General features: G+C 37.0%; 4 protein-coding genes across 7 annotated transcripts; 1 reads left to right on the forward strand and 3 right to left on the reverse strand.

Annotated features, from left to right (window-relative positions):
- Window positions 1–30,724: 30,724 nt before the first annotated feature.
- On the reverse strand, window positions 30,725–32,185 carry LOC142166206 (uncharacterized). Its single transcript, XM_075224725.1, has one exon. The coding sequence runs from the start codon at window positions 32,183–32,185 to the stop codon at window positions 30,725–30,727; it is 1,461 nt and encodes a 486-aa protein (XP_075080826.1).
- An 8,725-nt stretch (window positions 32,186–40,910) lies between these two features.
- LOC107797435 (uncharacterized) lies at window positions 40,911–44,697 on the reverse strand. The gene is made up of 4 exons (XM_075224726.1): window positions 44,157–44,697; window positions 43,501–43,720; window positions 42,573–43,031; window positions 40,911–41,418 (listed from the first exon to the last, which is right to left on the reverse strand). The coding sequence occupies exons 1-4, from the start codon at window positions 44,695–44,697 to the stop codon at window positions 40,911–40,913; spliced, it is 1,728 nt and encodes a 575-aa protein (XP_075080827.1).
- Window positions 44,698–45,930: 1,233 nt separating this feature from the next.
- Window positions 45,931–55,895, forward strand: LOC107797438 (serine/threonine-protein kinase-like protein CCR1). Of its 3 annotated transcripts, XM_075230650.1 has the most exons (4): window positions 45,931–48,567; window positions 51,335–52,105; window positions 52,182–52,279; window positions 55,396–55,895. In XM_075230650.1, the coding sequence occupies exon 1, from the start codon at window positions 46,176–46,178 to the stop codon at window positions 48,486–48,488; it is 2,313 nt and encodes a 770-aa protein (XP_075086751.1). In that variant the 5' UTR covers window positions 45,931–46,175; the 3' UTR covers window positions 48,489–48,567; window positions 51,335–52,105; window positions 52,182–52,279; window positions 55,396–55,895. The 3 variants fall into 3 exon arrangements, with proteins under 3 accessions (XP_075086751.1, XP_075086748.1, XP_016475820.1); XM_075230647.1 differs by having other exon boundaries at window positions 51,335–52,279; XM_016620334.2 differs by having other exon boundaries at window positions 51,335–55,895.
- A 166-nt stretch (window positions 55,896–56,061) lies between these two features.
- Window positions 56,062–58,793, reverse strand: LOC107797439 (putative serine/threonine-protein kinase). Of its 2 annotated transcripts, none has more exons than XM_016620335.2 (6): window positions 58,564–58,793; window positions 58,318–58,433; window positions 57,956–58,172; window positions 57,399–57,636; window positions 57,120–57,270; window positions 56,062–56,745 (listed from the first exon to the last, which is right to left on the reverse strand). In XM_016620335.2, the coding sequence occupies exons 1-6, from the start codon at window positions 58,637–58,639 to the stop codon at window positions 56,410–56,412; spliced, it is 1,134 nt and encodes a 377-aa protein (XP_016475821.2). In that variant the 5' UTR covers window positions 58,640–58,793; the 3' UTR covers window positions 56,062–56,409. The 2 variants fall into 2 exon arrangements, with proteins under 2 accessions (XP_016475821.2, XP_016475822.2); XM_016620336.2 differs by having other exon boundaries at window positions 58,318–58,416; window positions 58,564–58,789.
- Between the last annotated feature and the right edge of the window lie 13,296 nt (window positions 58,794–72,089).

The following is a 72,089-nucleotide window of genomic DNA, read 5'->3' on the forward strand; positions in this document are numbered from 1 at the left end:
AAGAGAGAGAGAGACACATGTGACCAACTAAAGGGAAGTGAATCTTCAGGCTTTGCAAGAAAGAGAGAGAGACAAAGATAGAGACATAGAGACTGAGAGAGACTGACGGTGAGAGAGAGTGAGCAAGTATAAAAGGATAAGGAAATAACGAATATTCCTTATTCAATCTTGATCTAAAGGGATGCTCATTTAAAACTTATTTTTATATAATTGGTAAATTGTATATGACCATGTAATTAAATTGAAACTTAAGTTGGGAGGGTAATAAGGTTTCAAATAGTGTATAGGAAGGTAAAAATTTCCTAAAAAAAAGTCATACTCTCACTAATGACCAAAATAATGATTTTAAACCTGGAAATAAAATTAGTCTTTTCCAGTTGAACAAGTTGAATATCAGCTCATGGATCTGAAACAAAAATAAAGAAAATTAAAATAACAAAAAGTTACAGTCCAATAAGTACAAAGTAACATCACCAAAAAAAAAAAAAAGGCACACTATAAGAATAATCCTAATCTTAAAATGACTATAGGTAAACCTATTGTGGAGATTAAAAGGCATAACACTTGAAAAGGAACAGAGAGATTAATTAAAAAGATTAAAAGAAATTGATTGTCGATGCATTTTTAGCACACAAATTGAAAAATGAGGAAAAGGGCAAAATTACCTAGAGATGAATTTGGAGAGAAGAAATTGAAGTTGACCTTCATATAAGCAAATCTTTTGTTGATAGTTTAGCATTAGAGTGTAAGAGGAATAATGAACTTTTTCTAGCCTATTTCAATACTATACATCTCAAACCAAACAAACAATTAGCATAGATGAAAAATGGGAATTGTTTGTACTTACTGTAATTTTTCTATTAGCCGCAAGAGAAAATAAATAACCAAAACTCAGTATAAGAATGTTACGTAAATGCAATTTCTTGTCGACAACAACAAAGTTTCAAATTCGCTGGAACTACCACCTAGAAAATATGATCGCGCTTTGATTGCAGTCATGAAACTCACCGTAAAAAATCTAACTATAAGATATCTTAAAACAAAATCCATAATTTTGGAGATTTACCATACTTTTTATTCCTCGACAGCCAAGAAACAAGGTAAAGCACAATCCCTCTCTTTCATATTGCGGCCTTTCTGCAATAAAATGGTGGTAAGAATTGGCGTAGCTTTCCTTTTGTAGTTCCATTCAAATAAAATAGGCTGAAAGAAGAGGAAATAGCGTTATTTTTTTTCTAAAGGAAAAGACGTAACTTATTAAACTAAAGAACAGAAGAAGACGAAGGGCTTATTAAAGAACAAAAGAAGAGGAAAAGGCGTAAGTGTAATCAAGACTATTCATGGGACGTGACTTTTCGGGTTTTTTAATTAGCACATTAAAAGGGATATATGAGAAAAATGGCAAAAAAACGAGAAAAAAGATAAAGGAGATTCCCCTGTTCAAGAGATTGCCACGTCACCTTGCCTAAGTCTCTACTTTATATAGGTATATAGATATAGATTCAGAAGGACACGCATAAAGGGATTAAAATACACAATTTAACTAATTGAAGGTTATCTAAAAGAAAATCATAATATCATCGAATATTCACAAAGAGATCAAGACGCGGACAAACACTTTTTGAAAATCAAATACTTCAAAGATCTGCAATATCCTTTAATGGAAATCAAAAGAGTTCCACATTATTCTACGTTCAATGAACACATTGATCTAACTCTCGAATCACAAAGAACAATTCGAAAAGAAGAATCAAGGGAACAAGCATAATTGCAGTCACATTATTTATCAATAAATTTATTTTTTTTTATATTTTATTTGTCAATGTAACTAGTTTTTCATATCTCAAAAATTTATTGAAAACACCTCTTACACATGTTAAAATATAAAATTAAAAAAAAAAAACTAATTAAAGGTTAAATATATTGAGTGGTATATCACAAGAACCAAAAGTAGAATTTCCTAAAAATTAAGAGATCAAAAGTGCTATTATCCCATTGGTATTTATTCATAGATTGAAATCATAGATCTCATTCCTCTTTATTCGGTATTTTAAAAAATTATTAAATAGCCATTTTTAGGTTGGCTATTACAATGTAGTCATATTTTAAATTGTATTAGCAAAGTAGCTACTTATTAATGCGAAAAAGACAAGTCTAGATAAAACTACCCCTATCTAAAATATGGAAGAATTTCATGAACAACTACTGAACTTTGAATATTTGTAAATTTAAAATTCAGAAATTTTTCATGAAATTTGAATGACATGAATCAGTAGCTCTTAGTTGTTGAAGTGTGGTGTGTATTCGAAAACCATGAATTGTCATGTATTTTTCTGGATTTCGCACTAGTAAAGATTTAAAAACTAGTAATCCATCCTGAATTTTGTTTTTAAAGGTTGAAATTATTAAAGTATAACGTGAATTTAAAAACTATAATCGTTCATGGATTTTTTTGGATTTTGCACTAGTAAAAGTTAAAAAAAAAACTAGTAATCTATCCTGAATTTTGTATTTAAAGGTTAAAATTTGCTAAAGTATAATGTAAATTCAAAAATCATAAACAGTTCCTGAATTTTTCTGGATTTTACACTAGTAAAACTTCAAAAATAAATAATTTATCTTGAATTTTGGATTTTGCAATAGTAAAGTTGAAAATTGTTAAAGTACAATATGAATTCAAAAACAAAAATTATTCATGGACTTTGTCTATTAAAGGTTCAAAAATCAGAAATCGTTCTTGGATTTTAGATTTTCCACTAGTAAGCTTCAAAATATCTTAAATACAATGTGAATTTTAAAACTAGAAATCGTTCCTAGATTTTGTGCTAGTAAAGGTTAAAAAATCAAAAATCGTTCTTGGATTTTAGATTTTGCACTAGTAGGTTTCAAAATTGCTGAAGTGCAATGTGAGTTCAAAAATCAGGAATTGTTCCTGGATTTTTCGCTATAAAGGTTCAAAACCAGGAATCGTTCTTGGATTTTGCACTAGTAAAAGTTCTAAAATTAAAAATCGTTCATGGGTTTGTAAATTCAGCAAATCTTTGAATTCCACTATAATTCACTGGGCTTCCACTTGTCAAAGCATCGAACTCCAATACCGATTATTGGAGTTGTGTTCCGTGTTTTAATTGAGGGGGGTGGGGAGGGGGGCAAACATCAATTTAATCGAATCAATGGCTACTTTTCCATTAGAATTAAAATTTGGTTATAAACTCTAATAGCCGGTCCAAAATGTGGCAAACCCAACTAATTTTTACTTTGATTTTTGGGTTCAAGCCCGTTGGCCCTTCTACTTTCGCCAGTCATACCCATATTTAACTATGGGCTCAAAAGACGATCTGGCCTAGAACTTGCCCTCGCTTGGCCCACCTAACCAAAAGTCTCAATCTTCTTAGCTCTTATGCATGTATATTTAAATTTTTAGATGAATTAAATCTAAATTGGCATTCACCCAATTGCTTAAATTAAAAATAATTGAAATAATCGCTTAAATTTCAACTTTTTATATATATATATATATATATATATATATATATATATATATATATATATATATATATACACCTATGGGTTCCGGCGGATGCTATAGGTAAAAGGTCCAAATATATCCCTGATCTATACGAAATGGTTATTGAGCCGAGAGTCTTTCAGAAACAGCATCTCTATCCCCGCAGGATAGGGGTAAGGTCTGCATACACATTACCCTACTCAGATCTCACTTGTGGGATTCCATTGGATTGTTGTTGTTGTTCTATACGAATTGGTTATCTATGACCTCCCTAAATAGAAAGATTCAACACACAGTCCTTGCAGTCACACAACTGATTTAAAATGGATTTGCGGGAAATTGTTTGAGACTGATTAATTAGTAATTAGCCCTAAACATTTGCCATGTGGCTTAAAATCAAACCCATATGTCGAGTTCAAGATACAGGATGAAGAGGCGGCAAAAACTCAAAAGTAGCAAAAGAACTAAAGAAGAAACTGAAAGAAGCCCACTACATTAATATTGGGCCAAAATGGAACTCGACTTTCAGAGTTGCTTTACAATTATGAAACGAGAAATGCATATTTTTAGTCACACCCAATAATATATAATGGTATATATATATTTTAGTAATTTAATTTTTTAATTAAGGGCTTCCCACTTTTTAATATATGCACGTGTTTCTTGTATCAATGTGCCCAAACTTTTAAAAATCACGTAAATAATATTGAAAAAATATATTTGGGTTATAAAATAGAATCTAAGAAAATAAATCATAAATTTATGAAAATAGTAAATGTTAAATTGTTGACCCTATTTAGCTAACTCATTGAAGGAAGAAATCATGTCTTATAGAATTATCCAATGTTTATGGATTGTAAATATTAATGAAAATGTGTAGAAGCAAATCAAACTAAAAATATATTGGCACTTAAACAGACCACACCTAAGAAAATAATAAACTAAATGCATGCATATTCTTGAAAATTTTATTTGGAGTTATAATATAAAATTAAAATTATAGCTAGACATTTAAAGTTAGAATATATTGTGATTATAATATTTGATATGGAATTGGATCCATATGCAACGATGATAATAAAATAAAATTAGTTCAATATGATTTTTAATTAAAATATTGTTACTTATTAAGTATGCATATCTTATTAAGTTATACCACATATAAACATCTTTATTTAGAACTAACTTTTGAATAATCGAACGGCACAAAGAAATTAGTAGCTTTTGAGCTATTGACCACATGAATAGAATAGAAAAGAATATAAACTTTTAATTAAAAGAAAGAGCTGAAACGGGAAAAGGAATAAAAAGGAATGGGTTGTTAATGAAGAATCTAAACTCTAATAACAATTGTTTTGAAAAAAGGATTTTAAAAAGTGAGAACTTAATTGAAAAAAAAGGATAAAATCAAATTAGGTAAAAAAACAAAACCAAACTGACAAAGAAACACTAAAACTAAACTCATTGCCATTAAGTTTGTTTTGAAACAAAACACACGAAATATAGTTTGAAAGAGTCTTGTTATTTTACATATTCAAATAAGGAAATAATTTATAAAATGTTAGATTCTAATTGATTTAAAAACCCTAAATATTAGGATTTTCTATATGGTTCAAACAAGGAAAGATTTAATAAGTAAATTTTTAGTTGAATTCAAAGTCTTAAATATTAGAAAAATAGCTAAATGCCTATTTTGTCTAATAAAAACTCTATTTTAAAAGGATAAAAAAGGCGAACGATATTTCACTAATGATCTTCATGCTTTTAATATAATATAGATATATTAGCTATCGGATGTAATTAGTTTGGCTGACCGGCCAATTTCGTATTTGCCAATATTATGAAACATTGGAACTTCAAGGGACATGTCATTTAAAGCAGAATTTGTGTACTGAATCCCCCTCAGCCATGTAACAAAAATTCGATTTCCTTTGAAATTCAGAAAGTTTAGAATCTCGTTAGTCAAACACCTCGGGGATCTTGATGCCTGCTTACTATAAGGTTTATTTAATTCCTTGCTGATCATCTGCCTGAATAATTTTTGACAGAGATTGATGAGTGATTATTATCATAAAAAAGAAAACAGAAAATATGCTTGTCGGGATGTCAATGTAACCACTACTATAATGAACTTCAATTACATATTAATCCTTCGTAAATCACTTATTTTATGCATTAGCATGTTTGACCAACCTTCTAAAATCGACTTATTTTGAAAAATACTTTTCTTAAACGTGTTTTTCAAAAATGTACTTTTGGTAGCAGAGCCAGAATTTTCATCATGGGGTGTCAAAAAATAAATAATTAGCTACATCGAAAAGTCGAGGGAAGTCAACGTATAGTATATATACATAAAATATAAAAAATTATCTAGCAATATAGTGTAATTTTTCGGCGAAGGGGGTGTTGCTCGACACCCCTTGGTTCAATGTTGCTCCGCCACTGTTAGTAAGAATCAGTTTGTGTTTGACTAATTAATTTGAAAAGTACGTTTGAGTAGCAATTTGTACGCTTGGCGAATTCCACATCGACAAAATACGGGAAAGATGTTGCGTATATGTATAGGGCAATATATGTTCATAATAAATACTCACGTAATGTAGCGACACGTGGAATCGGAGACAGATGGAAAGCAAGGCAAATGGAAATCAAGTCCGGGGGCAGCAATCTCGGTTGTCCCCGAAGGGAATGCTACTCATAAAGACGAATAAAGGCCAGCCACCCGAGAACATTCAATGGAGAATATTCTATGGCATTAAGTAAGTAGTCCGTTATAGAGATTATGGCATTCATTCCTTGCCGTTACACATTCTTCAAGATCCCCCCATAATTGTCATTTAAGAGAGGCTTGATCCTAGGACCTTGTTCCCTAGGTGCAACTATAAATAGTGAGCTCAATAGCCATTGTAAGGCCACGAATTTTCGGGCAAGCTTATGTTATATATTGTTCAAAGCTTAATAATATTTTATCTTCTTTCTTATTAATATCGTTATCATTTTTGGGATCAACTCGATCTGCTTGTCTATAAACCACGTATAAATTCAACCGTACCGTTTTACGGGTAAACAGTTTGGCGCCCACCGTGGGGCTTAGACAGTTGCGTAATTGAGTTGACCCTTGCATATGTTAATAACCTGTTTGGTTCTTTGTTCTTAGCAAAAAATCATAAAAATGACAGATAATGATGTCAACGTCGCACACAACATTGAGGCCTAAGGAAATCAACCTCATCACGGAGACTCGATTAGTGACACTCGCAACGAGGGGGACGAGGCCACGCTTGTCCATGGCAGGCAATATCCACGACATGTTCGAGAGGCAACTCCTAATGATGTTGAAGGCGAGCACGTTGCTGAAACGGTAAGAATTCTGAGGGAGCAACAAAAGGCTATTATGGGCCACCTCTCGCGACACGATCAGGTCATGACAGAGTTGAGGCAGGCATTGTCGGGTGCTTTCAACAACGCGAATGGACGAGGTCCAGTTCCTCCCGGTGCTCCCGCAAACCAAACAACACAGAGGGTTGACAACAACACCCCGAGAGGCGAAGTCGGCTTCGACAGGGCCGGGGGGACGGTAGCGGATCCGGGAACAACAAGGAGAATGATCCCTCTAAAACCGAACTCATGAAGTTTATGAGGGAAATAAACATCCGAATGGATCAAATCTCGGGCGCACCGCCAGTTTTGAAAGGACCGGATTCAAAAAATATATACCCAATTGTCATTCAAACCAAGCGCATCACCAGAGTTAATCCCGAAGCAGATCAAGATTCCAGACGTGCTGAAATATGATAGGACTTCATATTCTTAGGAACACATCACCACCTATACAATGGCGGTGAAGGAAAACGATTTAGCTGTGCACGAGATAGAGTCAGTCTTACTGAAGAACTCGGGGAGACCCTCACGGAGGGGGCCCTGACATGGTATTTGCTTTTACCCGAGCACTCAATTGATTCCTTCAATATGCTTGCAGATTCTTTTATCAAGGCCCATGCCGGGGCCAGGAAGGTACAGGCCCGAAAGGCCGACATATTCAGGATTGCAAAAAAAGAGTTTGAATTATTGCGGGAGTTCGTGACAAGATTCCAGAAAGAAAGGATGCTGCTACTGGTCGTACTAGACTAATGGGCAGCAGAAGCATTTACTAAATGGCTAAATCTGAGAAGTTCCGATGCTTTCCGAAAATTGAAAGAAAGTGTGCTCGAGTTCCAGGCAACAACATGTGCGGATGTTCACAACCGGTACGAGTCGCAGATAAGAATTGAGGACGGCCAGCTTTGTTTCCCGGCATAAACTAAAGGTCGGGACTAGGAGAAGAATAAGGAGAAATTGAAGGATTATTTCTACACAGATGACGGTCTTCTAGAGGACGGTTTTTACCCTATGAAAGGGCCAAAGGACGCGACAAAGGTTTCCGATCGGCGGATAGATTCGGTACCAATAGGATAGCTGATCGCAGTCGGAATAGTAGATTATTGCAGAACAAGGAAATATCGGTTTCCCGAGATTCCTCCTACCCCAGGCTATCCAAATACAACTTCAACATCAGCGTAGTGGAACTAGTGTCGTCTATGAGGAACATTACGGAAGCACGGTTCCCAAAGCTAATGAGATCCGGTCCCAATCAGAGGGATCCTAATTTATGGTGCGAATACCATGGGACCAACAACCACTGGACCGGGGACTGGCGGCATTTGCGCGAGGAGGTGGCGACATTGCTGAAAATGGCCATCTCAGAGAATTATTAAGCGACCGGGCTAAAAACAATTATGGCCCCAACTGTGATAACGCGGAACCCTCGAAAGCAGGAGAATATCCTCTTCTTCTGATGATCAACATGATTTTTTTGGGGGGGGGGGGGGGGGACGAGATTAATGGTGCGACATTTTTTACGGCAAAAAAGATGAAGGTATCAGTAACTCACAGTAAGAGACTTCGGGAATTCGTTGAGGACGACATTACTTTCACAGAGGAAGATGCAGATGGACTACTGCTACCGCACAATAATGCCCTGGTAATTTCCCTTAATGTTTTGGATTTTAAAATTAAACGTGTTTTGGTGGACCCAGGGAGTTCAGCAAATATAATCCAATAGAGAGTGCTGGAACAAGCCAAGCTAATCGGGAGCATTATTCCGGCAACAAAGCTCATCGTCGGGTTCAATTTGGAAAGTATAACAACCTGAGGGGAAATACTGTTGCCCACGAATGCCGAAGGGGTAATGAAGACTATTCTTTTCGAAGTAGTAGATGGTGATATGGGTTACAATATCATTCTTGGGAGACCATGGCTGCACGAGATGAAGGCTGCGCCGTCAACATATCATCAACTTCTGAAATTCCCAACATTGGAAGGAATTAAACAGATAAGGGGTGACCAACTAGCAGCAAGGGAGATGAACGCAATATCAGTTTCCAGTAGCAAAGAAAAGGAGCATGCAGTATAGTAATTACAGGAACCAACACCTGATCTCGAGTCGGATGAAGTCAACCAGGAGGAGGAGGAGGAGGAATCCTATCAGGTAACAAGATATTTCCAGGTACCAGAAGAAATGGACGCAACAAAATCCATAACGGAAGAACTAGAGCAAATCTCCTTGTTTAAAAAGTTCTTAGAGAAGTTTCACTTGGGGACAGGACTAAATCTCGAGCTCAGGTCAGGATTTGTAGAATTTCTTAAATTTAACATTGACTATTTTGCATGGTCGCACGTGGACATGACAGGTATCTCGCCAAAAGTGGTCGTGCACAAACTAAGCCTGGATCCTAATATCCCTCCAGTGAGGCAAGCAAAATGCCCTATTGTTGAGGTCATAAACAAATTCGTCAAAGAAGAGGTAACTCATTTGCTTGATATCGGTTCAATCCGAGAGGTAAAGTATCCTAACTGGCTAGCTAACGTAGTAGTAGTTCCAAAGAAGAATAATAAATTTTTCGTGTGCGTAGACTATAAGGATCAAAATAAGACGTGCCTCAAAGACTTGTTCCCATTGCCAAACATTGATCAAATGATTGATGTGACGGTCGGGCACGAGTTAATGAGTTTCCACGATGCTTACTCTGGGTACAACCAAATCAAGATGAACCCGGAGGATCATGAAAAAATGTTTTTCATAACGAACTTCGGCACATATTGCTAAAATGTGATGCCTTTCGGGCTAAAGAACATCGAAGCCACTTATCAGCGGCTCGTAAAAAAAATGTTTGAGAAGCAAATAGGGAAAACCATGAAAGTTTACATAGATGATATGCTGGTTAAGTCTTTGAACATAGGTGATCATCTTAAACACCTGCAAGAAACCTTTGACATCCTAAGGAAGCATAACATGAAGCTTAACCCCGAAAATTATGTATTCGAAGTCAACTCCGGTAAGTTCTTGGGGTTCCTGGTGTCGCAAAGGGGGATCAAAATCAATCCCGATAAAATTAAAGCCATCGAAGACATCCCTGACAAGCTTTCAAATGTGAAAGAGGTTCAAAGGCTGATAGGAAGACTGACCGCTTTAAGCAGATTCATTTCCCGGTCTTTGGAAAAATGTCATCACTTCTTTTCACTCCTCAAAAAGAAGAACAACTTCGAATAGACTCTGGAATGCTGGCAAGCTCTGAAGGATTTTAAAGGGCATTTGTCAAGCCCTTCATTATTATCGAAACCGGAGAAAGGTGAACATTTTCTGATTTACTTAGCGGTCTTGGATGTAGCGGTAAGTGCCATTTTAGTCCGTGAAGACAAAGGTATGCAATATCCTATTTATTATATTTGTAAAATTTAACTGGAGCGGAAAATCGCTACCCACATTTGGAAAAATTGGCCTTAGCTCTCGTGGTCGCCGCTCAGAAGCTTAGGCCTTATTTTCAATGTCATACAATAGCCATAGTGATAACCTTTCCCCTGCAGAATATCCTTCACAAACCTGAACTTTTAGGTTGACTAGCCAAGTGGGCAATCAAAATGAGTGAATTTGACATAGAGTATAAACCTAGAACTGTGATTAAATCACAAGTTTTGGCCGACTTTATGGCCGATTTCAGTCCGGGACTGCTACCTTTGGCTACCAAAGAAGCAGTGATGGTGTCGGAATCGATATCATGAGTTTGGACCTTGTTCAAGGACGGAGCTTCTAATGTGAAAGGGTCCGGGCTCAGTGTAGTGCTAATCACACCTTCGAGGGAAACCCTAAGGCAGACCATAAGAATTGTTCCTCTAACTAACAATAAAGCCAAGTATGAAGCTTTGATTGCAAGACTCGAGCTGGCCCGGGGACTGGACTCCGAAATCATAGAAATCAAATGTGATTCCCAATTTGTAGTAAATCAGGTCTATGGGATCTTCGAAGCCAAAGGGAAACGCATGCAACAATATGTAGTGAAAGTCCAGGATCTACTTGTACGGTTCAGGGAATGATCAATTACACACATCCCAAGGGAAAAAAGGTGGAAGCAGACGTACCAGCCAATCTGTGATCGTCCACGGAAATGAAGGGAACAGACTCTGGTACGGTCGTGCAGCTTATGCATTCGGTATTGGACTTATATGGTTATTATGAGGTAAACGCGTCCAATTTGGTCTAGGACTGGAGAAATGCGATCATTGACTATCTCGAGCACAGAAAATAGCCTGAAGATCCTAAAGCATCTCGGGTGTTGCGCACTAAAGCAGCTCGATACAGCTTCAAGGGAGGCCAATTGTATAGAAGATATTTCCAAGGCTCGTTGGCCCGATGTTTGGGAGCCTCTGAAGCTATTTATGTCATGAGAGAAGTCCACGAACGGATTTGCAAAAATCATTCGGGCACAAATTCCGTGGTATTAAATCTAATTAGGGTAGGATACTATTGGCCCCGGATAAAACAAGACGCTAAGGCTTATGTTCAGAAATGCGATAAGTGTCAATGCCATGCACCATTAGTACATCAATCGGCAGAGTTATTGCACTCGGTTCTATCACCTTGGTGGGGAATGGATATAGTCAGTTCACTATTGTCGGCCCTCGGTAAGGTGAGATTTATTTTGATTTTAACTAACTATTTTTCTAAGTGGGTTGAAGTAGGTCCTTACCAGAAAACTAGCGAGCGCGAAGTGGTAGATTTCCTATGGGAGAATATAATTTGCAAGTTCATGATACCGAAAGAGATAGCATACGACAATGGGCCATAATTTATAGGTGCAAAGGTTACAAAATTCCTTGAAGACTTGAAAATCAAAAGAATCACATCATTACCTTATCACCCGAGTGCAAACGGTCAAGCATAATCAACAAATAAGGTGATTATCCAAAATCTCAAAAAGATATTGGAAGCCGCCAAAGGCAAATAGCCTGAAGAGCTACTAGTAGTACTGTGGGCATATCGAACAACGGCCAAATTAAGCACGGGGGAGACTACTTTCTCTCTCGTATACGGAGCAGAAGACCTGATCCCGGTGAAAGTAGGAGAACCTACCTTGAGATACTTCCGGGCGGATGAAGAAACAAACAACGAAGCATTATTGGTCAAATTGGAGATGCTCGACAAACACAGAGACTTGGCGCATATAAGGATGGCGGCTCAAAAACAAAGAATGGAAAGATATTACAATCGAAGAGCCAACCTTCGTTATTTCTAAATAGGAGACTTGGTTTTAGGAAGAGTAACTCAAAACACCCGGGAGCTCAACACAGGAAAGCTAGGTCCAACATGGGAAGGCCACTACCTGGTTTCAGCTATCACCGGGAAAAGGTCATACGAATTGGAAAATTAAGACGGAGTAAAGTTGCAGAGCAACTGGAAGGTGTCACTTCTCAAAGGATACTATTGCTGATGAGCACCGCTTATACTGAAAGTATGTGCTGCACTCTGTTTCCCTTCGTCCAGTTTTTGTCTTAATTAGGTTTTTCTGGCAAGGCTTTTAACGAGGCAGCAATGAAAAGCATACTACAAAGGAAGCTTCGTCAGCAGAAATAAGACCTTTAAATGACAAGTCATGCAAGCAACGAGCCACTACGGAGCGGTTAGATAGTCTTTTGCTCGATAGCGAAGTTCCTACCGGGAAAAAAAGCTTGCTATCGAGCCAAAGGTTACCCGACCGTTTACGAGTGCAAGTCACTAGGGGGTGGTTAGGTAATCTTTGGCTATGTAGCAAGGTTCCTAACAAGAAAAGAAGCTTGTTATCGAACCAAAGATTATCCAACCATTCACTAGTGGAATCTTCAAAGGAGCAAGACTTCCATTGTTCAAATTCGCATTCTTCGCATTCAACACTGGGGTGGGGGAATGAAATGAGAATACGGCAACATGACTGCCATATCGACCGGGACTATAAAATTCGGGAATGAAGTTGTATTATCATGAACTGCGCGTCCGGCCCCAGAGAAACAACTTGTACAAATTAGCCACAAGTAATAGCAATTTCTTTTTAGCACAACGAATGCTTATGTACTTTTGAAAATGGAAGGAATAAAGTAAAGTCCTTTTATTTTTATCTTATTTCTTGTCCGAACGATGAATTAATTTTATCATGTGAAAGTTAGTACTTCAAATGCTAATGTCCTAATGAATAGGAGACGTCTTCTTCAAGAGCACCATAAACATAAGACGACCCTCTCTTATGAAACCCTCATAGAAAAGGGTTGATTCCGAAAGAACTTATGACCGAAATCCAAATGCTATCGGGGAAAAATGCACCCAAAACCTTGAATAATTCGAAGCAAAGAGAAATACTTGCACAATACTTCCACGAAAACGTACTTCTATAAAATAACATACCAAGCAGCACAATTACAAAAGTATAAAGTAAAAAACAAAAAGGAGAAAAAGCAAAAAGATAAATTATTGCATCCCCAGAATCCGGGGAAAGAGAAGCATTTGTGCCCCTAGGAAAAGTAGGTGGATCTGCCGTCGGCTCGAGGTCTTGACCTTCATCATCATCCCCTTCAAGTTCTTCTTCTGTTCTCGAGAACTCGGAGCCGGAACTAGATGAATCAGTCGCATCAGATTAGACCAGAAGGCCCCTTCAGGCAGTTGACTCCAGCTCACGAGCCTTGGCGATCTCGGCATCAAAATCAATGACACACACTTTGGCCACTTCTAAGGTTTTTCTCCTCATGCTATACATAAAGTATGTTTTGTCAATAATGAGGGAAGCCGCTCGGCTATGAAGCTCTTCCTTAAGCTGGTCAACCTCGGTCGAAAGGTTATTCCTCTCAGACCTAATGGCTTGAAGGCTGATGTCGAGGTCACGGATAGTGGAGTTATAAACTTTATTATGTTCCATGACCTTCCTATACTTCTCCTCCATCCGGGCATACTTCTGCTCAGCAACAGCAACTTCTTCAGATTTGGAGTTCAAGGCTGCCCCCAAATTATTCAGTCTTTCAGCACAGACAGCCTCGCGATCGGCAACAGCAAGAACGATATTTTGGACCTCAACCCACTTTTCCTTAGCTTCTTCAAATTGCACCCTTAACAAGGTGGCCTCTTGGCTAAGGGTCACTACATCTTGCTCGCTTTGCTGCAACCGAGCCTCCAACTCAACGGCCTCAGCAGCTTGTCCTTCCAGCCCCGGGAAGCGAGCATCAGTTTGATCCCGCTCGGCCAACAATTGATCCTACTCGGAGGTGAGTTTCTCTTTGTCGGAGGTGAGTTTCTCTTTGTCAGGGATCAATCTCAGAATTCCCTCGGAAGCAAGGAAGTTAGCCTCCAAAACAAAAGTACAACTTAAAAATCCTTCCATAACAAAGATAGAAGGAACATTAGAGGGAACAAAGATCGTACCGCCACTGCGTTATGCATGGCATTGTTCACCGTACACGATCCCCAAGGAGACTGTATTTTATTCATATCCTTCTCTGAAGCTAGAGGCTTCGGATAATTGGCAAGTTCAACCGGCTGGGATAGCAAATGGCATTCAGTAAAAACTGAGAGGGAGACACTCATCCTCCTCTGAGGATCTGCGGAGGGGGTCGAATATTTACGCCCCAAATTCCCATGAACTGGGGACTGAGGAGGGGGAACATCCTCCTCTCGAACGTCTGCGACCGGTGGAGATGATATAGCAGTTGCTGGTGGTGAAGGCAAGATTGGCGAAGAAGAAAATGAAGCTGATGGCGTTGTAGGTTGAGAAGCAGCTGCGGCAAAAATAGTGGTATTTATTGGTTGCTTATCAATCGAAGACGGAAGAGACCCGGTACCAAGCCTTATGGCACCGGGAACAGCGACTAGGACTCGTAAGAAAGAGTTGGCATCTTCCACTATATCACATTCCCCCCAGAGCACCTGGATGTCATCCTCGGTTTGTGTAACTAGCTCAACAGATTGAGCATTCTGTTGAGCTGATGAAGGTCATCGTCTTCTATGTAGAGAAGCCTCATCATCACTGGCTCCTCCACCATCATCGATCACCAAAGTGTTTGCGGCTATCTCGGGCACGGCACTCTTTGCCTTTTTAATTTTACCCTCGGTCGTGGAGGAACGTCACCTTTTTTGTTGCTTGTTCTCCGGTCTGGGACTTCGAGAGGAAGCATTTGCACTAAAAGCAGGCCCGATAACACCCGTTCGTGTGAAAGCCTCCTACAGCGACCTCGCCGCATCAGCAGGATCAGCCAAAATGTCCTCCTCGGGGATGGTAACAGAGCCTGGCGGAAGACCTGAATTCAACAAGAAAGAAAAGTTAGCCAGTTTTCCTATACATAAGATAAAAACAAGATAAGTGCAACCTACCTTGATTTTTGGCCTTCCACCCGTATTTAAGGGCCACTTCTTTCCACCAATGGGTCTCAGGCATAGTGACGTCCAAAATCTTCTGGACCCACTGGTCCAAGCCTTCAACCCTTGGTGGTGTCCACTGCGTCGCTAAAATAATGAAAGAAGAGGGATCAGTAATAGCATGGGACAACCTTCAACCAGAAGTAAAGACAGACATTGAACTTACGAGTATAGATCCATGATTCAGGAAAGGATGGAGTTGTGGTCGGGATGATGTCCCTGGTGGCAACTACAACGAACTACTCCATCCATCCATGGTCGTTCTCATCGTCCATGCTGGTGAGCAAAGCATGGTGACCACGTTTGCCAAAGTTTATCATTCCCCCACAGAAGATCTTATGTGAATAAAGGTTCATCAGTCGAGCCAAGGAAATCTCTTCCCCCGTCTCCTGGCATAGAAGCCGAAGACATGCGACTATACGCCACATAGAACGGCTCACCTGTGCCAAGCAGACCTGGTAACAGAAGAAAAACTCTAAAATAACAGAGTCAAGCTCCCTGCTCAATGAGAACAGGCTCAAAGTGAATGGATACGTGTAAACGTACGTAAAACCCTTCTTGGAGAAGGTTACCCGCTCCACTAGGTCAGGAGCGATACTGTTCAAATCTTGGCAACCACAGTCTTCCTTCACATCAGAGATGCTAGAAGGACGGATAGAAAAAGGATATACACCAACATCCCATGTGCGGGGGTTAGCAGATTGGAACTTCTCTTCGAAGTCCTTAGTTGTAGTAAGTCTTTTGGGAATAATGGTGCTCACCGTAGGAGGAGAATCATCATCATTACTCTCTTTGTTCTTTGAAAAACTAGAGTTTTTGGAAGAAGAAGCCATAGTTAATAAAGAAAAATAAGATTTTCTCTGAAGAAGAAGGTTGAGAGCAAGAGTGAGTTGAGAAAAGAGAGTTTGAGAGAGTTTGGAAAGTTATGAAGTGTAAAAGAAAAAGATTGATGCGTATAAGTAAAGGAATAGGCGGCTAAAATCGTGGCCATGATTACCTCGAGAACCAACGAAAGTGCTGTTGAATCATGGGATAACGCGTGTTCGGGGCATTAAATACAGAGAGACGTGCGTCTAATCAACCGTCAGAAACTTTTCAGAGGGAGTCAGAGAATTTCTCGCCAAGAAGGTATCTTCACCAACTTCCCGGTGATACAAGGATGTGCCACCGGAAAGTAGGGGGACTATCTGTATAGGACAAAATATGTTAATATTAAATACTCATATAATAGAGAGGCACGTGGAACTAGAGACAAATGGAAAGCAAGGCAAATGGAAATTATGTTCGGGGGCAGCAAACTCAGTTGTCCCCAAGGGAATGCTGCTCATAAAGACGAATAAAAACATTCAATGGAGAATATTCTATGGCATTAAGTATGTAGTCCGTTATAGAGATTATGACATTCATTGCATGCCGTTACATATTCTTCAATGGCACCCATAATTGTCATTTAAGAGGGGTTTGATCCTTAGACCTTGTTCCCTAGGTGCAACTATAAATAGTGAGCTCAACACCATTATAAGGACACGAATTTTCGGCCAAGCTTATGCTATATACCGTTCAAAGCTCAATAACATTTTATCTTTTTGTTTATTAATATTGTTATTACTGCCTCTAGAAGCTCTGCTCCCGGAACCAAGATTTCTGTTGTTGTCTTATCTCGATTTCAATGCTAAGTCTTACATTCTTATTTAATTTATTTATCATTTTGGGATCAAATCGATCTGCTTGTCTATAAACTACGTATAAATTCAACTGTACCATTTTACGAGTAAACAGTATAGAAATAAACAAGCCTTATTAGACCCTAGTGATGCGTTTTAAAGTCGTGCGCTTAGCCACACAGCGGACAATATTACTAGTGGGTTGGGTTGTTAAACAATTAATGTTTGGTTAGACTTTTAAAAAGTGCTTCTAAGTGTATTTTTCAAAAAAAAAATTTATGAAGAAGTTATTATTTTTTACTTCTCAAAAACTGCTTCTGCTTCTACTGAAAAACGTTTTTTTCCTTCTAAATGCTTGATCAAATACTTTAATTTTTGAAAATAAATATTTTCGATAAAAAAAAAACTTAACCAAAAGGAAAAAAGCAATTCCACTAGAACACGATCTGCTTTTTCGTCCCTCTCTGTTTTTATGGATATTTTTATGATTGCATGACCGTTGAATATGCAGTCGTTATTGGTGTTATATACGTTCTTGTCTACTTAGCCACATGCAAAGTATATTCATGTGCGAATTTAAGTTATACTACTAACGTAAACATTGTTTACATTATCAGTGTAATTTTAATCTGTAATAGCAAATTAATTATTATTTTTATCATATTACCAATTATTATATATCATAAAATTTTACTTTTAATTACCTAATAAGTGATCTGATCGTGAAAATAATTTTTATTTGGTTAGTACGTAAAATTCATTCATGTAGGTAAACGTATGTTTTGTAATCTTGAACCTTGTATTTAAGGCCAAGATCTGTCCTTTTAATGTTCTTGGTAAGTCAATAGTACATGACAAAGGACAAGCCTTTTGCTATTATCATTTAATTATCATTTAATACCAAAGATTGAACATGGCAGCCTGTCTCCCTAATGCTTCTCTGTTAAGAATGAAAAATTTATGTAAAAAAGGAAGAAAAAAATGAAGAAGAAGAAGAAGAAGACAATGTCTTCCATTTAACTCATCTCTATAGGATCTGTTGCTTCTCTGTCTACGTGTGCTCTGCTGTTATTTCTATATAATGCTTGCTCTTCACTTTATAAAAGCTGTTCAACATTAATTTAGCAAGTTGACCTACATAATTTAAATTGATTTTCTCACTTTTAGTCTGTGCATGTTTTTCTCCTTACTCGCATTACAAGATCTTGATAAAATAGACTGGTCAAACTCTAAATTAGATAAATTTACCTAGTCTATGAATATGTGATGACCCGATAGGTCATCTTATATTTTAGAACCTAATTCTGTGTTTCGAGGTCTCAAAAAACCTCATTTTAGCATTTCTCAATTTGTGTGCGCAGTCCAGGTGTACTTCAGGTAGGGTTATATATGTTAAAAACTGATAAAAATAAGAATTTTTACCTTAAAATTAATTTGAGTTGACTTCGGTCAACATTTTGAGTAAATGGACCCGAATCCGTATTATGGGCATATGCCCGAAATCGAATTCGGAGGTCCCTAGGTCGAGTTATGATTTTTTGTTGAAAATTAAAAGTTTGAAAGTTTAATGATTTTAAGAATTGACTGATGTTTGATCTTGTTGATATCGGGTCTGTATTTTAGTTCCGGAGCCCGGTACGGGTCCATTATTATATTTATGACTTGTGTGTGAAATTTGATGAGAAACGGAGTTAGTTTGACGTGATTCGGACGTTCGGTTATGAAAATAGAAGTTTCAAAGTTTTCTTGAAAATCTCATTTGATTTGGTATTCAATTCGTAGTTCTAAGTATTATTTTGGCGATTTGATCGCGCGAGCAAGTTCGTATGATATTTTTAGACTTGTGTGCATGATGGGTTTGGAGTCCCGAGGGCTCGGGTGAGTTTCGGATAGGCTACGCAGTGAATTTGGACTTAGAACATTGCTGGTGTGTTTCAGTTTTTGTTGCAGGCCTCAGATCTCGCAATTGCGAGATCAAGTATCGCATTTGCGACCACTGTCGAGTTCGCATTTGCGATCTACTCATCGCATTTGCGAAGAGTAGCTGGGGAGGCCAGAGTTCGCATTTGCGAACAATGTCTCGCATTTGCGATGGGGGCTGGGAGGGGGATTCTTCGCATTTGCGATCGCTCGGTCGCATTTGCGATCAAGCCTGAGTTCACATTTGTGATCAAGCCTGAGTTTGCATTTGCGAACTATTCCTCGCATTTGCGAAGAATGTAGAGGTGTGATGTTTCTCGCATTTGCGATGAAATCTTCGCATTTGCGAAGCGCAGGTTGCAAATGCGAAATCTGCAGTTGAACAAATATGACTTAGACGGGATTTTTGGTTCATTTCTAAAATTTTCAAAACCTAAAACATTAGAGGCGATTTTTCCAGACTCTTTCTTCCCCAAATCATTGGTAAGTGATTCTAACCCATTTTCTTTCAATCCTTCATTACATTTTACAAGTTTTTAACCTAAAATCTAGTATTTTCATGGTGAAAATTTGGGGGTTTGGGTAGAGTTAGGAATTTTTGAGAAATTGGAATTTAGACCTCAAATTGGGTCGGATTCCAAAATAAATTACGTAACCGGGCTCGGGGTGAATGGGTAATCTGGTTTTTATCCGAATTTCGGGTTTGGACCAAGCGAGCCCGGGAGTTGACTTTTTCAATAATGACGTAAATTGAATCTTTTGCAATCGTGGGTGATTCCTAGGGCTTATTTTGAATCCTTTGGTTGGTAATTTGCTAGATATTATTGGTTCGGAGGCTTGTTTGAAAGGCAACGCTGTCATTGAGCATTGAATGGCCTTGGAGCGAGGTAAGTATTTTGTCTAGCCTTGACTTGAGGGAATTAGGGACCCTTGGACTAATTACTATGTGAATTTCATGTGAGCAGTGTATATGTGAGGTGACGAGTACTTATGCGCCGTCAAATTATCTGTTTTCCCATTTTTCTCATATTATCTCTTTCCCTGTCTTAACTGTTACCTGCTCTAATTGTGTTTCCATGCCTAATTGCTACTTGTAGTCATTATTTCCTCCTGTTCATGATATTAGTTTTTTTCATAGTTTCATACTCTCCTACTATTTGCTCAAGTTGGTTTATCTGTACCTTGTAGTTGTAAATTCTGGATTGGTCTTGTTGTGTAGTATTACTCATTCGGATTATCACATTGTATAAGGTTTCTTATTTGTTTCGTTTGGTGTCTTAGAATTGTAAAGGGTTTTTCTATGATTTGAATTGTGAGTTTTGCTTTGCTTATTGAGTACTTGATATTGATATGGTAGGATCGGGTTGCACGCCGCAACAGGTGAAATAAGGGTGATATGTTGAGGTGGAATAAAGGTGAATTTGTACTATACGGTGGGATCGGGTTACACGCCGCAACAGGTGGAATAAGGGTGGATTGACACGGTGAAATAAGGGTGAATTATGATACTGATATTGACATATGGTGGGATCGGGTTGTGCGCCGTAATAAATAAATAAATAAATAAATATATATATATATATATATATATATATATATATATATATATATATATATATATATATATATATATATATATATATATATATATATATAATTTACTGTCGTTAATGTTATTACGATAAAATAAGGGAGGAATTGGTGTTGTCTGATGGGATCGGATTGCGCGCCGCAACAACCTATATGTTTCCATTTCGTGAGTTGTGTTGGTTTTCTTTTTTGGCATTTGTATCTAAATTATTAAAGATTGGTGATGGTGGAGGACACTGGTTTATTCTTGAGGCTGTAATTATTTTCAGTTGGCTGTTTAATTCGGTTCAATATTCCCATTTTTCTGTCATAATTATCTACTGCGTTCAGGTTGTAGTGTAGGTGACCCGCCTTAGCCTCGTCACTACTTCATCGAGGTTAGGCTCGGCACTTACCAGTACATGGGGTCAGTTGTACTGATACTACACTCTGCATACTGTGCAGATTTTGAAGACGGTCCTAGCGGAGGCAACTAGAGAGCTCGGATTGGACAGCCTGTGGAGACTTGAGGTAGAGTTGCTCAGCGCCCGCAGCTCCTGAAGTCCCCGTCTTTACTTCTATTTAGCTGTGTATTTTCATTCAGACAACTTTGTATTTATTTCAGACCCTTGTATGTATTACTATCGAAGCTCGTGCACTTGTGACACCGGGTTCAGAGATTTGTAGCAGATGTTTTATTTAGGGTTTTAGCTTCCTCATTTATATTTGGATTATTGCAGTTAAATCAATTCTCCTTCATTAATTAAGTTTAAATTGTTAAAAAGGATAAATTATTCTAACGTTGGCTTGCCTAGCAAGTGAAATGTTAGGCGCCATCACGATCCCGACGGTGGAAATTTCGGGTCGTGACAGTTGGTATCAGAGCACTAGGTTACATAGGTCTCACGAGTCATGAGCAAACTTAGTAGAGTCTGGAGGATCGGTACAGAGACGTCTGTACTTATCTTCCAGAGGCTATGGAGTTAGGAACAGTTTCACTTCTATTCTTTTCTGTCGTGCGATTTGATTCTATCATTGCTAATTGGACCATTCTATTATGTTCTCTCGTAGATGGCGAGAATGTGTATCGCATCTTTAGCTGAGCAACAGCCATAGCCCCTAGTGGCAGCTCCTATGAGGGGCAGAGGTCGAGACCGAGGTCGTTCCAAAGGCTGAGGCAGGGGCAGAGCTCAGCCCAGAGCTCGAGCAGCAGCACCAGCGGTGGAGCCTCAAGTAGAGTGTGATGAGGAGGTTCCAGCCCAGGTTGTACCTATCGAACCAGCTCAGGTCCCGGAGGGGTTCATTGTTATACCAGTGCTTCAGGATGCTTTGGTCCGTTTGGTGGACCTTATGGAGAGTGTGGCCCAGACTAGCGCATTTCCCATGGCACCAGCCGTCTCTCGGGCTGTAGGAGGAGCACAGACTCCTACTACTCACACTCCGGAGCAGATGGCTCCCCAGTATCAGACTCCAGTCGCTCATCCAGTCGGAGTAGTTCAGCCGGTTATTGCGGCACAGATCGGTGATGGGTCAGCTATGTCTTCTGAGCCTTTGTGGAGATTGGACAGGTTTACCAAGATCTTCCCAGTTCACTTCAGTGGTGCTACTTCAGAGGATCTCCAGGAGTATCTTTTCAGTTGTCATGAGGTCCTACGGAACATGGGTATAGTGGAGACCAATGGGGTCGATTTTGCTGCATTTCAGATGATTGGTTAGTGGTTACGCCAAGAAATGGTGGAGGGATTAGTTGTTGACTAGACCAGCTGGGTCGCCTGCTCTTACTTGGGACCAGTTCTCTCAGCTCTTTCTAGAGAAGTTTCTTCCTATCACATTAAGAGAGGAGCATCGTCATCAGTTCGAGTATCTCCAGTAGGGAAATATGACTATTACTCAGTACGAGTCCCGTTTTGTGGATTTGGCCCGTTATGCTCTTCTTCTGCGTCCTACTGAGAGATAGAGGGTGAGGAGGTTTATTGACAGACTCACTCAGCCTATAAGATTGCATATGGCTAAGGAGACTGGGAGTGAATTTTTTTTCCAGGCGGCTGCCAATGTCACCAAGCGAGTCGAGATGGTTCTTGTAGAGGGAGGTTAGGGGTCTGACAAGAGACCTCGTCATTCTGGTGGGTTCAGCGGTGCCTCATCTAGAGTCAGGGGTACGTTTGGTAGAGGCCATCCTCCCAGGCCGTTTCATTCAGCGCTTCAGGCATCCCACAGTGCTTCAGGGAGTCGTGGTCCTTATATGCCAAATTCTGGACAACCAGCCTACACTGTACCACTAACTCCTATCAGTGCACCCCCTGTTCAGTTTCTACCGCCACAGCACCAGGATGGATGTTTCTAGTGTGGTGGTTATGGGCATATCAGGAGGACCTGTCCGAGATTATTGGGCGTCACGCCATAGTATCAGGGTTCTCGTGCCATGGTCCCGGCACCAATTGATGCACCACCTACTCAGCCAGCCAGAGGCAGGGGTTAGGCAGCCAGAGGTAGAGGCCAGACTGTTAAAGGTGGAGGTCAAGCCGTTAGAGGTGGAGGCCAGCCAGCTAGAGGTCATCCCAGGGACGTGGTTCAGAGTGGTGGGGCTCAGCCCCGATGTTATGCTTTTCCAGCCAGGCCTGAGGCTGAGTCATCTGACGCTGTTATCACAGGTATTGTTTCAGTTTGCAGTAGAGATGCTTCAGTTCTATTTGACCCAGGTTCTAGTTATTCATACGTGTCATCCTATTTTGCTTCATATTTGGTTATGCCTAGTGATTCTTTGAGTGCTCATATGTATGTGTCCACACCTGTGGGAGATGCTATTATGGTAGATCGTGTTTATCATTCGTGTGTGGTTACCATTGAGAGTCTTGAGACTAGTGTGGATCTTCTACTTCTAAATATGGTTGATTTTGATGTCATTTTGGGTATGGATTGGCTGTCACCTTATCATGTTATATTGGATTGTCACGCCAAGACGGTGACCTTAGCCTTGCCGGGGTTGCCTCGATTAGAGTGGAGAGGGACTCCTAGCCGTTCTACCAGTAGGGTTATCTCTTATGTGAAGGCTCGACATATGGTTGAGAAGGGGTGTGTAGCTTATTTGGCTTATGTCCGTGATTCCAGTGTGGAGGTTCCTTCCATGGATTCAGTGCCAGTTGTTTGTGAGTTTCTAGAGGTTTTTCCTGCAAACCTGCTGGGGATGCCACCCGACAGGGATATTGATTTGTGTATTGACTTGGCTTTGGGCACCCAGCCCATTTCCATTCTGCCATACCGTATGGCCCCACCTGAGTTGAAAGAATTGAAGGAAGAGTTGCAAGATTTACTTGATAAGGGCTTCATTAGACCTAGTGTCTCGCCCTGGGCTGCACTTGTGTTGTTTGTGAAGAAGAAAGATGGATAGATGAGGATGTGTATATATTATCGGCAGTTGAACAAAGTCACCATCAAGAACAAGTATCCATTGCCGAGGATTGATGATTTATTTGATCAGCTTCAGGGTGCCAAGGTGTTTTCGAAGATTGATTGAGATCTGGCTACCATTAGTTGAGGATTAGGGCATCCGATGTCCCTAAGACAGCTTTTCGGACTCGGTACGGGCATTATGAGTTTCTGGTGATGTCCTTTGGGTTGACAAATTCCCCAGCAGCATTCATGGATTTGATGAATCGAGTGTTCAAGCCTTATTTGGACTCCTTTGTGATCATGTTTATTGATGATATCTTGATCTACTCCCACAGTCGAGAGGAGCATGAGAAACATCTCAGGATTATACTTCAGACTCTGAGAGACAGCTAGTTATATGCTAAGTTTTCAAAATGCGAGTTTTGGTTGAGCTTAGTCGCTTTCTTGGGGAACGTTGTATTGGCAAAGGGCATTCAAATGGATCCTAAGAAGATTGAGGCAGTTCAGAACTGGCCTAGACCCACTTCAGCTACTAAGAACAGGAGTTTCTTGGGTTTGGCGGGCTATTACCGTCGATTTGTAGAGGGATTTTCGTCTATAGCAGCCATGTTGACCAGGTTTACCTAGAAGGGTGCCCCGTTCAGATGGTTAGACGAGTGTGAGGCGATCTTTCAGAAGCTCAAGACCGCTTTGACTACAACGACGGTGTTGGTACTGCCTATAGGTTCAGGATCTTATACGGTATATTATGATGCATCCCGTGTTGGGTCGGTGCAGTATTGATGCAGGAGGGCAGGGTGATTTCATATACGTCGCGGAAGTAAGTCGCTCGGCTTTGTTTGAGCGTATCAGAGATCGGTAGTATGACGACCCTCATTTGTTGGTCCTTAGGGACGCAGTGCGGCACGATGGTGCCAAGCAGGTTACTGTTGGAGATAATGGAGTTTTGAGGATGCAGGGTCGTGTTTATGTGCCTAATGTGGATGGACTTCATGAGTTGATTCTTAAGGAGGCCCACAATTCCCGATATTCTATTCATCTGGGCACCGCCAAGATGTATTAGGACTTGCGGCAGCATTATTGGTGGAGGAGGATTAAGAAGGATATAGTTGTTTATGTAGCTCGGTGTCTAAATTATCATCAAGTAAAGTATGAGCATCAGAGACTTGGTGGTTTGATTCAGAAGATAGAGATTCCTGAGTAGAAGTGGGAGCATATCACTATGGATTTTGTTGTTGGACTCCCACGGACTCAGAGGAAGTTCGATGCAGTTTGGGTCATTGTGGATAGGCTGACCAAGTCAGCGCATTTCATTCCTATGGCAGTTACCTATTCCTCGGAGCGGTTGGCATAGATTTATATCCGCGAGATCGCACATCTTCACGGTGTGCCCGTGTCTATTATTTCTGATCGAGGTACGCAGTTCACCTCGCACTTCTTGATGGTAGTATAATGTGAGTTGAGCATGCGGGTTGAGTTGAGCATAACGTTTCATCCTCAGTCAAACGGACAGTCCGAGCGCACTCTTCAGATATTGGAGGATATGCTCCACGCATGTATTATAGACTTCGGAGGATCGTGGGATCAGTTCTTGCCCTTTGCAGAGTTCGCCTATAATAAAAACTACCAGTCGAGCATTCAGATGGCTCCCTATGAGGCATTATATGGTAGACGGTGTCGATCGCCGGTTGAATGGTTTGAGCCGGGGCAGGCTCGGTTATTGTGTATAGATTTGGTGCAGGATGCCTTGGATAAGGTCAAGATTATTCAGGATAGACTTCGCACAGCTCAGTCCAGGCAAAAGAGTGATGCCGACCGTAGAGTTCGTGATGTTTCATTCATGGTCGAGGAGAGAGTGTTGCTCCGGGTATCACCCATGAAGGGTGTAATGAGGTTCGGAAAGAAGGGCAAGTTGAGCCCTAGGTATATCGGGCACTTTGAGATTCTGGAAAGAGTGGGAGAGGTGGCTTACAGGTTCGCGTTGCCACCGGGGTTATCATCAGTTCATTCGATGTTCCATGTGTCCATGCTTCGGAAGTATCACGGCGATCCGTCCCATGGGTTAGATTCCAGCTCTGTCCAGTTGGACAAGGATTTGACTTATGAGGAAGAGCCGGTGGCTATTCTAGCCCGACAATTGAGGTCGAAGAGTTATCCTTCAGTCCAAGTGCAGTGGAGAGGCCAGCCCATCAAGGCAGCTACTTGGGAGTCCGAGTCGGACATGCGGAGTAGATATCCCTACCTTTTCACCAGTTCAGGTACTTTTTTATGTATGTTCAAGGACAAACGGTTGTTTTAGAGGTGGAGAATGCAATGACCCGATAGGTCCTCTTATATTTTAGAACCTAATTTTGTGTTTCGAGGTCTCAAAAATCCTTATTTTAGCCTTCCTCGATTTGCGTGCGCAGTCCGGATATTCTTCCGGAAGGCTTATATGTTAAAAACTGATAAATATAAGAATTTTTGCCTTAAAAATTAATTTGAATTGACTTCGGTCAATGTTTTGAGTAAATGGACCCGGATAAGTGTTTTGATGGTCCCGGTGGGTCCGTATCGAAATATGGGACCTGGGCATATGCCCGGAATCAAATTCGTAGATCCCTAGCTCGAGTTATGATTTTTTGTTAAAAATTAAAAGTTTGAAAGTTTAATGATTTTATGAATTGACTGACGTTTGGTCTTGTTGATATCGGTTCTGTATTTTGATTCCGAAGCCCGGTACAGGTCCATTATTATATTTATGACTTGTCTATGAAATTTGGTGAGAAACGGAGTTAGTTTGACGTGATTCGGACGTTCGGTTGTGAAAATAGAAGTTTCAAATTTTCTTGAAAATTTCATTTGATTTGGTGTTCAATTCGTAGTTCTAAGTGTTATTTTGGTGATTTGATCGCGCGAGCAAGTTCGTATGATGTTTTTGGACTTGTGTGCATGATGGGTTTGGAGCCCCGAGGGCTCGGGTGAGTTTCGAATAGGCTACGAAGTGAATTTGGACTTAGAACATTGCTGGTGTGTTTTAGTTTTTGTTGCAAGCCACAGATCTCGCAATTGCAAGATCAAGCATCGCATTTACGACCACTGTGGAGTTCGCATTTGTGATCTACTCATCGCATTTGCGAAGAGTAGCTGGGGAGGCGAGAGTTCGCATTTGCGAACAATGTCTCGCATTTGCGATGGGAGTTGGGAGGGGGATTCTTCGCATTTGCGATCACTGGGTCTCATTTGCGATCAAGCCTGAGTTCGCATTTGCGAACTATTCCTCGCATTTGCGAAGAATGCAGAGGTGTGATGTTTCTCGTATTTGCGACGAAATCTTCGCATTTGCGAAGCCCAGGTCGCAAATGCGACATCTTCAGCTGAACAAATATGACTTAGACGGGAGTTTTGGTTCATTTCTCAAATTTTCAAAACCTAAAACATTAGAGGCATTTTTTCCAAGACTCCTTCTTCCCCAAATCATTGGTAAGTGATTCTAACCTATTTTCTTTTAATCTTTCATTACATTTTACAAGTTTTTAACCTAAAATCTAGTGTTTTCATGGTGAAAATTTGGGGGTTTGGGTAGAAATCGGGATTTAGACCTCAAATTGGGGTCAGATTTCAAAACAAATTACGTAACCGGGCTCGGGGGTGAATGGGTAATCGGGTTTTAATCCTAATTTTGGGTTTGGACCAAGGAGTTGACTTTTGTTGACTTTTTCAATAATGACCTAAATTGAATCTTTTGTAATCGTGGGTGATTCCTAAGGCTTATTTTGAATCCTTTGGTTGGTAATTTGCTAGATATTGTTGGTTCCGAGGCTTGTTTGAAAGGCAAAGCTGTCATTGAGCATTGAGTGGCCTTTGTAGTGAGGTAAGTATTTTGTCTAACCTTGACTTGAGAGAATTAGGGACCCTCAGACTAATTTCTATGTGAATTTCATGTGAGCAGCGTATATGTGAGGTGACGAGTACTTATGCGCCACCAAATTATCTGTTTTCCCTGTTTTCCCATTTTTCTCATATTATCTCTTTCCCTGTCTTAACTGTTACCTGCTCTAATTGTGTTTCCATGCCTAATTGCTACTTGTAGTCATTGTTTCCTCCTATTCATGATATTAGTTCTTTCCATAGTTTCATACTCTCCTACTATTTGCTCAAGTTGGTTTATCTGTACCTTATAGTTGTAAATTCTGGATTGGTCTTGTTGTGTAGTATTACTCATTCAGATTATCATATTGTATAAGGTTTCCTATTTGTTCAGTTTGGTGTCTTAGAATTGTAAAGGGTTTTTCTGTGATTTGAATTGTGAGTTTTGCTTTGCTTATTGAGTATTTGATATTGATATGGTGGGATTGGGTTGCACGCCGCAACATGTGAAATAAGGGTGATATGTTGAGGTGGAATAAGGGTGAATTTATACTATACGGTTGCACGCCGCAACATGTGGAATAAGGGTGGATTGACATGGTGAAATAAGGGTGAATTATGATTCTGATATTGACATATAGTGGGATCGGGTTGCGCGCCTATATATATATATATATATATATATATATATATAATTTACTGTCGTTGATATCATTACGGTGAAATAAGGGAGGAATTTGTGTTATCTGGTGGGATCGAGTTGCGTGCCGCAACAACCTATATGTTTCTATTTCGTGAGTTGTGTTGGTTTTCTTTTTTGGTATTTGTATCTGAATTATTAAAGATTGGTGATTCTGGACGACACTGATTTATTCTTGAGGTTGTGGTTAATATTTTTAGTTGGTTGTTTAATTCGGTTTAGTATTCCCATTTTTCTGTCATAAATATCTACTACGTTCAGGTTGTAGTGTAGGTGACCCGCCTTAGCCTCGTCACTACTTCGTCGATGTTAGACTCGACACTTACCAATTTATGGGGTCAGTTGTATTGATACTACACTCTATACACTGTGCAGATTTTGGAGACGGTCCCAGCGGCGGCTACTAGAGAGCTCGAATTGGACAGCCTGCGGAGACTTGAGGTACAGCTGCTCAGCGCACGCAGCTCCTGAAGTCCCCGTCTTTATTTTATTTAGCTGTGTATTTCATTCAGACATCTTTGTATTTATTTCAGACCCTTGTATATATTACTCTAGAAGCTCGTGCACTTGTGACATCGGGTTCAGGGATTTGTACTAGATATTTTTTTTTACGATTTTAGCTTTCGCATTTATATTTGGATTACTGTAGTTAAACCAGTTCTACTTCATTAATTAAGTTTAAATTGTTAAAAAGGATAAATTGTTCTAACGTTGGCTTACCTAGCAAGTGAAATATTAGGAGCCATCACGGTCCCGATAGTGGAAATTTCGGGTCGTGACAGAATACGAGATATGTAGATTGCATATAAACATTTATCACTTAACCAAGGTTATATTATATTTTATATATATATATATATATATATATATATATATATATATATATATATATATATATATATATATATATATATATATCATACCGAGTAAAATCCCACTAGTGGGGTCTGGGAGAGTAAAGTGTACGTAAACCTTACCCCTGCCCCGAAAAGGGTAGAGAGGCTGTTTTCGGGAGACTCTCTGCTCAACAGAAGAGACAATAATATCAGGAAAAAAACAAAAGAAAAGGCTTGTAACAACAAAAGATGCCTGAAAGATAATAACAGCAACAAATAAGTAAAAGTACAATAACATAAAACTATGCAAAACAACAATATGGACATAACATAGACCGCTCACAAACCTAAACAAAACTCTTTCAGACTACCCAGTACAAAGAGGGAAGAACTCTCGACTACCCCTAGCCTACCACCCTAATGCTCGACCTCCACATGTTCCTATCAAGAGCCATGTCCTCGGAAATCTAAAGTCGCGCCATGTCCTGCCTGATCACCTCCCCCCAATACTTATTAGGCCTCTCTCTGCCTCTTCTTGTACCTGCCAAAGCCAACCGCTCACACCTCCTAACCGGGACATCTATGGTTCTCCTTCGCACGTGCCTGAACCACCTAAGCCTCGCTTCCTGCATCTTGTCGTCCACGGGGGCAACGCCCACCCTCTCTCGAATACCTTCATTCCTTATCTTATCCAGCTTAGTATGCCCACACATCCATCTCAACATCCTCATTTCGGCTACTTTCATCTTCTGGATATATGAATTCTTCAGTAGCTAACACTAAACCTCATACAACATAGCCGGTCTAACCACCGCTCTGTAAAACTTACCTTTGACTTTCAGTGACACCTTCTTGTCACATAAGACTCCAGACGCTAACCGCCATTTCATCCACCCACCCCAATACGATGCATGACATCCTCGTCGATCTCCCCATCTCCCTGGATGATTGACCCTAGGTACTTGAAACTTTCTCTCTTGGGGATGACTTGTGAGTCGAGCCTCACTACCATGTCCGCTTCCCCCTTCACGCTGCTGAACTTACACTCCAGATATTCCGTCTTTGTCCTACTCAACTTGAAACCTATGGACTCCAGGGTCTGCCTTCAAACCTCCAGCCTCTCATCAACGCCTCCTCATGTCTCATAAATCAGAACTATATCATCAGCGAACAACATACCCATGGCACCTCCCCTTGAATATGGTGTGTCAGGGCATCCATCGCCATGGAAAATAAAAACGGGCTAAGCGTAGATCCTTGGTGTAACCCCATAACCACCGAAAACAGCTCTGAGTCACCTCCTGCGATCCTGACCCGTGTCCTAGCTCCATCATACATATCTTTTATCGATCTAATGTATGCTACCGGCACCTCTTTCACCTCCAGGCATCTCCAAAGCACGTCCTGAGGGACCTTGTCGTATGCCTTCTCTAGGTCAATAAACACTATGTGCAAATCCCTCTTCCTATCCATGTACTGTTCCACCAACCTCCTGATAAGGTAGATAGCTTCTGTAGTAGAATGTCCCGGCATGAACCCAAACTAGTTTTCAGAAATAGACACCACCTTCCTTACCCTCCCTTCCACTACCCTCTCCCAAACTTTCATGGTATGGCTTAACAACTTGATGCTCCTATAGCTGTTATATTTCTGGATATCACCTTTGTTCTTGTACAACGGAATCATCATACTACATCTCCACTCATCTGGCATTCTCTTCGTCCTGAAAATAACATTAAATAACCCAGCCATCCACTCCAGTCCTGCTCTACCCACATACCTCCAAAATTCCACTGGAATCTCGTCTGGACCGGTCGCTTTGCCCCTACTTATCTTACACACAGCTCCCACTACCTCCTCTATCTTAATATGCCTACAGTACCTAAAGTCTCGGAGACCCTCGGAGTGCCCCAACTCCCCCAGCACGATGTTACCACCCCCCTCTTCATTCAAAAGTTTATGAAAGTACGTTTGCCATCTATTCTTAATTTGGGACTCCTCCGTCAACACTCTACCTTCCTCGTCTTTGATGCACCTCACTTGATCTAGGTCAAGAGCCTTCCTCTCTCTCGCTTTGGCCAGCCGAAATAACCTCTTGTCCCCACATTTACCCCCCAGTTCCTCATACAACCGATCAAATACAGCATTCTTAGCCTCAGTGACCGCTAATTTCGCCTCCTTCCTAGCTTCATTATAACTTACTCTGTTCGCTCTCCTCTGCTCCTCGTCGGTGCTCTCCACTAACGAAAGGTACGTCGCTTTCTTTGCGTCTACTTTACCTTGTATCGCGTCATTCCACCACCAGTCACCTCGGTGCCCGCCATAATAGCCCTTCGAGACCCCTAACACTTCTCTCGCCACCTCCCTTATACAGTCCGTCGTCGCCGTCCACATAGCGCTAGCATCCCTACCACTCTTACAAGCACCCAAAGCCATCAACTGCCCCTCCAACTCCTGCACATTATCCTTAGTCAAAGCACCCCACCTGATCCTCGGTTGACCCCGCACAAACCTCTTCTTCCTCTTTATCACGATACCGACGTCCATCACCAGGAGCCTATGCTGAGTCGCGAGGTTCTCACTCGGGATCACCTTACAATCCACGCATAACCCCCTATCACACCTCCTGAAGAGAAGATAATCAATCTGAGTCTTAGCCACTATACTCCAGAAAGTAACCAAATGCTCCTCCCTCTTCGAAAAACTAGAATTCGTGATCACCAACTCAAAAGCCCTAGCGAAATCCAACAGTGAGGTGCCTCCTCCGTTCCTATCCCCAAAGCCGAAGCCACCGTGCACTTCGCCATAACCCCCAGCGGACGACCCAATATGACCATTGAAATCCCCTCCTATAAATAACTTCTCCGCAGGCAGAATTCCTAGTACCACCTCATCCAACCCCTCCCAGAAGCGCCTCTTAACTTCCTCGTCCAGGCCCGCTTGCGGCGCGTAAGCGCTAACGAAATTCAGATTGCTCAATCTAACTACTAACTTAATCGCCATCAATCTGTCATTCACCCGCCTAACCTCTACCACTGTCTCTCTGAGCTCCCTATCCACCAAAATACCCACTCCGTTCTTTCCTTTCATGCGTCCGGAGTACCACAATTTGAACTCGTCCGCATTCTTCGCCTTCGATCCTACCCACCTGGTCTCCTGAACACAAGTTATATTGACCTTCCTCTTTTGGAGAATCTTCACAAGCTCTATAGACTTACCCGTCAACGTCCCTATATTCCACGATCCAATCCTCAACCTACAGGCTCCCTTGTTGCCTTTACCCCATCTGGTCCCCGTCCCACCCCCTGACCCGTCTCCCAACCCCCGCCCTCTGCCCGCCCACCCTGAGGACATGGCCCTACTCTGCCATTACTAACCACACAAAAACACCTACTGTGGTCTAGATAAAAGATGTAACTACATACAAGCAAAGGTCTAAACTCTAAAGTAACAAATATTGTGCACTAATACAGCAACAAATTAACTAAAACACGCGAAAGAAAAATAGGTGGCGGGAGGTACCGATTCCCGCGAATAGAACCTGGATGTTGTGGAACCCAACATCCAACTCTTGTGACTGTCACACGACCTGTTCTGCTATGCTTGCCCGTGCACCTCCCACCCGTCACCAAACAGCCACCAAAAAGTGCTACCTGAAACACACACAACACACCACGGGACCAAGAAAAAGAGAGGAGTGCGGGACTGTTACCGACACGGATTCGCCGAAAAACAATGCCGATCCGAGAAACAATAGGCAGGAAAGGTATAAAGAAGAAAGGAAAACACAGAGGAGGGTGTTGTGCTTGGAGCCGGAACAGAAGAAGAAAGACGAGGCGGCGCCGGTGGTGCGACGATCACCGGCCTAGCTACTGCTAGGGCTAAAGAAAGGGGAAGAAAGAGAGAAATGCAGGAGGGTGGAATAGAGAGAGAAAGAGAAGGGCGAGAGCTTACCTGGTTTACCGGTGTCGGCGCTGGAGATTTGCCGGTGGAGAGATTACCGTTAGCGTTAGACAATCTAAGAGAGAGAGAGAGAGAGAGAGAGAGAGAGAGAGAGAGAGAGAGAGAGAGAGAGAGAGAGAGAGAGAGAGAAACGTGTATAATCAAGAAGAGATATCCTAATTGGAAACCCAGTCCCATATATATATATAGAGAGAGAGAGAGAGACTATGAGACTATGCTCGCTTTTCTTTGTAACTTTTATGATTAAATTGTTTAAGTTGGTGTAAATATTGAGTGGGCACAAGAATTCTTCGTCAACGACCTTCACAAATTCCCCTGCCCACAAGGATTGACTTAGTTGGTTGGATGAGTAATTTTTCACGTGCACGTGGGAGACCTAGGATTGATTTTCCTCACCAGCAGCCTCCTCAATCAGAGTTTATCGCATCGGACTTGCCTAGTGCAATTTACATCTCTTGTGTGATTTGTGAGCTATTGCACAAAGAGCATGTTACCCAGTGCGCACCCGAAGGATAGCGATTGCGGGTTTACCTCAAAATTTTCCAAAAAACAAAAATTACCCGTACTTTCTCGGTTCGAACTATGTATATATTGTTGATAAGTTTTAAAAAATGTACTTATTTTTTTGTTGTCTAAGGTTTATTTTTGAACTTGTGGTGTATATGATTACCTGTAGTCATGTTGAAGAAATTTCCAATTTAATTCAAAATAATTCTCTGTATGAATGAGGTTTTCTCTTTAGTATCATCAAAATGAGCTACTTTAATTTCATTTTTCTGTAGTGCCACTTCTTAATATACCACAAATAAAAAGGCAGTGCAGTACAAGTGCATTAATGTAATCCTCAATTTTGTAGGTATTAATACATGCAATTTTCCTCGGATACCAGTACCGGAAGATTCTAATCTTTTAAATGAATAGAAAATCCAAGGTAAAAATTCATTGCGGACATAGCACATGCAGTTTGATCAAAACTCAGAGCAAGTGGGACAAGAAATGATCTTTCAGTATTTTCTCTAATCCCCATATCCAACCCACACTGACCAAATCTACACAATATCACACCCCCCCCCCCACCCTCTAACCATTATCATATAGTATAGACTAAAACCCCATGTGTTTGTTTTATTTCTGTAGCTCTAGGATCATTGTAACTGTTTTGAACTTCTTTTGAGTGTTTGCAACTTAGTGCCCCCTCCCAAACTCAAACGAGGTTGTAAAAGAGAAATTGGATGGTACTAACGGGTGTTGTTTCGATTGTATTCACTAGTTGCGAAAAACTATTTACTCGCATTTGATCATGTTTAGCCAATTCAAATAACATCGAGCAATGGCGGAGCTAGATATTATCTTTTTATGTATATATTACGTTGAATTATTTACGTACACAATATCCTCCTTAAACTCCATCGATAGAATTCAATTGAATTTGTTGTTGTTGTTGTTGTTGTTATACTTTTAAATATTTTAACTCCTCTAAGTAATAATTGTGATTTTGCCGTATAGTGATAAAATTTTCTCCAACAAGGGCCCTATGGACAAGGGGACCTACATAAAAGTAAAGAACATACAATGAACTTTCCTATTGGGAAATAAGAGCCCCCCACTAAAATTAGACAAATAGTAAGAGGCACATGCACACAGATTACACAAGGGAGGCCAATGAAGATTCAATTTGTCTAAAATTTTGGACTGACCCCCCATTATTTTATGTTTGACTGAGGTGTACAATATTGAAAGTGTTTGGTTTGTGATGTTAAGTTTTTAGGGGTTGACCATAGTCATGAAATAAAATAAGCCTTTTGTGCAGAGTGGGAAAAGAATATGCCAAAGCAGCTGATCAAGCAACCACGTGATATAGCCGAATTACAAGTTGAGAATTTCTAGGACTGATTTATTTGGAAGCATTAAACTACTACGTACTATAGCATATTGTGGTTGCTTTACCTTTTTTAGAGTTTAAATAAATTTTATAAACTAGCCAGCGGTCTTGAAAAAAATAATTCATTATCACTTATCAGATCATAAAAACAAACAACTTTCCATAAAAAGGTGGCACTAAGACATGTTGGCTTGTAAAACTAAGTTAAAATCTACTGATAGGGTAATGTTGGGCTACAACGGTTTAATAATACTTTTAGCGTGTAATATTGGTAAAAATCGTATGTGACGCCCAACTTTGCATTATTTATTGAATTTGTATCCACTATTGAAAAAAAAATTTAACTGATATCTAATTTTTAGATAATTTCAAATACATACAATTTTCTCTTCTTCTTTGATGTTGCTTTTTTCTTCTTCTTTGTGCTTAGGGTTTCTTTTTCTTCTTCTTCTTCTTCTTAGTTGCAAAATGGATTACTTAAATTTGTTGTTGTTTTGATAATTTGATGATTGGGATTTGTTCCTTATGATATGTAAAGGTTATGTTTCAAATTTGAGCTCATTTAGAGTAGATTTGGTCGTTAAATTGTGTGTTGAATTGTTGAATTTTGAAGAATAAGTTTATGTTTCAGAACTTAAAATTCGTAATCTGAAGTTAAATTGAAGAGATTGAACTACTTAAGATTTTAATTTCCGAAATTGCATTTAAAAGATAGAAGAACTTCAGATTTGATTTCTGAAGTCGTATTGAGGAGATTGAACTATGTAAGATTCGAATTTCTGAAGTTGCATTTGAAAAATAGAATAACTTCATATTTGATTTCTGAAGTTGCACTGAAGAGATTGAACTACTTCAGATCCCAGCGGGTACACTTTGTAAAATTTTGTGCTATGAGATTATAACTTCAATGGTGACCCCAAAAGTGGGTATATATAAAAATGTCCTGTGATATTATCCGCTTTGTATCAAGCCCGCTGAATTTTTCCTAAAGCCTCACCTCTTCGCTCACCCAAGATGTAAATATTATTCACTATTAGTGTATGTGAACGCTGAAAGGATAAAAGAAAATTATCCATATAATTTAATTGGTTGTAACAAGTTATTACCTATTTTTTAGATTATTAGATCAAACTCGATATTAAAAGTTATTTGTTCTGATAGGTTGACGTGATCTGATAATAAAATTATCAATTCACAAAACATAAACTTTTTAAAAAATTGACTTCTTCTACACGTCCGACATTAGCTATTGATGCTTCCTTCTTGTTTTTTTACCTATTTATTTTATACTGGGAGTATAACATGAGAAAAAGGAAGATATTAAATGTCTCCAACGGGTATCCTAAGGTTAAAGTTCTTAAACATTTTTTTAAGAATTTGTTGCTTATGTGGGTGTCATATGAACATGAGAGTAACTAGATCACACCTTGATTTTTCAAACATCAAGAAACTAAATATTTTTTTAAAGAACTAATTAAGTCTTAATATACCAAGTAAACATTATAAAGTCTTAATATACCAAGTAAACATTATATAAATGGTAAGTGAAATGTAAACTTTAGTTTGAAATTGGGGGTTGATTTCAAGACGATATATGCCTATTGATGTTGTGCAATACCATAGATAATTTGGCAATTTTTGCTTAAACATAAAAATATTTGTCAAAACTATTCTTATCTCGCCTTAAACATCTCATTTAACTAACATTTCATCAATTAATGGTTGAAGAACAAATTTAAACTATTTCATAATAGTAGGTCGCGTATTTGAGCCGTGGAAGCAGCTACTAATATCTGTATTACGGTAGGGTGTCTACATCATATACCTTCGGATGCAGCTCTTCTTCGGACCCTGCGTGAACGCGGAATGTTTTATGCACCTGACTGTTCTTTTTCATAATGGTACGGAGCATATTGTTTGGAAACTTAAACGGAGCTTAAATAAATATTTTTAGAAATAAAGGGACAAATTTAGTCCTATACTTTTTTTGGTACAATATTTAGCATTATAACTTCTGCAAGAAATACTTTGTTTGATTTTATGTGAAATGAACCCAAAAATGAGATAGTAAAGCTGAAAAGACCACATCAAAAAGACAAGTGTAGTGGTGACAAATTTCCTTTTCAAAGTGACATAGAAAGGTGAGAAAAGAGGGCATGTGCCTGGCCAATAATAAAAGATCTCAACAATTTTGGTTAAGATAAGAACATAATATAATTTTTGATTTGATATGTTTCTTCCAAATTTCATGAACTATTTTTGGTACAAATTTTTTTCTTGACCCGAATTTTTGAATAAGACGTACAGCGAATGATCATCTGTGTTTGTTAGTTGGTACGTAAGGCATTTCAGGGGCCCTCTCTAAAATACTTTAAAATAATTTTGTGATTATTCCTCATTTATATCTTACTAAAAGATTTGCATTATTAATCATTCTACCATCCCTCATCAATGAGAAGACTTTGCACTAATCAACTTTTCGTCATAATTTCCATAAGGATTGTCCCTGCATGTACTTTTTTTTCTTTTAATTTAATCATTCAATAATTGAAATTCAGTGAATCAATTACTTTTTTTTTTGTTTTCCACCCGGTGTCCGGTACCCCATTGGTGCCCGACTATATCCGGATTTGCGCCGCATAGGACCCCATTTGGAAAGAAGTGCTCTCTACCAAGAATTTTTCTATATCTAGGACTCGAACTCGAGTCCTCTGAGGTCAGTGAAGAGTAGTCTTATACACAACACCACATCCTTTTGGTGGCTAATAAACAATTACTAATACGAATTTACCTAGGTTAGTAATCTCTAACCCTATCCCATTTATAGTACATATTATCAATATTTATACAATTTAATTAAATATTTTAAAAATATTTTTATTCATAGATATTTTGATATGTACTTTTTATATAAATTTTGAAATAAATATTTATTATTAAAAAATTAATATACGAAATTCATATTGAAAATTAGATGTTTTAATCTTTTTACTTCATTCTTACGTTTTTTTTTGGTTGTTTGGGTGGGGGGGGGGGGGGAGAAGGAGATCTAGGAGGTAATTTCTTTTTTTCTTTGGCTTTTCTGGTTGCTCTTTTCATCGTGAAAATTGCACAAGCTAGCCAGTTTTTGAACTGGTAATTGAAAAATAGTCAGCGTTTACAAAGTCATTAAAAAATAGTCACTATTTTGCTGAAACACGAAAAGTTCCAACATAATATGTTGAATTATGGAGCTCATGCGTATAAACTTCCAGCATATTATGATGGAACTCCAGCACATTATGAAATTCCAACATATTATGCTGAAATCTCATATGTAAAAAATTCGAACTATAGCATATTATGCTGGAATTTTTTCAGACTTTTAAGGGTGTTTTTGTTCAAATTTTATCTTTACTTGAAAAAATGGCTAAATTTCGATTACTTTTGAAACTGTGGCTATTTTTCTATTACCAGTTGTAAATCAGGCTATTTCTTGTAACCCCATAGTTATAAATATGCCCAATAAAATGAATTTCATGTATTTAGTTCGTAAAATTGGACAAATTGAGTCCAATTTTGACATTACAGTCATTCGAATACTAGAAAACAATCAAATTACTTCTTTTCCTTCCCCTTTTCCTCCCTAACTTCTCTTTTTGTTTCCTCTTTATCTTGGGGCATCTCTATATGTACTATTTTTATCCGCAATTATGCTATAGCACCTATCTCTAATTTCGTTACATATTTGCTAGTTTGTAATACAATTGTAACTTAACTGTACTAGTACTTCATCATTTTTATGTTACTCTCTATGTTGCATATTCTTTAACACGTTCATTTTTGTCTGGACATGCGGTGAAAACTATCAAGTTGGAGTACGGTAGGGATAGAGAAAATGTTTAGTGGAGCAGTGAATGCGTAAAAATCGGAAAGAATACCAACGATGAAAGCACTTTGCTGGATCGACACCGACACTAAGAGGCGAAAGCTAAGGGAGCGAATGAAATTGGATACTATCCTTCAACAAGTAACTACTAAGAAATATATAAATTGACCCATAATTAAAAGTAAGCTTACTTATGAAATGTAACCTTGATAAAAAATAATAATTTTTGAAAAATGTGACAATATTTCGGGGGAAAAGATGGTTGAATTGAATCCTTAACCTGTGATGAAATGGAAAGATTTCAAGAAATATGCAGTAAATTCTTTTGTTCCATAAGAAGAAAAAAAAATTTATCCATTAGATGTGACATCAATATTGCAAGAAAATATTTTATCCATTAGATGTGACATCAATATTGCTTTTTCAATAGTTTGGCCGATGGCCATTTTGCTATGTACGATTTTGGATATCTACTTTTATTAGTGCACAAATACTACGCTTATCCTTCCAAAAAGAAAGAGGAAGAAACCAAAAAAAAACAGTACCACTTCCTCTTGTAAAACTTAATTCAATTGCCTACTTGTGAGTTGTGACCTCTTTTATTGATCAAATAGGCATTATAAAATTTACATTATGCATTCCACCATGAGACAGATTATTAAAACAATATAAAGTCATTTTCAAAGCACAATGAGTAAGGGGGAATTGCAAGAAAATGTTTTAAAGTCATTTTTCAAAGCACAATGAGTAAGGGGGAATTCAAAGCCCTAACATCATATTTTATTTGGTGTAAAAGAGTAAGGGGGGAAGTGCAAGAAAATGTGAGGCATTATAACATTTATTGTTTGTTTACTAAATCAACCATTTATTTTCTTTTCTATTTTACCCTCTAACTCAGTCAGAGGCGGAGCCGGAAAAGTACATACGCGTCCGGATGAACATAGTATGTTTTGCTTAGATTATATATTTATATTAGGAAATGCGTCAACTATGTATGAATATTTAATTGTGAACTCATCAACTAAAATGAACTATGAGTTCGATGACAAGTTAAAAACCCAAAATTTCAAATTCTGGTAGTATAAGTGGTTAGATTTGTATATTAAAAAACTTCTAGCACAATTTTGTATATATTTGTAAAACGTTTCCAACTTATTTTGTTTTCATGTAGCTCCAAATAGAAGTACTCCTTCTGAAACTCAAACCAGTAAATTTTTGTCAACAGTTTAACATATATTATTTTGTCATTTTGATATGAGATTAACTAGAAGTTACATGGAGTACTACTCCTGTACTTTCTGAATCTTTTTTTTTTAATGAATTAATAAATTTGATTTTATACCTAAAAGAAACTTGGTGAAATTGATTCTCCAAAACCAAAAGTGACAAACAAATAGTGAGATAGGAATAATCTTTTTCATATTTATATAAATAATTATTTTAATATGACTGAGAGTTGTAGTAGGATGGATAAGTGAAGAAATTGACATATAGATGGTGCTTCACTGCTCAATCAATAGAGCAGTAGATTAGGGTATACGCGGAGAGGAATATTCTGGAATCGAAAGCAGAGGATGAAGAAGAGACAGATATTTTTTTTTATTTTTCAGTATGTACAATGACAACCTTTATAGACTATTACAGGTTGTATCCTCATGTGCACTACATATGCAATTAACCACCTTTAATAGTAATAACTAACTCCAACAGATTAACAGACTCTAACAGTAATTAGGCAACCTAACTAAGCTGATTACTGTCACTATTATTTCAATAATAAGATTCTTCCACACTTAACCAAAGGTCTCTCCAAGCTTGGATAAAAGGAACTGATGTTGCACAGTCCTTAGAGCCTTAGTTAGTAGATCTACCAATTGATTTTTGGTGTTGACATGCTCAGGCACTATCAGACCTTCTTTGATCATGCCTCTTACAAAGTGACAGTCGATTTCAATATGGTTTGTCCTCTCATGATTGATAGGGTTGGAGGCAATCTGTATAGAAGCTTTGCTGTCTCAGAACAACTTCACAGGTGTAGTTACAGACACATTCAATTCTTTTAGCAACCCTATTATCCAAATTACTTTTGAAATTGCGGCTGTCATGCTCCTATATTCTGCCTCTGCTGAGCTTCGACTCATGGTGTGCTGCTTCTTTAACTTCCAGGATATGATAGAGTCTCCTAGTTTTACAATATAGCCAGTCACAGATTTTCTAGTGTTTAAGCAGGCTGCCCAATCACTGTCACAAAATACAGTCAATTGTGTGCATGGATTATTCTTCAGCAAAATGCCTTGACCAGATGACCCCATCAAATATCTAACTAGCCTGAGTGTTGCCTCCCAGTGTGAAGCTTTAGGTTGTTGCATAAATTGGCTAAGAACATGTACAACAAAATTGATGTCAGGTCTAGTGATGGCTAGATAGAGTAATTTTCCAATGAGCTTCTGATAAGGGGTGGCATCTGGAAGCACAAGATCTGTGATGCCTCCCACATGTGTATCATAATCCACAGTGGTGAACCTGGCATTTACTTCCAAAGGTGTGTTCACTAGCTTAGCTCCACTCAAGCCAACATTAGAGAGATTAAATCAAGAGTGTATTTTCTCTTCTTGAGTAGTATGCCATCATGTGATCTCACTACCCCAATCCCTAGGAAGTATCTCAGTTCACCTAGGTCCTTGACTTTGAAGTTATTGTACAATGCGCTCTTTGTTTGGTCGATTAGCCTCTCATTGTTCCCGATAATAAGTAGGTCATTTACATACACTAGGACAATGACTATCTCTTCACCTTCATTCTTTGTAAACAAAGAATGATCATATGGACTTTAAATGTATTTGGCTGCTTGTAGAGCATCTGTGAATTTGATATTCCATTGTCTAGAGGCTTGTTTTAAGCCATATAATGACTTGAGCAGCTTGCATACTTTATACTCCCCCTACTTTTGAAATCCCTAAGGTAAGTCCATAAAGACCTCCTTTAATAGGTCTTCTTGTAGGAAAGCATTATTGACATCCATCTAATACAGAGGCCAATTCCTTGAGGCTGCAACACTGATTACTGTCCTTACAGTCATCTTTTTTAGCAACTGGTGAGAAGGTTTCATGATAATCTAAACCTTCCTGTTGAGTGTATCATTTGGCCACAAGCCTAACCTTGTATTTGTCTACTTCTACATTTGGTTTATACTTAATTTTGTACACTCATCTTGATCCAACTGCTTGCTTCCCCTTAGGTAAGTCTACTAGTTCCCAAGTCTGGTTTTGCTCTAATGCATTGACTTCCTGTTGCATAGCTTCAATCCATCTCTGATCTTGAGATACTTCCTTAAAGGTCTTGGGCTCTGTGGGTGCTGAGAATAAACCCAGATATTCTTAATAACCAGTGGACAAATGATCATACTCCACATAGTTAGCAATAGAGTATAAGCATTCAGAAGTCTTGCCCTTAGAGGTCACATAGTTTTAAAGCCAGATTAGTGGCTTGGTAACTCTTTTGACTCTGCCATTCTCTGCAATTTGCTCAGTAACACTACGCTCTTTTGTTGTTGGTTCAGCTCCTTGCACTGAATCATCAAAATCTGCAGACTGTATATTATGTTGAGAAGCAGATGCACTGTCTATTATGTTTGTCTCATGATCATTAGTGGTGTATGATTCTGCTATTTCTTCTACTGTTGTGGAATTATTATTGTCATGTTCATTATGGGAGGGTGATCTGGTGGTGGTGGTGGTGGTGGTGGTGGTGGTGGTGTATGAGCTTGTGAGTGATCTGATGATAGTGTGTGAGCTTGAACGTGTTTGTTAATGTTTGTCATGTCAATTACTGGCATAAATAGCACTTCCTCCTCATTTTCAATCTGCATGGATCTGAAAGGGAAAATCCCTTCTCTGAAGCTTACATCCCTACTAACAAAGAAGGTCTTGGTATCCAGATCAAACAACCTATATCCCTTTTGAGTTTCAGAGTACCCCATTAGCATTGTCCTTCTTACCCTTGGGGCTAGCTTGTCACCCCTAGGTAGGCTGCTTGCATAGCACAAACAGCCAAATACCCTTATATGATCCAGTCTAAGTTCCTTACCATAAAGCAACTCATAAGGTGTCTTTCCATCTAATATAGCAGTGGGTAATCTTTTGATCAAATAGACTGTAGTCTTCACACACTCTCCCCAGAATTTAACTAGAACTAAATTGTGTATTTTAAGGGCCCTTTCCACCTCTAAGATATATATATATGTTTTCTTTCAAATGTTTCATTCTTTGAGGCGTATAAGCACAACTACTTTAATGAACTATACCAAGGGAAGAGAACAACTCATTACATTGTGAATTAAAAAAAATTGTGTCATTGTCTGATCTTAGTACCTTTATAGAAACATCAAACCGATTTCTTACCATTGTTAAGAAGTCTTTAAGTACAATTGAGACATCACATTTGGATTGAATTAGACAGACCCAAGTATATCTACTGTAATCATCAACTACATTTACAAAATATTATTTTCTGTCAAATGTAGCCTTTCTATTAGGTCCCCAAACATGAGCATGAATCAACTGGAAAATACTACTAGATTTACTCTTACTAATAGGAAAACTTAACCTGATTTGCTTTGCCAATGGGCACACTGAGCACTTTTCATGTACTACATTATTGACTTTATTCTTTAAGCTAGGTATATGTCGCATTGCAACTGCTGATGGATGCCTCATCCTTAGGTACCATAAATCTGCTTCATTTCCTCTTCTAGTTACTACTGTTCCTACTGTGGGTTTGAACTCCCTCTGTAGAATGTGAAGACCATTACTTTCTCTACCAATCCCTATTACTTTGCCATTGTAAAGTCCATAAAATACACAGAAGTTAGGAAAAAAAATGACTGAACACAGTAGCTCCTTGGTTAACTTTGACACTGAAAGTAGATTAAATTTGAAGTCTGCGACATGTAATATATTTTTGATTTTATGACTCCCTAAAATCACTGTATTTCCTGCACATGCTATGGAAGATCTACTTCCTGTTGACACTTGCACTCTACTGTCATGTTATTTTTCTAAGTTTCTTAGTTCTTCTAATAGTTTCTTGCATGGTGTAATATGATGTGATGCTCGAGAATCAATTATCCGCTCACATGCATAGGTGTTAGATAACAATGTAACAGTACCTGCCATCACATTTGAGGTACTGTCACTTGATGTGGCTTGTTCAGATGGCCCATCAACTGTGAGTATTATTCTTTAGTGAAGAAATGTCCTTACAGCTGATTTTCAGTTGTTGCATTATTGGCATATGGTCTGAATCTTCCACTAGACTGTGCTCTACCACCCAGCTGGCATGTGTTTCCACCAAATTGTTCAATTTTCTTCTTATAAAATCTGGAGGGTATCCTACAATTTTATAGAAGTTTTCTTTCAAGTGATCCTTGTAACCACAGTGTGCACAGATTAACCATGTGCCCTTTGGTTTGAATCCTTGTGTCTTTCCTACTAACATAGTGAGTGGATCCCTGTGAGTGTCTACCACACCAAGTGTTCTTTGGCTTTCTTCCTGAGTCACAATCGCATAGGCTTCATTAACACTATCTACTGGTCTCCTTGCAAGTATGTTACTCCTCACATTCCCATAACTTTCATTTAAGCCCATAAGGAACTGCAACACACGTTGTGATTTCAAGTGTTCAACTGATGGCCTTGATTCCTCACAGTCACAGGAAGAGATTGGAGCCAAAACATCCAACTCATCCCATAGGTCTTTCATTTTTGTGTAATAGCTGGTCACTAAATTTTTTCCATGCCTCATTGTTGCAATCTCAGTCCAAAGGTGATAGATCCTTGTTAGGTTTGATCGATCAAACCTCTCCTGAAAGTCATTCCACACCTTTCTCGCATCTGAGGCATAAAAAATTCCTAGCATTAATTCGTTTGAAATTGTACTTCTAATCCAAGACAACACTATCGCATTACACTTTTCTCATTGCTCAACTAATTCACCTCTGTATCTGCTCTTAGTACAGGAATCGTCTACAAATCCAAGTTTACCTTTTCCTCTCAAAGCTAGCTTTATTTCCCTATTTCAGAGGGCATAATTCTCTAGCCATGTGAGCTTAATTCGGATCAAAACTATCCATGTGAGCTTAATTCGGATCAAAACTATCCATGGAGTATCTCCTGCTTGAAGAAATAGCGGGTGATTATGATCAAGCGAGCTTACCTCATTTCCAGCCATGTCTGCAGAAATTACTTACTGTAATTAGCTCAATTTCGCCGGAGCTGATCCTCATGATCGCCGCTCTGATACCATGAAGAAATTGACACAGAAATGGAGCTTCACTGCTCAATCAATGGAGCAGTAGATTAGGACACATGCAAAAATGAATATTCTGGAATCAAAAGTAGAGGATGAAGAAGAGAAAGATATTTTTTCTTATTTTTCAAAATGTACAATGACATCCTTTTATAGACTAGTACAGGTTGTATCCTCACGTGCACTATATGTGCAATTAATCACCTCTAATAGTAATAACTAACTCTAACAGATTAACGAACTTTAACAGTAATTAGGCAAGCTAACTAAGCTGATTACTGTCACTATTATTTCAATAATAAGATTCTTCCACACTTAACCAAAGGTCTCAAATTGAGCCCTTGAAATAGAAAAAAATCTTGATAAGGAGCGCTTCCTCTTTTAATGGGTCTCACGTGGTACAAACCTGGATTAGTTGGTATTGCAGTGTAGGCACCGAAAACCTAATAATAAATTAAAAAACACTTATATTTTGGGCAAAGTACAAAATTGGTTGGTTGGCCGAAACTAATGGTATTCGCTAGTCAAAATATTTATATTATATGTATATAATACACAGACATATAAAAATATATATTTTGTCGGTTATTCTGAAGTGGCAAAAAATATCCATTTCTCTTATATTTAATTTTATAATATTAAAGTATTTTGACGTTTGTAAACTGTAGTAGATTGTCCGCAAATCTATTCTACTAGTAAAGTACTAAAACGGTATTGAAATATTTTTAACAGTGAGCTCCCCAGTAACTAACCAAAGAGTACTTTCAATTTCTTAACGGTCCGCCCAACAACAAAACTGTAAAAATGGCGACACCCACGTTGTTTCATCATCAGCATTTCCAGCTGAAGTACAACTCCCAACTTCTCCAAAAAAACTCCAATCTTGATCAATGCTCATCACCTCCAAAAACTCTTCTCCTTCTACTACTCCATGACTTTACACTTCTCTGCTCATTCAACAAATACTTGCAAATATGACCACCCTTTTCAATCTTTCATTTTTCCATCTTCTTCCCTTCATATTATTCCTCAAATCTGCATCTGGGTTTGGTTCAATGGGACCTATTTCAGCTGCTTTTGGTAAAAATGGTTTTTTTTGTGCTATTGATGCCAGTGGCAAACAAGATGTCATTTGTTGGGGCAATAAAACTAATTCCTCTGCTGCAGTACCCAACTCCTCTAACTACCCTACTGATGTTCCCCCCATGGCTGCTCTCTCTGGTGGCGATGGTTTTCTTTGTGGCATTTTAGCAAACACTTCACAGGCATTTTGTTGGGACTCTTTAGGTTCAAGGTCTGATCTTGTTCCTACTGTGTTTAAATCCAATGCTTACTCACATATTGCTGCTGGAAAAAGTCATGTGTGTGCTATTAGGGGACCTTATTATTCAGAAAGTGATTGGGGTAGTGTTGATTGTTGGGATATTATTCGAAAATCGAATGATAATGATACTTTTATATCAAGGGAGAGTTCTTTGTTTTATAATCAGTATACTAACTCAACTGCTTTTAAAAAAATAGTTTCTGGAGATGGGTTTAGTTGTGGGGGTGTTAGGGATGGAGGGATTTTTTGTTGGGGTCCAAATTCAAGTGGCCTTGGAAGTTCAAGCATATCGGAGAATGTTCATGTTTTAACTGCAGGGATTGATTCTGTTTGTGGGGTTTTAGAAGAGTCTAATGAGGTCAAATGTTGGGGTGGTAATAATGCCTCGTTTGGTAATCCTCCGGTTGGGGTGCCATTCGTGTCGTTAGCAGCTGGTGTGCATCACTTTTGTGGGATTCGAAAAGATAATCATGGGATTGAATGTTGGGGAAACTATAATTCATCTTTGATTCCAAAAGGATCAGGCTTTCTTGCTATTGCTTCCTCTGATTTTATCACTTGTGGTATTAGGGAAGGCGATTTAGTTCTTGATTGCTGGTATACGAATGTTTCATCACAAGTAGATTATGATCCGCCGTTGCAGCTGTGTAGTCCGGGCTTGTGTACTCCTACTAGTTCTTGCGGGGAAGGAAAATTTTCTTTTAATGCAAGCCTTCTAAATGAGCCTGATTTGATAAATCTGTGTCTTAGGAAAGATCTAAAGATTTGTTCACCTTGTGGGGTGAATTGTTCCGAAGGATTCTTCCCTTCTAGCTCTTGTACTGAGAATGCAGACAGGGTTTGTACACCTTGTTCTCTTTGCCAAAATAGCTCTTGTTCGGATGTTTGCAGGCTTCAAAACTCAGCAATGATGAAGCATCAACATCAGCATCAATTGCGTCAACTACTGCTCATAGTCGGGTCTTCTGCTTTGGGTTTCTTGTTATGTTTAGTTGGGTTATGTTTGTTAATCCGCATGATAGGCAGCAGAACTAAACAAGGTGGAAAGAACCAATTCGCCTCATGTATTCGCAAGCCCGAGAAGGAAACTGATGCAAATACCGACCCTCATCCTCCTGTGTCAGTGGCACCGTGTCCGGGGGAAGCTCAGGTTTTCCGACTCTCAGAGTTGAAAGATGCCACTAACGGGTTCAAGGAGTTCAACGAACTTGGAAGGGGAAGTTATGGATTTGTTTATAAAGCTGTTCTGGCTGATGGGAGGCAAGTAGCAGTAAAGAGAGCCAATGCTGCTACGATTATACACACCAACAGCCGAGAGTTTGAGATGGAGCTAGAGATCCTCTGCAGTGTTCGCCACAGCAGTATAGTTAATTTGTTAGGTTATTGTGCAGAAATGGGGGAACAGATTCTTGTTTACGAACTCATGCCTCATGGAACGCTTAACGACCACCTCCACGGTGGTCTTTCTCCTCTGAGCTGGAACCTTAGGCTGAAGATTGCAATGCAGGCTGCAAAGGGGATCGAGTACCTTCACAAGGAAGTTTCTCCTCCTATTGTGCACCGTGATGTGAAGAGTTCGAACATTCTCTTGGACGCTGATTGGGGAGCTCGTATTGCAGATTTTGGACTGCTTACACCTAATGAGAAGGATCTTAATGGAGATGTGACGACTGATGTCTATAACTTTGGAATCGTGCTGCTAGAGATTCTTAGTGGAAGAAAAGCTTATGACAGGGATTGCACACCTCCAAGTATTATTGACTGGGCACTGCCTCTGATCAGACAAGGCAAAGCAGCTGTCATCATAGATCGTTATGTTGCTCTTCCAAGAAATGTCGAACCTCTACTTAAACTTGCTGAAATTGCAGAGCAGGCATTACGGGAAAATCCTGCTGAGCGCCCTGATATGTCGCATTTGGCACTTCTGTTAGAGCAGCTAGTGAAGGATGTAATGATATCATAACCTTCTTGTCGGAATCTTTATATTAGTTTTTTGGTGGATTGAAATTTTTCAGAAAACAAAATCAGAGGATAGCATATTGGTGAGTAACGCTCTTCTGCAATTGTACATTTCTACGAGCTGCTTGTAAATTTTGTGCTTATATTTTTTGTTTGCCACATTCTTGGACAAATGTCAACAATAAGTTTTCAACATTTTCTTATAGCAATGAAATATGTTGTGCTGCATCAAATTATCTTTTGTTTAGTATCAAGGTAATGAGGCGTTTTCCACATTTCTGAATAATGATATAGTTTTCTTTGTTCACTGAGTAGATGGGACGAGACAGTAAAATTTGGCATAGCGTACCTGCTAAGTTAGATGGCAGATAAATAGGGAAATCTGGTCATTCAATTTCCTATTGCCCCATGATGATGTAATTTACGCCATAGACAACAATAATTCACTTGAAAATACTGATTTTGCAAAATTTTCTCTTATTTCGATAAATTGATCAGTTAGATGTTTTTGCATTTAGTATCAAATGAAATATAGTACTGTTGTTCAAAGGTGAATCTAGAATTTAAACTTGATGGGTTTAGCTTTTAAGGTTCTTAGCACTAAACTCATTATACTTCTGAAATCATGGGTTCAACAAATACTTGTGATATCTAAAAATCATGAGATTGTAAGATTTGAAATCACGGACAGGTGAAAACTGTGGTGTTGGCATATCCCCTGAGAGAGCCTGCTCAACACAGAAAGCTGCTTGATAAGTTAGCCACTCTTTGAATCCCATGTTACAATGTGTCATTGACTTAATTTTGTCCATTTTATGGGACTTCTTCTGTAGATCCTGTTTAAGTGCAGCATCAAATTTAATTAGCATTTTTAACAAGGCCAGAAGAATGATACCTTTTGCCTGCTAATGTATAGAGATGTTATCATCCAGGGGCTTTGTCCATAAAATTCGCTCAAAAAATGAACATTGTGACATTTCATTTCATAAATTTGGGCAGAGAGATCTTCATATTATAATATAGATTTAAGATACAACTGTATTTTACCAGGGTGCATCACATCTCCAAGAAATATGGTTTGTAGCAGAGTTTATTATGCTCTCAAATTTTGTCCTCTGACTGTTGTTATTGCCTTTACTGAGATGCTAAAAGACTATTAGCAAGGTCACATGTTACAAACTAAATGAGTAGGAGCAGATTCTTAGGGGAAAATCTAACTTCTTTCCTTGCTCACCAGCTAATATTATCAGAGAACTGCCTCTTTTCCCCTGTCCAGCGTTGCTGGCATTATAGCCGATTACAACAACAACAACAACAAAAAAAAAACCAGTGTAATCCCACAAATAGGGGTCTGGGGAGGGTAGCATGTGCACAGCCTTACCCCTACCTTATGCAGGTAGAGAGGTTGTTTCCGGTACATTATAGCCTATTAATGTTAAGGATTATGTCCGAGAGACTACTTATATCATTAATTTGTACAAAAATTCTTCAAAGTTACTTGTGGATAGACCTTTGATTTGATCTAGATCTGTTAAGGAGAACTATGACCTACGGGACAAAAGAAAGTTCATGAATCTATAGAAACAGAAATTCTTTTTTTGTGCATCTTTTATTGTACCAATAGGGTTAGTATTAGATGAGTAGGAAAAGCAAAGGTTCAACTAGGATCGGGGCACTTTGTTTATTGGCACTAATTCCATAAAGTTACAAATATTGAATGGTCCTTTTCAAAAGAATATTCAATATATGTAGCTTTATGGAATTAGTTCCAATCAAATAAGTGTCCTTATACTAGTTGAACCTTTGTTTTTCCTACACATCCAATAGAATTTTGGATATTCATGTTAGCCACTCTAGTTGTGTGCATGTGCGAGTGTGTTGGTAATAAAACTAAAGCACATATTCTTTTGCAAATACAACAACAATAACATATACATTATATTCTCACAAATGGGGTCTGTGAAGGATAGTAAGTACACAGTACTTGCCCCTACCTTGTGAAGATAGAAAGGAAGACCTTCGGCTCAATAAAGCAAAATCACAACAGTTATGATAGAGAATTATATAAAAGGAAATAGTAACAACAGCCAGAAAAAATAGAGTCGAAGCAAAGGAAACATCAGGTAATAATGTCGATCTAAAAATAGGGAACACGAGGATAACACTAGATTTACAGGTAGGGAAGGAAGTACAAGTTTGGAAAGGAAAAACGCTCAATTACTTACTAACCTACAACCTTAATTTTCGACCTCCACACCCTCTTGTCAAAGATCATGTCCTTGGTAAGCTGAAGATATGTCATGTCTTGTTTAATCTTATCTTATAGTGAAACGATTTTAGTGCCGCACCCCCCTATCACATTCTCCCCAATAGTAAAACGATTTTAGTATCATATACAGCATATTTGTTTAGATGAATAGACTTTGTTTTAAAGCAAAAACATTCAATTCATGGCTTTATGAAGTCGTCAACAACAACATACCCAGTGAAATTCCACGAGTTGGGTTTGGGAAGGGTAGTGTATATGCAGCCTTACCCCTATCTTTGTGAAGGTAGAGAGGTTGTTTCCGATAGACATGGCTTTCTGAAATCATAGGACAGAATAATGCTCGTTATTCTGTTCCGGTGGGCTGTCAGAATGATTAAAATAGAAGCTTTTCTGGTGTAGAAACTGAAGTTAGTTGCTAACTGCACTGAAGCTGTTAGAAAGCAGTTTCAAGAAACCAGTTGTGTGGCTAAACTACAAACGGTACATAAAAACTAGGATGCTTTTCCTTGTTTTTTCTTATGTTTCTGGACAAATCTGGAAACCTTTTTAATCATATTAGACGTTTCTTTCCCTTTTTTCAGGCCGAAAGGTTGAGATGAGGAAATTGACAGAAGGGAAATGAAGGAAAGAAATAGTACGTTATGCTTTGCACCTCTCATCAAATACTTCCAAAACAAAACAATTTAAAAAAGAATGCAAATTTACTTGCTTTATCATGCTGGAAAAGAAAAGAAAGGTGATTAAGTGCTAAAAACAAAATGGAGGGGTACAAGAAACATATGTCCCTTTAGCTTTTGACTGTGAATAACTGCTTTTCAACAGCTTCCTAAGTTTAGAAACCCCCACTAAAAGGTCAGTGCTTCACCAATTAGAAGGAAAAATAAAATAACAAATCAAGGAGTTCTTTATTGAGTAAGTGGTTTCTTCAGCTATGACCTTTGTACTAAATTAAAGGGCAGTCCAATGCATGAAGTATCACGCGTTTAAGTAAGGTCCGGGAAAGAGCCGCACTCAATGGAGTGTGATGTAAGCAGTCTACCTTAATGTATTCCATAGCTCGAACCCGTAACATTTGTACTAAACTGCCATCTCAAAAGATGGTAGTTTTCCAGTGAGAAAAAGTTGATTGGAAAAGAGAGAAAATATGGGAGCCAGTTCAAACTCAATGAGTTATACTGTGCTTGTTCTACCTTTTAGTTATAGCCGCCCCTCCTTTTCTTTTTTCCCTATAAATTCTGTTGCAGAGGACACTTTAGCCTATAACATTTTGTAGTAGTTTCACCAGAACCTTGGCTATACAGAAAATCAAGACAAGTTGTTTGATTCAGTCTCGAGTCTGGAAATCAAGAAAGGTAAGTATCATATGTAAGTAGGTAGCATCTAGAATAGAATTCAGAGCAGCTAAGAAAAAAATATAGTACCTTGCAGGCCGGTCGTCATTGCACACTAGCCGGTCAGTGGGGGTAAGAGAGTGTTCCGTTGGTGTTCTCAATCTGATTCAGTCTAGAGTCTTAAAATCATGAAAGGTAAGTCGCTTGTTTTCATGATATATAAATACATGCCTGGCTCCTTGTATGCCACTTGCATTGTTCCACCAATAATTGATGGCCTTTTCAGATGGCATGCTAGGAGCCATGCATGCATGTTGAGCTTCAAATCAAGCATTTTTTGAGTTGTTTTGAAAATTTTCACTGGCAACTTTGACTCGCATAATCTTCTTTTTGTGATTCTAACAGTTTGAGATTGAGACGTAGTAGTTGTTATAGTATAATATTCATTAGTGGCAAGTCTTGCCTAGTGATGTACGACACATGATTTTATGCAAGCAATGGCCGTTCATTGTCACAATTCGGTTTGTAATTGTGTTTAGGTCTAGGACTGCGATCGTTTTAGGCTTTGAATTATCTCACAAATTAATATTTATTTTCTATTATTTTCAAGAATTTTATGCCTATTTGTATATATATGTATTGTTCTTTGTAAATGTCATCTACATTCACATATATAAGAAAAGTTTTTGCAAAAGGGTGTCACTGCCACTAGTCTTCCCCTTTCCCAGCACTCCACCCTAATCAAAGGTAGGAGAATGAGTTGGTGGCAGAGTTGGATTCAGGATTTAATTCCTATGGGTTCAACTTTCAAGATTTTTAGCATTGAATCTATTATATTTATAAAGTTATGGGTTCATATCTACTATTTTTGCAATTTTAATAAATTTTTACATATAAATTTTTATTCTGCATCGAAAGTTATGGGTTCAATTGAACTCGTCGGTTCAACACTACATTCGCCCTTGGTTGGTGGAATGTGGCTTATGGGGTTAGCGGCAGAGCTAGAGTTTAGGTTATGCGTTCTTCTGAACCTAGTAACTTTAATCCAAATCTTGTATTTGTCTTAAGAAATTTTTTTTAACTTTAATCCAAATCTTGTATAGGAGAATGTTCTTTCTTTTCTCTTGTTTAGCTTAAAAGTGAGTATTAGAAGTAGAACTAAATTGTTCAAAAATATATGGGCAAGCATGACCATTTCTTAGCAAAGAAAGGTAGGAGAAAAACATGTAATCATGGTCAATGTTGGATTCTGTCTTCTTTCCTTTGGATATTTTGGTTTGGTTTATATAAAGTAGTAGTAAGTACTATGTTAGAACTATTCAACATATGATTCTATGTGGAGCCAATAAGGCCAAGTCCAAATCTAAGTCTTTTTTTAAGCAGTCATGGTCTCATTGATGGTTTTAATTTGTTAGTACTTGGTCAATTGACCAAATTTCCATTTGTGTGACTAAGGACAATGTCTTAATTGGACTGGTTATCTGATTTTAGTGACTTCTCCTTTGACAGGCAAGAAGGATCCTACTAGTTTAGTTTCTTTACCATTAATTCCCCAAATAGTTTAAGTAATAGTATACATTATTAGTGTAAAGAATCTTTATTCTATGAGGTCATCTTAATTGATATCTACAGAAGTCTATTAGTTTAGTAGGCATTTGGACATAAAAAATGTGATTTTTGAAGGGAAAAAAATAGTTTTTGAAGTTAAGTTGGAAAAAGGTATTTGAAATTTAAAATTATATTTTGCACATATATTTCACTTGAAAAAAATATTATAATTTTATGAGAAGAAAATATTATTTACTTGACAATGAGGTAAAACACGCTTTTTTCAAATTTGAAACTCATCTTCAAATATTCAGTTAATGTATAACCAAACAATGTTTTAAAGATAAGTTTCGGAAAAAGGGAAGGGGAGGGGGATTTATGGACAAATGGGTCCTTAAATTTCTTTACCATTCCTCAAAATGGAAAAATTCAAACTCCCTTCTTCTTTAAATTTTATGTCACGTAATTTAACTTTTTTGAGGTCAAATTGCTAATTTTCCACTTGAAACCAATAAATAGTATAAGTTAAAATCATAATTATATGAACTTGATAATAAAAAATAACATCAAGATACTTGCTTCCAATAAAGGTCATATTTTCTAAATGCTTATGATGAGATGTTTTAAAAATCATGAGCTAAATAATAAAATTTGACCCCTAAAAAGTAAAATCTCACCCGCAAATGTTGTTTACCTTCATAAAAATATTTAAAATGTGGTTAAAAGGTTTTAACATCTCAATGTTTTATACATTAAATTTTTTTGACTCTTCTATCCGTCGACCTAACACAGCTCTTTCTTCTTCATCTAGACTTGGAATTGGATATATTTTAAAGAATACACATAATTACATAGGAGCTATTAATTGATTAATTATTTAAAAATTTATAATTTGGGTTGTAGCACTTGTATTTCTTTAATTCTGTGCCACCACATGTTCCACTTTGAGTCATTGCTCTTAAATGGAGATACTATTAATATCTTTTTTTAATTATTTCTTGTTTGGGTGGGTGAAGGTGGGGTTGGTTGCTAATTATCAAAAAGTTGCTGGTCAAAGAGACCTTTATTTGGGGAGGGGTCGCTTTGATACAGACAGTCTAACTTAATACAAGTTGGTTGCTTCTACTGCTCGAACTCGTGACCTATATGTCACATGGAGACAACGTTATCGTTACTTCAAGGTTCCCTTCAATTAGGTTACTCTATCTCTAACAGTGTAATTGCATTTATGTCCCCCAAATTAATTAAAGATGTCCTTCTATGTAACATTAATTGCTTGTGTATCAAAAGTATATAAGAACAGAAAAGAGACATGTCAAGAAGAAAACAAAGAGAAAGAGTATTTTGTTTGTCATTTTGTTTAAAATGGAGGGGCTCTTTGGTGATAACGAAAGAGCACTATAGATATTTTTGTTTTTCAGAAGTAAATAAAAACAAAATGACCTGTTTTTAGTAGTGTTGTCTGTTTTCTGAAAAGAGTTGATCTCCTTTCATTTCTCTCTTAAGATGATCTAAAATCAAACAAAACTATAAATAAAAACAATAAATAATATATTTGAAAAAGTATCTATTGATATCGAATTTTATCCAGTATCATTTGAAAATAAGGGAACTGAACATCTTATTAGCTCCCTCGATGGTCTATCGGAAACAACTTCTCTTTGCTCCTAATGCAGGGATAAAATATTCGTACACACTATCCTCCCCAGAGCCACTTGTGAGAATTCACTGAATTTGTTAATATTTTTGTTGTAATTTTTCAGAATAAAACCTCAGTTGATAGATTCGTTCGTGAATATGTTGTGCTGGAGGAAGGACTAGTACCTCGTATAAAATTTATACGAGGTGCTTTAACATATAATCAATAATGCAGACAATGAAACCAGTTGGCTATTTGTGTAAATATCTCTTTGTAAAATAGCCTATATTTGTCCGAGACCTCTGATTGAGGATGAACGAATCAGTTAGTACCTCATGAAGGCAGGTTGAAAGATCCATTCTTCAACAAATGACCTTAGTGGAAGGGTTGACCCTTTGGTGTTAGCAGCCATAAGCCCTTAATGTCAAGGGACTATACATTGATACCTCAACTTGTGCAGCTTATAAGTTTCCTTCTACATTTATTATCAACTATGTCTATTTCAACAAAAAAAAATCAATCATATCATTAATGTATCATTTGTCAACCATATCAATAATTAAGTAGTAGTTAATAGATTAACATCCCCTTCACAAACAACAATGTAATTTATCAACTCTTGTCTCATCATTTTCAGTTTTTGTAGCTTTCTTGACAATAAGAAGGATGCTTTATTGCTCCTATTTTATCAATTGGTAATAGCTGTTGCACCACATATAATGATATGAATGCAGAATGAACAATAATAACAAGAAAATGTTCATAATAAATGAGAAACTGAAAAAAGGTATCAAGAATAAAACAATATTAAAGGTAGTGTCTACAACAAAGTATCCACCAAAAACAATAATAAAAGACCTAGCTGCCCACATTAATATACAATTTCTCCAACAACCAAAAAAGGGAAAAAAATAAAAGTGAGCAAACTTAGTGCATGTGTTTCAATCTGTGTGCACAATATACTCTTTGTACAAAGTACATTCTAATTTCTAGCTATCACTACTCCCTTGTTCGAGCCGTGAAAACAGCCTCTTGCAGTAAAGTAGGGTAAGATTGCGTACAATAGATCCTTGTGGTCCATCTCTTACCCAGACTCCGCCAATAACGGAAGCTTAGTGTACCAAGCTGCCCTTTTTTACTACTTCCTTCTTCCTGTTTGAAATGGGCTTCCTGGGCTCATACTTGTGGAAGCTTTAGAAAAAAAGCTTTGAGAAGAATGTTTTCTGCCTATCTTAACATCCATTAAATCAGCAACAATCCCAGGCTGAGTAATCTTCATTTCATCTACTATTGTCGCGCCATTGCTGCTCAACATCTTGATGACCATTGACATTTTGGGGCGGAGGCTGGCGTTCTCTTGCACGCAGAGTAGGCCAACTTTCAAGAATCGGACAGCTTCATCGCTCGAAATTTCTCTATCCAAAACAGGGTCCACTAGCTCTAATAGTTGGTCAGAATTGTACATTTCCCATGCCTAGCAAACAATAAACACCAACACAAGTTGATCCTCTCATGTCATATCATCCAACAAACTAACATCAACATCTTAATAAGTCAAAATCATGGTTCCCATTTAGATATTTTCATTCAAATATAGGTAAATTTTAGATTATTAATAGTAGGATTCACACGAAGGGGAGCCTTGGCATAACTCGTAAATATGCTGCCATGTGACCATGAGGTCACAGGTTCGAGTCGTGAAAACAGTCTCTGTGCAAAAATGTAGGGTAAGGTTGCGTGCAATAGACCATTGTGGTCCGGCTCTTCCCAGGACTCCGCGCATAGCGAGCGCTTAATGCAACTGGCTGCCCTTTAATAGTAGAGTTCACACTGGTCAAAAGTAATTACCTTGTTAACTAGGAAATGCTCTCCTCTAGTAATGTCAAATGCAACTACAGGAGAACCGCTGGCTATTTCTAGTAACACAACTCCAAAGCTATAAACATCTGATTTGCGTGTTAAATGTCCACTGACGGCGTATTCTGGAGAAAGATAGCCTCTTTAGGGCATAAGATCATGAGTTCAAGAAATTCACAACATGATCAGCACAACAAAAACTAGGAAGAACAACATGAGTACTTTTCAAAATTCAAAAAGAACATATATATCTAACTAATGTTAACTTACAAGGTTCCAGCAACTCGGGTACTAATGTGTGACGTGTTCTCTGAAAATAGCCTAGCCAAACCAAAATCTGCAATTTTTGGTGTAAAATCCTCATCAAGTAGTATGTTGCTGGCTTTAATATCCCTATGTACAACATGTGGACTCACTTCTTCGTGTAGATATGAAAGTCCTTTTGCTATTCCTATTGAAATTTCTTTCCTTAGTGTCCATGTAAATTTACTTCTGTTTTGCTCCCCACCTGCTTAGTCAAATCAAGAAACAACCTCAAGATTTTGTTTTAATAACCGTGGTGTCTGATGCATCTCGCGCACATCTCGACTAATTCCACGAGATACCTTGGAGCAACGGTAAAATTGTCTCCGTATGACCTATAAGTCACGGGTTCGAGCCGTGTAATCAGCTACTGATGCTTGCATCAGGAGAGGTTGCCTACATTGCACCCCTTGGATGCGGCCCTTCCCCGGCCCCTGCGTAAACGCGGGATGTGTCGTTTAACGGGCTGCCTTTTTTTTTAATACCTGCTACATTCCACCGGTACAGGAAAACAAAGAAATTACCTAAGAATGTTTGGGAAAGACTGTTATTTTCCATGTAATCATAGACTAAAAGTCTCTTTGCTCCATCAACACAACATCCTCTGAGGTTGACAAGGTTTTCATGTTTAATATCAGACAATGCAGCTATTTCTGATACAAATTCCCTTTCACCTCGCATTGATTCCAATTCAACTGATAGAACTTTTACAGCCACAAAAATTCCATCTTGAAGCTTACCCTTTTCAAGAAAAGCCACAAAATAAACATCAAAAAACAATTAATACACCTTAAACAAACCAAAACTCACAACCCCTTTTTCTTTTTTCTTGGAACTCAACTATTTTTTGGAAAAAGAAAAAAAATATTTTTTAGAAAAAACTCACCTTGTAAACAGAACCAAAACCACCCTCTCCAATTTTATTTGAAGCTCTAAATCCATGAGTTGCAGCTTTCAATTCATTGTAAGAGTACACTGTAAAATGCTGGGAAATTTGTCCACCTGTTTTTAGAATTCATATTCTTAAGAAAATACCCTTCTAGTACAAGTTGAGGAATTTAAACCAGAATTATCAAAGACGACAAAAAAATAATGAGATTTTTAAGTAAAACAAAATGGTTTGAGAAGCTACCATATGGGATTTGGCTGCCCTCTAAAGTAGCTGATGATGAGCTAAAACACTTGAGAAATGGAAAAGAAAACTTCATAATTCTTGAATATGAAACTCAGTCTTGAATTTTGGTTATGCAATTTAGTTATAAGCACCAACTTTTTATTAAAACATTAATGGGAAAGAGTGTGAAAACCAAGGAGAAGAGGAGTGGGAGGAAAAGCAACAGAAAGGGAGGAGTTTCATTGATTAGAATTGTTTATATATTTGATGCAATGCCCATAGATTTTGACTCTTGCCGAGACTTTTTAAATATGTGATTCTTTTTATATAATGTTTTCTCTTGGCCTAGTCCAGCTAACAATTTTGGTTTTTTTTTATTACAACGTCCTCAGAATATTTCAACTAACTCAGCAAATGATAGACGTTGGATAATAGAATATTCAATAAAGGGTTAAAAATTTAGTATTATCATATCCCTTGTTTGGTTATTAATTCTGGATAAATTATCTCACGATTAAAAATAGTACCAGGATAACTTATACCTGCAAGATATTAGAATAGTAATTCAGGATAAATTATTTCAGGATAAAACAGTAAATTTGACAATCCTTGGATTAATAAAATATACCAAATATAATAAGAAATAATATATAATAACTAATTCCAACATAACTAATCTCAGTATAACTACTATAATCTCAACATAACCAATCTCACCGTAACTTATCTTCAAATCAAATTACCCCGAAAGAGTCTATTGTACTGATCGCGTGAAAAATATTTACACAATACAATTATTCAATATATAATTACAGGTAAATATTTTTAGAAGTTAGTAAGTAATTGATAATTTGGCAAAAATAGAAATCAATCTAACTATTATAGGTCAAAATTCACTGACTATAAAAAGATCGTTATATTGTTCGTTTATATGAGTTAAATTCTTCTATATATGACATTTCTATAATATTAGAGTGGGTAATAACTAAAGCTACACAAATTCACCTTTTTTTAGTTTTTTATGTATTTATAGTTTTGACTTAGTTACTCGGACCTTGAACGAATATAGAACACTCTATGCTCGAACTGTCCTTTAATTTTGACCTAGTTCCCCTCATATTCATTGAAAGTATATTACATAATAGTACTAGGTTCTTTGGAACTCTCAACCATGTTCTTAGACAAGTAAAAGAATTAGACTTTTGCTACAACAGTTTCTCACCTTTGTATAGATTCAAATTAAGTAAATTTCACTTAACATTCTATAAATATTCTTTCATTATTTTTATATGAGAAAACTTGTGCCAGTAGAGTTCTATATTGTGTAGTTTCTGAATATTTAACTTTTAATTAAAAATAAAGTAATAGTCCATTTACTACAGCTAGCTTTAGAGCCTTTATATCATTCTTCCTTGTTGGGTCCAAACACACACACAAGTATACGTGGTCGAGAAGTAATAAAGTAATAAGAAAGTATTGTTCTCACGAGAATTTATGATTCACTACTGTCTAAACTAAACTAGTTACGAGTTATTTGTTCAAGAGGTTTTGAGGAAGATGATGGTGGTATTTACTAACTAAATTACTACGAAACTAATAAGCAAATAATAGAATAAGATCGCAAGTAGAGCAAATAACACGTAGAAGTGAATTCAATATGATGGGGATATTCCGGCTTTATGGGATTAATATCTCTCCTATTGCATTCTTACGGTTGATTTAATTAATTGATTTATCTAATTTATTGATTAACAGGGTTTATTATGCTCGTGAAGTTCTTTCGGCGCTTCGCTCGCCTATTCAAGCCAACCTAAGACTATACGTCTATAGAATCAGGATTAACAAGAACACATGTATATTTCCCGCAAAAATAACTAAGTAAGGCAACTACAATATGTCTATCCTAATCACGAATCTATTCTTCGATGCCCGAAAACAAGAACTTACTCTATTCAATTCTTATATGCAATCTATAGCCACTTTCGAGTTCAACTTTAAATTCGTAAATAGTATTTAATTATTAGCTACGCAATAGAATAATTAAGTGTAAGATTGAAAAAATAAATTAACATGATAATTCAAGCAAAATAATCAACTGTCAAACTACAATAGTCAATAACGACCCATAACCCCAGAATAATAAGGTTCTTAGCCACTCATGTTCATAACAATAATCAAAATATTATTTTTAAACATAAAAGCTATGAATACTAGATGAATGAAGGAATAATTGATTATTCCGTACTCCGTTTGTGTTTCTATGCCTTTACCGCCTTCAAAATTGACCAACCTCCTTAATAATCACGTTTAGGGGGTAGTTATAGACTAGGGTAGGAGTCTCCAAGCCCAAAACTGAGTAGAAAATAATTTATTCGCGGATTGGGGGACTAGGCTTTAGAGCTCGCGAGGCCTGGTCTGTAGCATGGTTGAGCGCGCCTCAGACCAGGTGAGGTCTAGTCTGCTGCGAGGTTGAGCACGCCTTAGACAGGTGAGACGAGGTCTTGGGCGAGGTACCCTTGCTTTGCTCCGATTTTCTCCCTTTCGTGCTCTTTTTTGTGTTCTTCAACATCATTGTGTGCAATCTTCATGCATTTTCATCCTTCAACGATCCTACACATAAAAACGAGATAATTAAGCTCAAGTATCACACAATTAATCATTAGAATACTAAAATATAAAGTAAACAATGCACTACATTTATAGCCAAACATCATTCCCTTGGATTCTTTTTATTTGTCGAAGAACTATAACATGTGGTCCACGTACTAATAGTTATCTCCTAATTTAAGTTATGTTTGTCTTTATATGAGAAAAATCATACATTTATATTGATCCTAATATAATGTTTAAGGTTAACTTAGAGTATTTATTTATAATACAGTCTAAGCATGTTAAAGATTCTTAAACGAATTAAAATTTTCTTAATTACTACTATAGAAAGTTTATAAAAGAATTTTATTGGTCTGATATATTTGGATTCGTGCAGCATATGCTCACTAAAAAAATATTGCCCATCAAGTGTTTCTCCATTTATTGAACCTGAACCCGAGACTTTTGTTTAAGGGCGGAAAGATCTCATACGTCTCACTAGATTTTCATTCATCATCTCACCATATCCATCCATATCTCCGCAGATAAATTAAAATTATTTTAACCTGTAATTTTCATGAACAATATATTAAACAGTTGACTTAATACAAAAACTTTTACTATTAATTAGGTAGATCATTGAGATACTTTTGTATCGTGACGTAACAAGTAATAGCTTCCCCGTTACGTACCTTCTAATTTCCCCGGCGGCAACTCATAAAATAATAATCTCAAATAAATTAGTCCCTAAGAGAAACCAGGCACATTCACATTTATTTAAAATAAAAAAAGCCAAGTAGAAAAATAAGATATTTGGGGAAAATAAAAATTTAACGTAATCATATCTAGGAGAATCCAAGCTGACGAAATATATATAATTTTGTTGCACGTCGGGTATATAATAGTAACATTCAAAGTGATTAAGAAAAGATTTTATATTATTTTACACATGGCGCGTTTTAAGGTTTTAAATTGAATACTTGTGCTATTTTACGTAGTATCAGAATTGATATTTTTAAGGTTTTGATAATTAGTATATATTCACGCACTTAATTATGTATCCCCATTTAATTAAGTTCAAGTGTGAATATATATGTTTAGATTTATTCAACAGATAATTAACTAAATTTTGTAAAGCGAAGAAAGACAGGAATTTAGAATTCCAAAATTATGGAATGAAAGCTTAGGTTGCCATGGCTGACCATCTTAATTAAGATCAAGCTAGTTGTCTTCTTTATAACACGGAGGACCACTAGTCCAAGCTTGAGAAATTGCAACGTACGTGCATGTTTTTTTTTTTTTGTGTATACGGATAAAACCGGGCTCGCCCCTTTGTTTGACTAATCGAGACTGGAATATGATATATTAAGGTCCGACCTCGAGTCATATCGAACCAAGGTGTGAAGTTATATCGCCAAGCTCGAGACCTCAGGACCGAACAAAATTGAGATCATGCGAGATCGAGGGAAACTTGCTGAGTCGGATAACAGAAAGACGAAATATCCGTGATCGAGCGTAGATCACGGCGGAGATCTCGACATGTATCAAGGATAGGTCAATTAATTAGCCAATCATGAGATTTCTTACTTCATTTAGAACTGTATCAAGAGTAGGACTCCCCTACTATATAAAGGAGGTCTGATCATTTGTAAAGCATCATCACATTTACGCAACATAAAGCAATATACTGTCTTTTTCTTATATCAGTAGAAATTTCTCTTGGTTTAAGGGTGATCGAACTTGAGGGCCAAGGCTATTCGATTCGTTTGGTTTGAATTTATTTCTTTTATCGTCAAATTCAATATTAAAATATTCTCTTAATTTACGTCAAGTTATATCACGTATCCTTAAAATCACGTATAAATTTAATTGTTATCCATTTTTAAGATAAACATCATGTTAATCATTCGCCATTCGATCTGTATTCGAAACCGACCTTGCTAATTTGGATTTATCACTAAGGTCGTAAAAAGTTTCCTACCAAAAAGTTCTTCATTTTGAAGGCACACACATTAGACCGATATTGATGGTAATTATGTGCATGCCTTAATTAATAATAGCATGAAAAGTGTATTGGCTTTGTATTGTAAGATAAGAAGAAAGAAAACCTAAGTACAGTGGGGAAATTAAATATATGTAAAAAGACTTTGAATTGGTCTTAGATGCCTTACGAATCAGTTATTTTGGAACTTGTTTATTACATATAGTTTTGTTATTGCAAGTATTTCGAGAGTGAGAGAATGAGTCTTGGATTGAGGAAATGGGAGACTTGCATGTGTTATTTAACAAATGTGATATCGAATATATATATATATATATATATATATATATATATATATATATATATATATATATATATATATATATATATATATATATATATATATATATATATATATATATATATATATATATATATATGTGTGTGTGTGTGTGTGTGTGTGTGTGTGTGTGTGTGTGTGTGTGTATTTAATTTAGCGGACGGTAGGGGCCGGGTGGTAAAATGGTTAAAAGAAAACAGTTAATCATCCATATTATTCACTAAAAATGAGTTGGATAATGAATTTTTAAAAACGGATCAAATATGAATAAGAACCATATTATCCATTTAGAAAATGGATAACCAATAGGTAATCAATGGATAACTAATGGGTTTAACTTTTACATTTATAAAATCTCAAATTGGGGGTTCCTAAGTTTGGAGACTAGGAATTCTCTCAAAAGTGATCATATTCGTGAAGCCATGGATAATATGGGTTACCCTTATTATCCGCCGGTTAACCCGTTTTTATCCGCATTAAATATGGGTCAGGTCGAATAATTTATCCGTTTTTTCATTACTCTTCTCGACCCGTCCCATATCCAACCCCACCCCGCCCGTTTGGCACCCGTCGCCGACGGGTTTAGGACGTGTTAAGAGCATCAATTATGTGGATATAAACCTTAGCAATTTAGTCTCTTGAAATCTAAGAACCATTGATCTTTCTCAAAGGTACAACACAAAGTAAATATGAAATCATACTAGCATAGGAATATTTTGTGATTAATCATACACATTAAAACGGGAAAACTTGTATTTATAGATGAGAAGAGAATGAAAGTTTGAAAGAATTAGAATATACAAACCCGGCTCTTTGAGAATCTTAACACAATCAATGAGGGACAAGTGTTCTCTAATACACTTCGTGCAGTGGCGAATGCATGCAGTGTGATAGTTATAGATTCATTTGAACTAATAACTTTAGTTCCAGCGCTTACACGTGGTAAAAAAAACTCAATAACTAAACTAAAATAATTGATTTTAAAATCAGTAAATCAAATGAGTTGTGATAGAATTCAGACGTATATGTAGAATTTTTTGTAAACGGCACCATTCTAAACGTGAAAAAATAATTAAATTACTGTAATAATATCATATTTAAAATAAAAAAAAACACAGCAAAGGAATCAGTTCTTTGATAATCCACTAGTTCAGTGGTTTGATAATCTCTAAGAGGTCGGCGGTTTTAACCCCTCTAGGCGCATATATTTTTTAGATAAGGCACACAACTATTAAAACATAAAATGAGGATGTGGAGGTCCGAATTTGCAGCCTCACAAAGAAATGTTCACTCTAACCGCATAAGCTACTTAGCTTTTTGTGTCAATCAGTGTCACTTTACTACAATTACTGTTTACTTGTTTCTTCATTTGGATTATATATGAATAAATTAGTAAAAAAAATAGAGAAAGCAGTATTACATAATAATGCTTGTACTAAGGTAGATTCGTCCCTAGTAGAATTTCGAACTCGAATTCACAAAGTTAAAGTTCCAAAACTGTCTCTACCCTCTCGCATGTGTAACCCGGTTATTGGGTCTATACATGGATTAAAAAAAAATTTCGAACATTGAGAAGTTAAAAAATGAGTAGTCTTTAATTACATTTGGTAAATGGGCGGCCTGGGTTAAATTTGGGTGGGTTAAAACAGATTGTGTTGATATACGGGTCAGACCCAACCTGCCCAAAATTTGTTTGAGTCAAAATGAGTTGGATCAAAATGAGTCAAACAACAGGTCATAATCCAACCCGTCCAAATATTACTCAAATGAAATTGTATTATGTGTGCTGCAAGTTACAATTATTCATCATTTGTTTTTGTCAAATGTTAGTTTTAGGATCGTATCTTATCTTCTAACGTAATCCAAAACTTCGTTGAAACCATTTAAAAATTTTAATAGTCGGGTTATGGTATCATCAATTAATAACAATCAAAAAAATCTAAATTTAGTTAAAAGGGCAGCATAATTTGTGCTTTAACTTTTCCCTGACAAAAAGTCTTTCTCTAAAACAAAGTCTACAACTTTTTAAAAAAAAAGGTAAACTAATGAATAATAATTTAGTAAAAACCAATATTATAATTGTTACCTTACATAAATATATCGGCTAGCTTGCAGAATGTATATGCTTTTTTTTTTCATATCTTCATGCTCATGCATTAATCTATAAAGAATTCTCCAAATCAATTTCACAAAAGTTTAAAGACGCCTAAGAAATTACAAGTTGTATGATTTTAATATATATTCCCAGTAGCATTTTATCAAGATAGTGCAATCATTTACCTAAAAGAAATTTTATGGAAGAAAACAGCATCTCTAAAGGAATTTAGGAGAAGGTTCTGTTACAAATGGGAAATTATAAAGTGCAATTAAATCTGTTATAATAAAATATAGGCATTTAGGAGAAGTTTAGTTTTGTCTTAGAAGACACAACTAGATGAAAGTCAGGAAAGTCACGGGTTGATGAACTGACCCGTTGAGTGACCCAATTTGACCCGTTCCAGAGATGGGTTAAATCACTGACCCAACCCATTAGAGTTTGGGTGGGTTGGGCGGGTTACACAATTATGGGTCAAATTTGACACCTCTAGCATCGTCGAGTTATGCTTCTTAAGCAAGGCATTATTTTTAATCACATCAAGTTTTTCCACTATACAAAGTTATTTTATATTATTATTGGTCTATGGAAACGGCCGAAAATTTAACAGTTTTAGATAAAACAAAGAAAGAGCATTTAAACGTGATAAATACACCTTTTCTAATTGAGTTAAAAAAACTACCAATAATGATATTTATTGCCAAGCAAAGTCAAAATTGAATTTGAATATATACCTTTAGCTCATCACCAACGCCAACTCCAGTTGCTATAATGCAGGTAGTTTTTGGAGTAATTGGTCTCCAACACTACTGCACTTTTAGCTGCAAAATGGGGGATGAATAGTGTCACTCCAAGTTTGAAGTGACGCTATTCATCTCCTCCATTACTATTTACTATTACTTTATTATTTAACTATTTGAATTTATCTCTTATATATACTTAATTATATTTAAGTAATATCTTTATAATATTAATTTTACATCTTAACTTTGGCGTATAATTTTGATAAATTAATTTTCATGCATTTATTAATTCTATGTAAAATTATAAGTTAATTTTATTATAAGTTATAATTGTACAAAAAATGAATGATGCAAATATAAAATATTAGATGTTGCTAAAACTGAAATGTGCGAAAATAAAATATTAGATGTTGCTAAAATTAAAAAGTGAAAATTGAAAATACATTAAAATTGGAAATACTAAATAAAAGATAATAATATAATTTTAAGAGAAGAAAGAATATAAAATAGAATATTCTTTTTTGGAATAAAAAATAGAGTAATGATTGGAGTAACTTTTACTCAATTTTAAAGTTCACTCCATTTTGCAAAAGAAAATGAAGGCAAGGGTTGGAGATGGCCTCATATGTAAAGTATTTTGCTATTTCTTGTGCTTGTACAAGTGGCAAATCGCGTTGCACTGCTCTATAGGGCATATTCCTCATCAATTTCTTGGTAGTTGTTTTATTCATTTTTGTAAGCTAAACTAAATTTAGTTGGCGTCTTGGACGGGTTTAACTGCACCAGATAACGTGATTTACATAGAAAGGTGAATATTGTATCCCATCGCGTCAAAATCCTGGGCCTACCTCTGTTATAGACAAACAGTAAAATTAAGGTTAAGTGGGTCAACTCAAACTCACTCAACATTCTAAATAATATGTTTTAAGTTTTAAATTTGATAGTTAGATCCAAGTAAAAAATTTCATGCAACGTCCCTAAAATTACAGTATCATCAGAAAGTGCTTATTCTATTTTACGCAGGAGAATAAAGATTTTCGAAATGTATATAAAAAAGTTTTCAGAATTTTTCATTTGTGGCACCAACTATCAAGCTAGAACTTGAATGAGTTACCATTACTATTTGCTTTCTGTGCTAGTGGGCTTCAAATTGTGGATGGAGTAGAGAAGAGGATAGAGGCCCAATTTCTAATGTACGTAAAAGCTGCTAAAACAAATTAAAAGAATTAAGCAAAATAGCCGTCTTACTAATTTCTTAAACTAAAAATAGCCGTAAGATGTATAATATATGTAAAATTCATATATAATATGTGTATAATTATGTATAATCAATATACCGGCTAAAAAAAGTAAACAGTGAATCTGACCGGCTATTTGTGTAACAATCCCAAAAAATTATGCTGGATTGACACTTTCAGGACCATCGTTTAAATTTTGACCCCACTAAAAAAATCTTGGGAAAATAACCGCCCGCTATAACTTTGAAGCACGTTCGTCATAATTTTGAAGTACCAGGAATACAGTCAAAATACAAAAAAATTCTGGTGATCCCTTGATCGGTCATGATTTGTAGCAAAATCATGACGATTAACAGAGTTTTTTTAGTATTGTGGCTGAAAATTCTGTTGATAGTCTTGACACAAATTCTAACGATATAATCATTCATCCATTAGCATTAAAATATAATAGCTTCAAATTGCAAATAATTTTAAATCCCTAAAATACCCTCCCTGTCGGCAACGTAACTCCTTCATTGTTGCTTCTATTAAAGTAGTAGTAAATTAATTTCTACCTGGGTATGATTTCCATGTCAGATTTCCAGCCAAAAGGAGCCCAAAAAAAGGAATAAAAAGTGCTAATTTCAACAAGATAAAAGCTGAGAATAAAATATAGGAGAAATATTGATAATGATGGACAGTAGACTAATTGCACCTTCTGTGGTCTATATTCAGTATGATCTTTGATTTAATTACTTAATGCTGAAATATATAAATGCAAAATTAGTAGATTCTCCCATTCCTTGTTTTGTCCCCAGATATCGTTTACATGTAGTATTTGTTCTTCAAGAATAATCATGAGAGGAGTCTTTTCATTTAACAAGTTTTGCTCACAAAATTAACAGTTGGAAATTTTATTTCAACAATAATAATAAACCCTATGTAATTTTATAAGAGGGGTTTGGAGTAGGGTGAATGTTGAGTAGCGACACTGAGATCATTTGAACCTAATACTTTAGATGCAAAGCATAAATTTATGTGTAAAAAGTGACTAAAATTACAACAAATAGTAAGCTTGAACCCATAAATTTAAAATATAATGAGGTTATTGCTTAAAACCTTAAGGATTTAACTCATAGAATTTAAATCTTTTGATTTGCCTCTGGTCAGGGAGGATAGTGAATAGGTAGACTCATGGGCGAATCCAACTTTAAGGTTATGGGTTTCCGTGAATCGAGTAGCTTTTGCTCAAGCTCCGTATTTGTATTAAGAAATTTATTAGATATCTATAAATAATTGACTGAGAACAGTTATTATTGTATATATAACTTGAAATCATTGTAGAACACATAAAATTTGAATCTTGTATTCGTCTCTACGCAAACTTACCTCTACCTTGTGCAGGTACAAAAGATATCTCTGATAGACCCACAATTTATAACAAGTAAAATCATAACAGTACAGGAAAGGAATGCAGTGTTTCATAATGATGCTTATTAATATATATAATTATAATTATTGTTCACTACCAAAAAAGAATAGTAATGAGCTTATCATGGAAACTCACTTTGATTTATTATGGACAAATCTCGTAAAAATCAATAAGAAAAGATGGAAACGAAGAAGCGCACAATTGAAATAAATAAAATAAAATATTCAATCATGTTATAAAACAATAAAAGAAGAAGAAGAGTATTGCAGATAAAAATAGAGAGATATTTTTTATTGATTTGGAATAAATTACTATGTAATATAACCCCTCTATTTATAGGGTAAAAGTGACTTAGTCACTAAGTAACAAACCCTAAAATCTCTCTAGAATATAGACATTCACCTTAAATATAATTCTATTTATAACACTCCCCCTTGAATGTCTATTCAACAGACAATGTATCTCATTAAAATCTTAACTAAAATAAAACTCAATGGGAAAAAAAATCTAGAGAAGGAAAAAAAGTACACATGTTTAGACATACGCCTTTTTGTTGTCTCGTTAAAAACCTTGCAAGAAAAACCCAGTGGGACAAAACCTTAAAAGGAAAAAAGAGTACAGCGTATATTAACTCCTCTTGATGAGAGCATCAATTCACATATTTGAGCTTTCGCATTTCAATTTTGTGCACCATCTTCTTGAAGGTTTAGATATTTGGTGAACAAATCAACCATATTATCACTTGAATGAATATGATGCACTTTGAAATTATCATTCTATGTATGTATGTATATATATATATATATATATATATATATATATATATATATATATATATATATAATGTCGGGTTGGTTTGTGAAAACTCTTGCTATCATATTATCATGTTTATAGTTATAGCAAGATACATATGTGCACAAATTGCACATGGGATGCAGTACTTCAGGACCAAGAATTATATATGCTTTAAGCGATTTAAATCCTTCATGGATTGTCATAAGTTAAGTCATATAAGCCATATAAATGGACTTTAGATTTACATCAAGTTTTCATGTCATGCTAGACATATAAGATATATAAAGGTAATTGCACACACCATTGACTTTATACTTTCAAATCTTTGAACTGCAGGTCCATATTTTCAGGTACCCGAACATGTCCTAAGGTTTTATGAAGTGCTATATCATGTGATCTTCTAGATCACTTGCCTTCTTGTTATGATCATTTTGATCATTTTCTTTATCAAGTTTATTTTGAAACCGATTTGTCTATACGCTTTAAATGTACCATAAACTTTGTTCTTCTAGGACTTATTCTAATAGGAACATTTACAGTGAGAATATAGTTACTTTATTTAGGTCTGCAAATGCGTCTGGCATGCTTTACAATATATTGCAGATGAATTATCTTTTTATGAACTTCAAGTTCATATTATCTTATTCGAGGATCTAGATGTACAAATGATAAATCATTCCACGATACTTTTTCTCAATTGTTTATCATGTCTCCCCCTCATTTTAGAAAAACTAACTTGCTTCCTCAACTTTGAAAACCCACCTTTGTGTGTTACGGTATTAATCAAAATATACACCGTACATCAATAAATAATATAAAATTATTTGGTTCCCGACTTTGAACCACTTATGAGGGAAGGATGTAATATACTTTCGTATATAACGTATATCAAATTGATATAGATAACTTTGTTCTCATAAGAAATAGCTTAGCTATTAAGTGGAGGCACTCAATAAATTATTTTGCTAAACCAACTGTGATGTAAACCAACTTATCAAGATGAATTGTATTGAATAGAAAATATGAAAATTATGCTCGAAATTAAAATATTGAGCAAGTTACCTCGCAAACACCAGGTTGCAGGTTAATAATAATCGCACATGTAACCATCTCATAGATTCATCTCATGTAGTATACATGGCAGATGAATGAACCCATATTCACATTTGATATTTTAAGCATTCATGGGATTCATTCCCAATTTTAGTTGGTCTATTAATTAATGAGAACAAGGAACATAAGAGAGTTCGTAAAGAACTATCTAGTTTTTTAATATTTACTCATGTGAATTCTATTTTATTTTTGCACATCATACTTAAATTAACATGCTAAACCAATTATGCCAACTGGATAATATTATCAGTATTGATAAACTTCAAGTTTACACCATGACATGCGCAATTATCAATAAACTCCAAGTTTATTATGATATGGGTTTTTATATCAATAAACTAAAATTTTATTTTGGTATTATTTTATTTATGTAGTACTATCTAGAGAATAAAACGGGTAGCTTTTCACATACATGTTACCCCGCTACAAGTTGTAGTAATAGAAGTTATTAAATCTTTCCTTTATTTATAGTCTCAATATAACCAATCGATTTCACGAATATTTTAGAAACTAAATAAGTTTCTTTGAGACTTACTACGATTTAATACCTTATTGATAATTAATTTTATTTCTTTAAAATAATACAATTAGCTCTTCTAGAGCTTTCAATTAATTTTGTACTACCACATATTCATCAACATATATATGGTGAAGTTATACCATTATGGTCAGGGTCAAAAATCATTATAAGCAAGATATGTTGCTTACATTACTTTTACCTTGTAATAATCACATTGCCACAATATTTTGGCATAATCACAATAGGTACGTCATCAATGACTATTCATGTCATAATAATGAAATTATTTTCTTATTTCATCTTAAACCTCCTTATAGAGGTGAGTGTGATATATTTACTATCACTACCACGTCCATATTCTTCAAATAATGAATATGTATTCATAAATCACATGTTGTCACATTCATATCATGAATGGATCATAATCATCTATATGTGCTTTACAAAATTCCATGTCAAATCGATGACAAACATTACTTTCACAGAGTGACGGATTATTTTGAGAATCATTATTATTCTCATTACCACAATGATGACGATTATAATTTTATTTGTTGACACGTCCACATCCATTGTTACCTTTACGGTAATAATTTTGTATTCTTTCAGACTTATTACATATTGCTACCACATTCTCTTGAGGGAAAGAGAATGAAGCAAATTCAATGAGACATGTTTTCACTTCTTGTGCTCATAATCATACATGAACTTGAACATGG

Source organism: Nicotiana tabacum, chromosome 2 (assembly GCF_000715075.1).
Source record: "Nicotiana tabacum cultivar K326 chromosome 2, ASM71507v2, whole genome shotgun sequence".
NCBI classification, from domain to species: Eukaryota; Viridiplantae; Streptophyta; class Magnoliopsida; order Solanales; family Solanaceae; genus Nicotiana; species Nicotiana tabacum.

Coding starts and splice junctions, on each gene's coding strand:
- LOC142166206 (XM_075224725.1), bottom strand. CDS start 32,185: ATGGCGATTAAGTTAGTAGTTAGATTGAGCAATCTGAATTTCGTTAGC.
- LOC107797435 (XM_075224726.1), bottom strand. CDS start 44,697: ATGAGGCATGGAAAAAATTTAGTGACCAGCTATTACACAAAAATGAAA. Junction 43,032..43,500: donor CCATTGGCAAAGCAAATCAG/GTTAAGTTTTCC, acceptor TTTGATCAAAAG/ATTACCCACTGCTATATTAG. Junction 41,419..42,572: donor ACAATAATAATTCCACAACA/GTAGAAGAAATA, acceptor AGTAAATGCCAG/GTTCACCACTGTGGATTATG.
- LOC107797438 (XM_016620334.2), top strand. CDS start 46,176: ATGACCACCCTTTTCAATCTTTCATTTTTCCATCTTCTTCCCTTCATA.
- LOC107797439 (XM_016620335.2), bottom strand. CDS start 58,639: ATGAAGTTTTCTTTTCCATTTCTCAAGTGTTTTAGCTCATCATCAGCT. Junction 58,173..58,317: donor GTTTTGGTTCTGTTTACAAG/GTGAGTTTTTTC, acceptor TTTCTTGAAAAG/GGTAAGCTTCAAGATGGAAT. Junction 56,746..57,119: donor AGCATTTCCTAGTTAACAAG/GTAATTACTTTT, acceptor ATTGTTTGCTAG/GCATGGGAAATGTACAATTC.